The 60948-nt window shown below is 41.7% G+C and overlaps 3 protein-coding genes across 6 annotated transcripts in view; 2 read left to right on the plus strand and 1 right to left on the minus strand.

Moving 5' to 3' along the window:
- LOC310998465 (adenylosuccinate synthetase isozyme 2) overlaps positions 1-1610 on the minus strand; it is a 37970-nt gene extending 36360 nt beyond the window's left edge. The window contains exon 1 of one of the 2 annotated variants that reach the window (XM_083988522.1): positions 1240-1610. In XM_083988522.1, the coding sequence (XP_083844648.1) occupies positions 1240-1455 (216 nt within the window). In that variant the 5' untranslated portion in view covers positions 1456-1610. Of the gene's footprint in view, positions 1-832; positions 886-1239 lie in introns of those variants that run through there. The other variant, XM_083988523.1, reaches the window with a different exon arrangement.
- A 5922-nt stretch (positions 1611-7532) lies between these two features.
- Positions 7533-9754, plus strand: LOC310998002 (uncharacterized protein). Its single transcript, XM_083987886.1, has 2 exons — positions 7533-7788; positions 8487-9754. Exons 1-2 carry the CDS (start codon positions 7608-7610, stop codon positions 9338-9340), a joined length of 1035 nt encoding a protein of 344 aa, XP_083844012.1. The 5' UTR covers positions 7533-7607; the 3' UTR covers positions 9341-9754.
- A 7166-nt stretch (positions 9755-16920) lies between these two features.
- LOC310998607 (equilibrative nucleoside transporter 1-like) lies at positions 16921-60403 on the plus strand. Of its 3 annotated transcripts, none has more exons than XM_083988742.1 (13): positions 16921-17075; positions 43707-43797; positions 44029-44110; positions 45071-45243; positions 46022-46161; positions 47379-47513; positions 49176-49273; positions 49573-49654; positions 52876-52958; positions 53047-53155; positions 55730-55815; positions 58086-58285; positions 60221-60403. In XM_083988742.1, the coding sequence occupies exons 2-13, from the start codon at positions 43769-43771 to the stop codon at positions 60330-60332; spliced, it is 1329 nt and encodes a 442-aa protein (XP_083844868.1). In that variant the 5' UTR covers positions 16921-17075; positions 43707-43768; the 3' UTR covers positions 60333-60403. The 3 variants fall into 3 exon arrangements, with proteins under 3 accessions (XP_083844868.1, XP_083844866.1, XP_083844867.1); XM_083988740.1 differs by lacking the exon at positions 16921-17075 and adding an exon at positions 31563-31630; XM_083988741.1 differs by lacking the exon at positions 16921-17075 and adding an exon at positions 43323-43375.
- Positions 60404-60948: the final 545 nt, after the last annotated feature.

A 60948-nucleotide genomic window follows, 5' to 3' on the forward strand; every position in this document is an offset into this window, starting at 1 on the left:
TATAGTCATAGGAGTAGGTTCATTACCTTTAATTATCAGTGCATGTTGTTTTGAGATCCGCGGGGCAGACACAGGTGAACGGTAGGCTACTGGTCCTCTGTCCCTCAAAACTCATCAAATACAGAATCCAACAACGCCAAAACACTCTCACAGACAAGTTGTGACCTGCACATTCGCCAGGCTATGAAATACTCATCTATAGGCCTAGTTATGTAACATTACGACACATGAGGGAAATACTTGGAACTACTTTCTTGAGCTGCACTAAACATGCAGCCGTGTCTGGAATGTAGTTCTGGCTATGCATTTGCCTCGAAAACAACTCTGTCTCGTAATTATAAAATACATGATTATTTCATAGCCTGGCAAATGTGTAGGTCACATCTTCTCCACAAGAGCGTTTTGGAGTTGTTGGATTGTGTATTTGATGAGTTTGATGAGGGACAAGGGACCTCATTCACCTCCATCGTGTTTGCTCAGCAGCTCTCGTCTCTGCCCCGCGGATCTCAAAACAACATGCACTGATAGGCCTATATTAAAAGTAATGAACCAATTTGCTAAAATGTTGAATTATCCCTTTAAGGTATTTCTCATGCTTTTGTTAACACTGAAGCCTTGGTTTTAATGGTTTATGGTGCTGTCAGTGTTGTTGTTTTTTATTGTTTTATATGGACCTAATTGTGTCTAAAATAAAGCTGATCATCATAATAAAACTTATCATAAAAAAAAAACAGTTTGCTGACAACAGTTGAGTGGAGAGTCGGACAAAGTGATGATGCATGCACCTGGTCACTGAATAAAGTTAGAGGGGAAAAAAAGGTGTTTCAGTCACCTTGTCAGTCATGTCATGTGCACACGACAGGAGAGGAGACAGTTCACGGCTTCAGCTTTTAATGTTGAGGGGGGCTAAGCAGCAGCAGCAGCAGCAGCAGCAGCTAGCAGCAACTCAAGGTGACATTAGCAAAAACAGAGGGAACGTGAACATCACACCGACCGTTAACACTCGTTAGCAGCTAGAACTCCAGTCTGTCATTAGCTTTTTAAAAACGGTCTAACGTTTAACTCACGCGCGGCGCGGGCGGGGGTTGGGCAGTGGGCACGGGGACGCGGCGGTTAGACAGACAGAACGTTTCCCCGTTTCCCGGGTAACTAGCTTAAACCGGCAATCGAACGCTGAACGTGAGCACGAGCGCTAACCAACCAATCAACCAACCGAACCAACTGAACCAACCAACCGACCTGACATCTGCACACCATGTCCGCGTCCTGAGCCAGCAGGTCCACAACTTTCCCCTTGCCCTCGTCGCCCCACTGGGCACCGAGCACCACGGTCACTTTGTTGCCGACGTCCGGTCGAGGCCCCCCCCGGTTCGACGGGCTGTCGTCGTCGCTGCCGTTCGGGGCCCCGGCGGCGGCGGCGGCGGCGGCGGCTTCCTGGCTCCCGCTCTCCGACATGGCTCAGCTGCTGCCTGGTGGGCTGAGTCCGACTGACTACACTTGTTGTGCGCCCTGGTGCTGCGCTGGTGCTGCTGCTGCTGCTGCTGCTGCTGCTGCACCAACGACAGCCGAGGACTGAAGTCAGTGTGTGGTTGGTTGGTTGGTTGGTTGGTTGAATAGTGAAGGGAAACCTCAATGACAGCACGGAGCGGAGGGGCCGGTTCTCCGTCTCTCATCCTCGTGGGAGGGGGAGGCAGGGCCGGTGCATGGGGGAGAAAGGTGATACAAACTCTAGGGGCCCACAACAACCCCCCAGCCAGGGCCGGCCAAAGCCTCCATGGGGGCCGGGGCCCTAAGCAAAAAAAAAAAATGGGGGGGTGGGGCTCTATTACTACCAATAATACTAATTATTATTTTTTAAGTAGCCTATATTTTTGCTGCTTTTTACAGTCCCTCCAGGATTTCGCGGGCTTTTTTTGTGATTGTTGCGGCCTAAAATGCCTGAATTTGCGGCCACATTTTGAAAAAATTGCGGTGCATGTTGCGATGTTTTAAGCCCTTTTGTTGTGATTAAATTGCGGGAGACAGCGAAAGTTGCAAAAAAAAGTTGCAGTTTTGTTCTGAATAATTAAAAATCAAAGGAAAATTTTGAAATGTCACAAATTAATGTGATGTCATGTTATACCAGCAATTTTCCACTTGTTAAGAAAGGCACAAGAAAATTATATAGAGTTGAAAGTTGTTTTACTTAATTAAAATGTCTGTTTAAAAATCGTGGTAAAAGAACTGTTTTATTAAAACAGTCCAGTCTTTGAATAAAAAGGGGAGGGTGGCTACTCAAGTCCAGGGCCAGGGCCTTAGGATGGGGGAAGGGGCACCTGGCCGCCGGCTGCTCCGCTCCGGCCCTGCAGTGGCGCACTCACTGGATTCCCCCTCGGCGAGTGCTGCGGGGGGGGGGGGGGGGGGGGGACAGCCTCGGGTGGTCAACCAGGACAACTCACACACTCAACACGTTCAACTCAGCTTGTGTTCCTTTACTTATCACTTTGTGCACGTTGTATCAAGTTTCTTGATCAAGTTTCTTCACCGCGAATTCCTGGAGGGACTGTTTTTATTGCCTTTAATTGACAGCACAGTAGAGAGGGACAGGAAAAATAGGGATCGAGACAGAGAGGGGGGAATGACATGCAGGAAAGGGCTGCCCAATGCAGGATTCAAACCGGGGCCATCCGCAGTGAGGATTGTAGCCTCAACATGGGGCAGCTCTACCAACACTGCCCCTAATTATTGATTATTTAAACAGCTGTTTTGCTAACCCCCCTCTCGGCCATGTGCATTTGTTTACAAGGACGCTGGTGAGAAATCAATCGGTACAGGCCTATCATATACTATGTTACTATGCCTATACGATGTTACTACGTGTATTTCTAATATGTCATTAACAAGAGATTATGGGTTACGGGGCGTGTTTTGTGTCGCAGTGCGCAGAGACTAGAGCTGGGACACCGGGGCGGAGGCGCTGATCTTACAATGTTGTTTTTCAGCCAAGACCTGCTACGTGTAAAGGCAGATAGTATTGAGGAGGAGTTGCACAGATGGTCGTACTTCCTGACCTCCTAATTCGCTCTTAACGCTCATTGCACTCCACAAAAACGTTAAAAATGGCGATGTGGCAGGAAGAAAGAGAAAGCAACTGCCTGAAATTAAAGCAGATATCAGCTTCACGGCCGTTTCGGCTAATGCTGCGTTCAAGGCAGGCTTTTGAAACCGTAAGTTACAGCTTCAAGTCACAACTACGACTTGGTAGCGTTCCAGGTAACCCGTAGCTCGTGTTTTTACCATCCTGTTGTCTGTGAAAGTTCCCTATAACGGCCACTCGTAACTTCCGACCCGTGAACTCGTACCAGATCGAACTGATATGACTTCACAGGAAGGAAAAACACAAAGTACGAGTTTCTTTGAACGCACCATGAGTTAGCAGCCCCCGCCCTTGTCAGGCATCAATTGGTCCTCGTGCTACGTCACCACATTCACGCGCATCCCTTGGCTGCAGACACAGCCCTTCATGCCGTTCTCTCTCCTCATTGGATAACACTTGTATCCCACAAGGAAAATTTTCTCCTCGGGTTACAGCAGAGCAGAGTGACGGAGAGACTCGTGTTTAGGCTGAAATACTTCATGTAAGTGATTGCTGACGGAAAATAGGACTATTTAGGACTTATATTAACAAAAACATTCCACTGATATCTGCTTTAAGCTAAAAAATAATTAAATTTTTATAATCTGTCATTAGAAATCACCATCCTAGCCTGGCATGTTTTTACCCATCTATATATATTTTTAATCTGAAATGGTACCAAATTCAGCTAAAAGTGTGGCCTGGGGTTGAGGGTTGGGTACTAAGTGGGATACTGAAATATCATCTAGGTGTACTAAGAGTAATAAAATAAACCAACACAGTCAATGCATTTGCTGTTGACATCATCTGCTATTTTATTTTGGTTTTAAATAAACTGCACCAGCAATTGTACAACAACAATTTGAAGTGCAACAAAGGGTTTTTGTAATTATGCAGAATTTCTCGTGGGATAGACAGAAGTTACGCACTATAGCTTTAAAACAGTTAATTGCTCTTGCTGCCTTGGGCTGGCTCTGCTCCCAGAATCCTAATCTTTCTATGACTAAATTATTCTGCATATACCCCTGACTAATACTCATACCAATGCTGCATCAGCATCAAAACAAAGCCACAAAACATGCAATATTCATGAAATACGTTATTATAATAAAAATGGTTTAGTCCATGCTGGAGCAACAGTATAGGGTTAGAGGGTTCATATTTTTTATAGGATTTAAAACAATAGGATACATTTATAAGACTGAATGCATTTGTATATGGTTGATAGTTTGGTTCTGACAGTCCCACCTATCCCAGGATCTTATGTCTATGAAATAGTATTACCTATAAGATTTTGTCCTGGAATATAGGATACATGGATTGGACTTTATCCTATAGGATTATGAATTGGATTTTTTCCTATGGGATTAGGGGACATGTCCTGTAGGATTATATATTGGATTAATGTTCTTTCTGATTTTGTCCTATTATACTGGTTAACAAATGAATTAATTTGATTTTAATTGAGATGTTCTTTTGAGATCCTACAGGACTTTTTGACTATGGAGGAGTTTATGAGACAGATGTGTGCAATCTTTATTTTGTTTGTGGAAAGAAACCCTTGTTCTTGTCAAGCCTGCACCAAAAAAAAAAAAAAAAAAAAAAACACTACACAAAGTCTTGTCAGATAACACAGAGGATCTAAGCACTGTTTAAAGCACAGTTAAAATTTATGAAGCCTTTATTTTAGAGGTCTGTTTTCTGTCATGAACAAAATAAAGAGTGTAATTCTTGTTTAAATGATAATGTTCCTGTCCCAACAACAAGCCTAAGTGGATCATTAAACAGACATAGGCTACTGTTGCTCTGTTTTGTAGTTTTTATTTCCCTGAAGTTCCCTTTAGTTGTCGAACCGTAAACTAACTTCACGAGGGTTAAAGAGCCCACTCCAAGGCAACGTTAGACGCCAGGAAGTAACACACATCATGCGCATGCGTACAAGTATCGGAAATTCCTGTACTAAAAGAAAAAAAACGACTGAGAGACCAAGCAGCTGCAGCTCTCAGTACAGTCAAATTGAGTCCCGTGCAAAAGTATGAATGCAGCACTTATGTAAAATATGTTTTTCTGTAAATAGGTCACTGGAATCAGAGAGGAGGTGAGTCATCTCGGTCGCTTCTACGATCTTTGAGGACACTCCCACCACCTGGAGGCGCGTTACAGCCAATGAGGTGTGTCACATTCAGGGGCCACAAAAGTCACAGGTTTCTACACAATCGATTAATCAGCTTTTTCATGAATACACAGCTACAATGGCAGTAGTTTTTGTTGTTGTTTCTTTTATATTTTTTCCATGCGGGATCAATAAAGCTAACTGACTTTGCCTAGCCTATATGTGCATATTGCACAGCTAATGGGGATCCCCAATAATAAACAAATAAACAAATGTCAGCTATAATGGGCAAGAAGTATGATTAAGTTTATTAGTCTATTTTTTCTACAGTTACCATATTGGAAACCTCTAAGCATATAAAATGTATATATTTATGATCACATTGACGAATGGATTGTGAACATACTCTCAATTTTCTCACCATGAACAATCCAAAACACACAAAGAAATGTTGCAAATTTGAGAAGCTATAGCTACTTTGAGCATATTACTTTTAAAAAGTTTTATTTTATAAACTGACCAAAGATTTACATGTTAAGTTATGATTGGGAAGTAGCTGTATGATACATTTAATGCAGTAGAAAATATTTATTGAAGTATTTGAAGCTTCAGAATTAACATTTTCAAACACTCACAACATAAACCACAAAACATTTTTTATTAATATTTATTTAATAATAATAATATTATTTATCTATATTACTGAACCGAATTACTGAATAGTAGCCCCGTGGGCTGGAGGCATTTGATTTACAACACACTCACCAAAGCTCTGAATTCAATTTAGTGTTGTATTTTGAATTATTTGGCTCCCTCTTGTGGTAATCAATAATGCATGCAAGTTCCATATTGTTTACATTGGAGAGTGTTATGTCAAAAATATTCAGCACCTAAACTTGACGCAGTTTAATACCGGTTCTCTCCTTCTTTAACAAAAGTTCCACACAGAGAGCAAAAATGACGTAAAATAATTGAAACCACTGATTTACTGAGGGCAGAAATCCAATATGTTGTTCATCACAGTAAATACTCAGTCCACCTTTTTTTTTTTTTTTTTTTTTTTTTTCAGACTTTTCATCCTTAGTTGTGCCTTGATGTACTTCCTGCAGATGGAGATGCTCAGTGCCAGGCACAGCTCACATCACGACTGCCCTTTCATCTCCTTTGAGCTCAGCGTGGGACAGATGGTCAAGTGGGTGGACAGAAGACAGCGCAGGGAGCAGCGGGCACAGGTCACGACTCAGGCTAAATCTCAAAAAGCACCTTTCATCAACACACTGATGTCACTCATATGGGCTTCGCTGTTTGGTCAGACAAATTATACTCTAACGACTAACGTTTGTGTGCACAGACTAGAGTATGATATATGATAATCATGCAACACTGGTGTCAAGTGAGAGCTTGGGTGAACATGAACTTGTAAGGCCAATGGTGCTCTGAACCTTCAGAGCTCTTCTGGTTTTCACTGAATCGTCAGAGGAAACAGGAGTATGTGGGGAAATAAACGTTTGTTTTGCATCTCTCTTTTATTTACTCTCTCCATCCGGGAATCCCTTTACTGTTTGCTCAGGTTGTGTTGACGGTCTGCGCCACTTTTTCTATTGTTTGGTTGTGCACTTGTGTTATTTGTTGTCGTCTGACAACTGGGATTCATTCTTGGCCCCAGATTTCTCCTCATTTTGGCTGCTCGCCTAAAAATACACAGTGGGCCACATAATAGTAGTGGAGGAAGTAGTTCAATCTTGATGTACTCCATGTAGAAAAATACTGGTGTATATGCTGTTATTATATCATCAATGCACAGTCATGTTAGTTGGTTGAGGTACAGCTTATTTGAGCTATATATATATATTCTAAATATAGATAGATAGATAGATAGATAGATAGATAGATAGATAGATAGATAGATAGACTTTATTATTAGACTCAAGGTCCATTAAAAAAACAAACACACATACAAAAATATGAATGTAAAAATGAATGACTTGGAAGAAATATTAAAACAGTAAAGTTTTAGTTTATTTTCTGCCAAATTACTATTATTTCAGCTCCTTGACAGAACAATCTACAATAAATATTCATATTCTATAAACTCTTTTTATAACTCAGTGTGAGATAGTGGCATAAAAAGACTGAAATGCCTTAAATCTGTGGTTTTGATCAGGTACTGTTTTTTTATCAATGAGCTGTGGTCCATTGCCGCTGTTCTCCCGCAGGGGGCAGCAGCAGCACATCTCTGACGTGACGTGACGTGACGTGACGTACGTACGCACTGACGTCACGGCTACTTCCGTAGCTTGAGCTCGTTAGCTAACAACACAGAGACGTGTGGTACCTCGATAAAACTCGTTCACGTCCTTTTAACAGCGGATTTTAAACATGTCCACCCCACTGCTTCTCAGGGCTTTCGTCACGGACCGACTGACAGCTGCTGCGGTGGAAATATTTCAGGTTTTTGAGAACACGATAGAGCAATATGAAGAAGAAGCTTCCAGCTCCAAGCAGGAAATTGAACGTCTCAGAGGTCTGCTGCTGGAGTTTGAGTCAAACCACAAACACGGTCAGTTTATCATCATTATTATCACTATTATATTATATTACATTACATTACATTATGTTATGTTATTAAACAGGGCTCCAGACTAACTTTTTTTACGAGGAGCACTGGGGCTTCTAACTTAAAATTTTGGGAGCGCAAGCAGAATATTTCGTGGTGCACACTGTAAACTGAGTTGCAAATCACATCTTTTATTCATGATCTTCACACACATTGGCCTGACACCTGTAATGACTGCAGATACTTTAAGTCTTCCCTTACACATTTCACCAGTGTGTACTATATATATAAAAAAATCCTGCAAATTTACTTGCACATGCGAGTAGATTTACTTTCACTGTCTCATATTTTATGTGCAAAATGCCTCCATTCAGGAGCTGTCTGGAGCCCTGTTATGTTATATTATTGAAATAGTACTGTTTATTGTGGTAACTATTGTCATTCTTACTGTACGTGAAATGAATTACTCTCTGAGAGGATTTAAGGTATAAATGTTTAGGTCTCCCCATTCTCGGGGTCTTTCTTTTTTACCTTCTCTGCTCGAGTGAGTACTGACCTTTCCTTGCAAGAAAATAAAAACTGAAGTCTCTATTTCATTATTCACCAACAACGAACCATTAAAACATTTCCACGACAACATACATACAATGAAAGACACAAGATGCATAATCTCTTTCTTTCTTTTTCTTTCTTTTTTCTAGACCTCTCACAGCCGTCCACGCCTCCTGAGCAGCACCACTGCGAGCAGGAGGAGCCGAACCTCAGCCCCGATCATAGACACCAGGAGCTTCGACCTATTAAAGAGGAAGATCAGGAGCTGTGGCCTAGTCAGCAACAAGAAGTAGAGCCAGTTCAAGAGTTTAAGGATCCTAATTACTTGAACCTACTTCAATCATCTGTCTGGGAGAAACACAAGCAGGAGGTCTCCGAACTGTCTTTGCAACCTCAGGCTGAAAACAGTGAACACGAGGAGCAGTTTGCTTTGTCTCCTTCATCTTCACAACCTCAGACCCAAAATGAGATGCAATACGGAAGAGAAAATGAAAGACCTGCTGCAAGTTTTACATTAAACCAAACACGGACGGATCAGAAGCCCACTGAGCTATCTCAGCTGAGTTGCGTGCATTCAAAGGACACAGGTCTCATCTGTGGCGTTTGTGGAAAGACCTCAGAGTCCATTGAAAGTCTCAATGTGCACCTTAAATCCCACACGGGCCCCAGGGGTTGCCACATGTGCGGTGAACAATGCAGCAGCGCCGCGGCTCTGTCCGAACACATGGCCAGTCACAGCGGGGTGAAACTGCACCGCTGTCACGTTTGTGGGAAAGAGTGCAGGCGCAAAGGTGATCTGAAGATACACATGAGGATTCACACAGGGGAGAAACCTTTCTGCTGCTCCTTCTGTTGTAAAAGTTTCACCCACAGTGGACATTTGAGGAAGCACATGAGGAGCCACACGGGGGAGAGACCGCACCGCTGCGAAGTCTGCGGGAAAGGATTTCTACAGAGCACACATCTCAAATACCACCTGGGGACTCACACTCAGAAATACTGATTTGTTTCTTTGTTCATATTTAAAAGAGTTTGACCCTTTTCAAACATTTTTGTGTGTGTAAATCTCTTAAATTTGTTAAGTGCCAGACACCATGTCATGTTGTTCTTAAAGTCCGTATACTGAGAGAGATACTTCAAAAACGTAAAAATTTGTTGGGGTAAAGTCTTAAACCTTTCACTAAACCATTCTAAAACCATTTTCACCTCTGAAAATGGTTGAAATATACATAAAAGGAAAACCAAAGCTGAATCATTAAAAATCCTATGGACTAACTGTCATGATAACAAACAAAAGTATTTTTATTTGTCTTTCACTGTATATCAGTTATATATAAAATGTATTCCTCGTCATTGTTGACATGACCTTTGTCTTTATTGCTCATTAACAGTTTGGAGGAATAACACTGCATGTAACAGAATAATCACTCTTTCGTTATTCCCTGACATAATTTGTATGACAGTAAACCTGAGTAGTTTTATGTATTTATGTTTGCTAATATTTTTCAAAGAGGCATCAAGTAAGGAACGATGTAATTCGATGTTAATTACAGAGAAAAGTTGAAGAACAACTTGCTGTGAATTAATTATATATTAATTTATTGCAAATTTATCATACATGCATTTTTATTCCTCATATATGTTAAATTGTCTGTTTATTTAATTGCATGTTTATACATTTAGTCTTAAATTTGCTATTTCTACATGTTTATATGACCTGCTCTTCCCACAGAAAGTTACTTTGAGATTACACCACATACTTTTAATTTAAATATTCAAACATCATTTCGTCTTTGCCTTGTAAAGTTGTTTGACTTGTTGAATGTGTTACAGTACAGCATTCATTTAGAGTCATGTTTCTAGCCATCAGATGGATTTAGGTCCTCTCTGTGCCTCTGTTTTGGTCCCGAGGGAGTTATCAGGGTCTTGAGCTGCTGTTTTTCAATCCTGTCATTACAGGAAACATGCAAACTAAAACAGACTAAAAGCACTTTGAACTTCAGAGTTTTCTGTGAGTTTGTCATTGAGAAAGACCCATTAACCTTATCTATTAGATTTTAGATTTTCTCCAGAGGATTTTGAGACGGTTGTATCTCACTTATCTTGGATAACATTTAATAAGAAGGATGTTCCCTTGATTATTTGTTATTTGGCAGCTGTTGGTTTATATTCTCATTGAAATCCATAAAAACATGTTTACTGACATTTTATGACCCTGGCAAACTGACCTTAAATGCCCCAAGTAATTTTGAAAATATCATAATTTCCGTCTGTGAAGTTTATTTATGTATTTTGCTATTTTAAAAATAACAGAATGGTTTGAAACCAAAGCTGTGATTAATGGCATCCTTTCTTCTTTCCTGTAATATGATTGTCTCTGAGTTTGTGATCCAACAGTGTTACATAATGACACAAGAGAGAAAGTTTAATGAGACCTTAATGAACCTTTAAAACAAAAGGGAGCACATCTACAATTCGTCTGTTTACATCTGAAAGTAGATATACATTATTACACACTTTTTTTTTTACTGTTGTCAGTCAGATCTCCTCATAGAGCAACCTACAATTAGGTTGTTGATCAAGGTATTCATCAACACTTCATTTGTAGTTAAGCCAATAGTGATACAACCCTAGCTTGTTTTAAATATACCTCTTAAAATTTTTTTATTAGATTATTATTCGATTTTATTATTACCTAAATAGTTTTATTGGTATGATTATAACTTTCTGACTGTTAACATTTAAACTGTTGTGTTATCAGGTTGTCCACCATCTATGAATCACTTTGAAATTCACTGATCAGTGTCAAAGGAGCCACACAAATAAAGTTTCATTCATTGATTTTCTCAAATGCAGTCTGAGAGGAGCAGAACTGACCAGTAGGTGGCACTGTAGGAGCTTCTATGTTTCTATCCAGTCGGTCAGTGAGGGCATATTAGAATCAAGTCAAACTACTACTGTCTTACTACTAAATTGAGTAAAAGCCATTTTAACGTGTTTTTAAACATCAGTACAACAAAATTTCATTTAATTTACCATTGACAAAGCTGCACCTGCAGGGATCTTCACCGTTGTCTTCTTAGTTAATCAGTTTCCTGACGATCTATGGTGTTTTCAGTTGCTAGAACATTATTGGGTTTTTTAACTGCATGCCTCATGACTTTGTTTTTCGTGTTTACCTTTCTTATCTGCATGTTGACCCTTTTTACCTGTTTCCGTGATTTTGGCTTCTTGTCACCACTTACTGGATTTGTTTGTGTATTTTGAGCTGCCTGTCTCCTGGCAGTTCCTCATTATCATGTAAGCTTTTGTTTACTTTGTTTTGACATCTGTTTGTGTCTTTCACCTGTGTTTCCCTGCTTGCATCAGCTGTAACACTTTATCCTGGCCACCAGTGAACCAGCTGATGTTTGGTTTGAAGATGACGGCTGTGATTTGGTTTATACTTTTGTTCTGGGAATTTATGAAGTGTTCAGAAGAGACTCTTGTAAGGAGTACAAAGAAGGTGCTCTGTGTTTGACACTCAGGAAAGCATCCAAAGCATCATGTTTTAAGAGCTCACTGCCCTGGTGGCTAAAGGACTTTATTAACTCCCCAATCCCCAGTCAGCCACAAACCAGTCTCCGAACCGACTAGCCGCCAGTTCCAGTGTTATCTGCCCCTTACCCGTTCCAGTCAACAAACTTCCCTTTTGAATCCCAATTGGCAAGTCACAGGCCCACAAGCCTCCAACCTGTTTTGAAGCCCGCATCGAAGTCAGTGAGTTCTCAGCCTGTGACCTTTCAGCGTGCATCCACGCCAGCTAGAGCCTCCAGCCTGCATCCCAGTTGACCAGCGTCCTGCCTGGTCCTACGTGTGTATCCAGTAAAGCCACCTGCATATTCCTGCTCCCAAACGGACCAGCTTTCTGTGGAATCCTGATCCTTAAGACTTTGAACAGCCCTCTTTCATGGACATGACATGAAAAAAGAAGCCACTGAAGACCTTGAGCTGTCCCATTTCTTCATGGCTCTGGGTCCGAGCCCCTTGAGGGTACCATCAAGTCTCCATTGACCAATGTCATGGTAGATGTCCCTTGAGGCCCCAAGAAGGCCCTGAACTGGCCCTTTCTGTGGATGTCCTGCCTTTCCCTCCATTGGAGATCAAGAAGATGTCCTGTCCATTCTTGAATCGTGGGACCCTGTGAACATCAAGCCTGCTCCTGATCCCCAGTCAGCAGACGGACATCTCCTAGTATCCAGTGCCTGGCCACACCAATATCTGCTCCTAGTTTCCAGTTGGCAGTCCAGCCAACATCAGCTCCGTTTCTTTTGTCGCCAGTTCCTGACTGGCCTCACAGATCATCAGTTGACTGTTTTTTATGAATACCCGGCCAGATCACCGCCTCCTGCTCAACACCTCACATGGCCGGGTCACCTGGTCACCATCCAGAGTTGCCTCAGAGATCCGGTCATTCTTGTGCCAATTCTTCCTTGAAATACTCACATACCAGAACATGTCTTTCCTGACATTTATTGTCACTTGCAAACTGGCACACAACCATTCCTCTTTCCATCTTTGTGTTTGTGCAACATCATCTGTCCTCAAGTTTCGGCTTACTCAAATGACAAATGGGAAACAGATGGCATCACACTTCTTGCCAACAGTTATGCTTTTCTTTCCTTTATTAGAACAATAACTAAATTCATGGTAGTGAAACCAAGTCGTAATTTCCTATCACTGCTGACATTAATGATTCCCTACAGCAATGTTTTCTTCACTGTCAAAATCGGGAAAAAAATGCTGCATCATTTGATGAAGGATGTCAAAGCCGAAGTAAAGATTGCAAAGATGCAAAATTAATACAATCAGACATGAACTTCACCATCACTCTTTTCGTGTTGAAGTGGGAACAAATTTATAAGTAAATCATTCTGAGGTGTAGGAGCAACATCAGTAACAGACTGTGATAACTACTGACCCATCACAGCCCCTACCCACAAAAGCAACATTGCCCCTAATATATTAATAGCACAATACAAAAGTAGAGCATCATCACCAAGATTAGTAGTACAGGAGAAACACCTCTGATCCCCAACCAGACCAATCACGTTTGCTGCAGTCTGCATTCCCAACACCCAATGTAGAGATCCTGCCTTCATCTCTACAGTACCTCAACCTGAACCTCGGCTCTACCCCTGCCCCAACCCTTGTCCCACTGTTCAGCTCGATGTCCACTGGCCACTGCAGATAGTGGAAATAAATCCTTACTTGATTTGTTTGCCTCTTTTGGACTGCTCTCGCTATTTTTTGATCCTGGACTTCCTCATCATCTTGTAAACCTTTGTTTACATTGTTAAATAAATCAGTGGGGTGCTTTTGCTTTACTTTGGCGTCTGCATTTTGGATCCTTCCTTTTTGTTTTTGTCAACCTGCGCCAACTTTGACTAAATGTTGTTCAAAGACTTTCCTCTGCTGCTAATTACAGCTCAATTTAATGGAGTAGTGTCATAACCATGGTTAGAGCCATTCCACCATTACTTTGTGGTTTAATCAAAGGCCCATGAAGGCCTAAAAAGCTCAACTTGGATCGCTCCCAGGTGGCCTCAAAATCTCACACAGAACAGGAGCTCATTCAGGAATCTCTGAGTTTGGGAAGCTGCTTCAGGCGATTTAGATTTCAGATTGTAAAGCTAAAGAGCTAATCAGGCCTCAGTGACCCTCAAACCTTAAACCAACTACCCTAATCTGGTTATGCAACCTCCCATAAAGACACGGGATGACCAGCAAACACGTCTAGATCCTTAGGCAGAGTTTCCCACATGTCAGCTCATGTCTAGCCTCAATGAGGATTCAGTGACTGAAATCTGATGAGATCATTTGTTTACACCATCCTCAACTGGCCTGACATGCACAAATCTTTTTTTTCTTTTTTTTAAATTATGGACCAACCTATTGCCTGAGCTGTTTGACCTAGACTACAGCTATTTGAAAGATGTGCCCCACACTTCTGTGAAAGAAAATGTTTAAAACAGGGCAAGAGGTTAATCTTCTGTTGCTTCAAATTATGTGAAACTTACTCAAGGGAACTGGACGGATTTTCTTTATGTGGGTCAGACTGTGTTTCACAGATTAACACAGGGGACGAGGGGTTACGTTGGCGGGTTTCACGAGTGTGTGTGTGTGTTAGTGAAAAGTGACATTTTGCACTCGGAGGCAGCTACTACAAAGAATTTCACTCGAACTCAACAAATCATCAGGAATTCCACGAGCTGGCCGTTGCATAACTGGGTCATTGAGTTACTGACCACCCCACCCAGTGACGTTCCTACACAGGACGGAGCCAACTCCACGTATTTGAGGGGAATCCAAATGCACAATCGGGTGCGGGTGGAAGTAATCCTGAATAGTTTCTTGTGCAAAGAGAGGAGGCGATCTGGCTGGATCATCCTCATGGGTTTGGTTTGTGGTGGAGGAGGAGGAGGAGAGCAAACATCTGGCAGACATCTTCTACAAGCTGCTGAAACATCTGCATGCAAACAGACTGACACGCTTGGACACCAATTGTCATACAGAAATATGAAAGTGATTGTTTCTGTTTGTGTGTGTGTTTATTGGGTGGACTGGTGAGGATTTCAGTTTTTTTTATTTTGTCATATAACTCAAGTCATAATCCTGCAGTATATTTTAGACCCATGGTTGTACACTCAAAGATTGTTTATTTGGTGGAAGGCCAGATGATACATAGTGCCTCATTGTTTACTTTCTATTGCTCATCCCAGTATATATAAATCTGGTCCATGCTAGACCTTTCATTCAGGGAGGAGCTCGTCTATTAAAAGCCGAGAGAGAATGAGTGACACTGCTGCTGTGGGTTTTGGCCCTGTTTTGGCTTCCAGCACATTGATTCCTCACATACCCCCACGCACTTGTCCTTTAAGGATCTCATTACTTGTTCATGTGAAGCCTCACTTGTCATCTGTTGCCTTATTTATACACCATGGTTTACCAAATGATTTTAGCCAAGGGACATGAGCGAGGAAACAGGAGGCAAGTCTGTAGGCTTTTATGTTGTAGGGAACGCTCAAAGTAAACATGTTTTTTCTCTCTCTTTTTTTGCATTATTAATAAAAACAATCAACAATTAAGCACTTTCTTTGTGCTCACTTCCCTTTTTCATTACTGCACAGATGACCAGAAAGAGATCAATCATCCACCTGCTGTGTCCATAAGAAGATGATGCCGTTCTTTTGTCCTTATCGCCCTCCCTTGAAGATGCGACATGATGATTGACAGGCCTGTCTCAGTTCACACAAGTTCAGAGTTCATATTGATATTAATCTCACAAAATTTTCTTGAGCCAATGTTTATTTGAAAGCAAAACTGCACAGCGCATTACTGGTGAGGAGTTGTACAAATTAAATCCAGTGCTTTTTGTCTGCTGGTTGATGCATGGTCTCCTATCCACAAAGAGTTCACTGGAAGCCTATTTCAGTTGTGTTTCTGCTCATAGAAACTAAAGCATAATACAACTAGTTAGATGTTTTTTTCTCTCTAACTTTTATGGTTGTGTTTAGGCCTTAACAGCACTAACATGACAGTTGATGTTTTTTTCAACTGTCATGTAAACATACGAACATAGTACGTTTACATGACAGTTGAAAAACATGGGTTGGGTCTGTTGCTTACCAGTTTGAGAAAGAAAAGACATGAAAGTAACATCCACAAACTCACTTTGACTTTGACAACTGCCTCACTTTGACGATGAACAAAACATAAGTGACATGTTACGTAAATGTTAGTTTGTTAGTCTCGAGTTGAGTTATACAAGAATTAAGAAGCTCATTTACATCAACGTGAGCAGCTCATCTGGCAGAGCAATAAAAAGCTCCATCTAATGGCGCTGCTCCTCTTGTTTCTAGGCAACATAGCAAATTTTAAAGGCACATTTCACAATTTTAACATATTACATGCTGGAAAACCTCAACGTCACCTTAAGAAGTAATTTTTGTGGCACTTTGCCTTTATCACAGTGACAGTGAGAGGTTAATCCCATGCAGCTGGAGTCGGGACTTTGCCTAAATGGTATTCACTATCAGGAAAACCCCTGTTTCACCTTCTTGATCAATCTTTATCTCAAACCACAATGTTTTTTCTCTCTCACCAAAGTGTTTTTCTTTTGCAGGATACAGAGCCTGGTCAGCTGTTTTTAGGTGCTGACCTGTGGCCACAGCTCCCTGACCACTTCCCTGCCATCTGTTAACAGTGTAAAACCTAGCACTTTGTAAAATAATAAAAAAAAGTCAGCCCGCAGTAGTACAGTAGTTACTCGTGGTGTGTGTGTGATTTGAAAAAAAAAAAAAAAGACCTTAAGTAACTCTGTCCTCTCTCTCTCTCTGACCCAGTATTTGGCACAGAGCTCTGGCGCATGTTTTAAAGGGATTATAATCTGATGGATTATTGGTAAAAATCCAAAATAATCAGATGCCTTACTATTTGTCGAAATCTGGACCAGTCAGAGCACCCACCCCCCAGCCCCCATCCCTCTCTCTCTGTGTCTCGCACCCCCACCACCCCCACTCTCACTCTCTCTCTCCCTGCACCAACTGCGCGAATGCATTGAGTTTTGCAGCCGAAAAGAAGGACAGGGATTAAAAAAAGAAAAGAAAAAACAGAGGAATGCATGCGTAAACCTTTGTGCCAGCGAACCGACATACGTGCTGCTCAATGCGAGGGTATCGCAGGCCGGTTATATGTGGGTAAGTCTGTTTTTCATACGTAGAGAACTAAAAGAAAAAAAAGAAAGAAAAGAGGCGCTGCTCAAGGTTGCTGACAGTCCTGCCAAAAAATACTGAGCTCGGCCGGCAGGATGGGAGGCGGAGGAGGAGGTGGTGGTGGTGGAGTGGAGGGGATGTCCACTAAGTGCGTGTTGTTATTCTCTGGTAAACAACTCAAATAATGCAGATGTTTAGTTTTTCTTCAGCTGGTGGAGCTTCGGCACAAACAATGACAAGGTCAAATGGTCACGAAGTCGCAGTGCGCTGCGCTGGAGGCGACTGAAGCATCACCGCTGCTGCTGAGAGTGATGATGATGGTGGTGATGATGATGAGCATCTGTGAATGGCTGCGGCTGCTGCTGCCTGATGATATGTGATATCAGACGATATAAATGCACGTATGCTGCTGCCTTCACGGGGTGTCTCTGTGTCAGTAATCCAACACGCGGTATGTTGTGTTAGCTGCAGAGGAAGTTGAAAGCTGACCTGACTCTGGATTTTCAAAGTTGGGCCAGAGGCTGAGAGACTTCTTTTTTCTTTTTTTTCTTTTTTTTTTTTTTACTCCGTCTGAGCTGAGGCATCCCAGCAGGTGACAGTGTGAGAATATAGATAGATCCTCCTCACACACACACTCACACACTCCACAGCAGGGGACAGCATGAAAGAGCTCCCAGAATAGACCCCCATTGAGTGTAAAACCACCACTGTATCACACACTCTCTGATACACACACACTCTCTCTCACACACACTGACTGACTTCAAACTCTCCACAGTGTGCTTGATACAATGTTGGTAGAGTGTGTTTGATAACTTTTGAAGCTGCTTTACTTAGCAGTGGTGCTTGTGCTTTGAGAGAGCAGCGACTCTCACAGTGATAAGCTGCTCTGTTGATGTTGTCAGTCTTCACCTGCAGGGATGAAGCAGCTCTCACAGAAACGGGGGAAAGTTCAAGGATGCTGAGCTGCAGGTTCAAAAAACTGAAACTGCAGCAGCTCAAACTCGTAGTAATCGATCATGAGATTAATAGATGGACATTTTTTGATAAGCGCTTAAAGGAGCAGCTCAGGTTTTCTAATGTAAGGTAATGTGTACTAGTGGGCAGAGCTGTGTAGTGTTCACCAGAGCAAATGTATTTTAAACACTTCTAAAAAACACTATTGAGCCACCTCAGTAGACTTCCTGACTCTGTTATCTCCTTTATTGGCTATTTACTCATGGTTTAGATAAGAGTTTGTAAAAAGGGAGGATGCTGGGTTGGTATCACGTTGTTGATATTGTTACTATTGTTTCACTGTCTTTCTCGCTGTCTTTTTTTGTGGAAACTATCTGAAAACAATAGAGATTGTTCTGTGGGAAAAAAGCAGAGGGAACAATCCAATATTGGTTTTCTGTTCTGTGTTAACAGCACTTTCCTTTTGCCACTATTGGTTTGGTTTAAAAAAGAAAAGAATGAAGTGTCAATGAAAGTGCTGTTTTCACAGGATGGAGCACAGATACTGATTGTCGTTTCCTAAAATACGTTTTTTTCCCCCTCATGGCCCTGTGCACAGGAACACATTAGTGCAGCTCTGCAGGTGCTCCTGTCAACCTTTTTTCTGTTTATCACATTTCATTACTTTTCAGTTTTTGCTATGACATTAATCCCTACAACATCGATGACATAACCATGACATCATCAAGGTTATTCTCTCCCAAATGCACGAAGACATTACATAGATATATAAAGATTTTTCTGGGGGGGGGTGGTCCAAAATTGATTTCCTGTCCTGTGAAAATAGCACTCCCCTTTGGTACGAGTGGATTGAGTCAATGGAAAGTGCTTTCTTCACTGGCTGGAAAATGGGTATTGAATTGTGTCTAAAAGTGTCTAAAACATTTCTTTTCTTGTGGCTCCGTGCACAGGAACAAATTGCTGCAACTCTGCAGTTGCTCCCACTCAGCTAACTCTCCATCAACTGCAAATGGCAAATAACTTCAAACTTATCCAACATATTTTTTTTTTTCATTTTTTCCATTTGTTTTCACTTTATTTTTCATAGTTCATTATGCCATTAACCTGATGACATCACCATGACATCATCTGGGTTATTTTCTCTGAAATTCATGAAAGACTTTACATATATTCAAAGAACTGTCTTATTGATTAATTCATAGCTCATTGCTTCTCAGGTTTATACAGCTGAAGTGCACAGAGGAAAAGGGAGAAGTCTTTTAACCGACCTCTGAATGACTTTTGTGTTCGTGTCTTTGAGTATCACACCGAGTTTTAGTAATTACGCCCTTTCAGCGCTGCCTAATTCTTCACCCTGTTGCTCCGTCGTCTCTGTCTCTCCTAACCTCCTGCCAGGACCTTGTGTCCCGAGACAACTACATGACTATAATTAGAACGTACCATCTGAAAACCAGACAGGGGCAGCAGCATGCAGTGGGGTAATATGATGCAGTGGTGCGGGGGAAACCAGGTGACCAAGACTGGATCATCAAAAGCGGCATTGTGTTTATAACCAGATGCCCTCGGGCGCACAAGGTCATGAATACTGATGAATAGAGCAGATGTGCTGAGGTTCACAGAGCAGGAGAGAAGATGAAGGCAGACAGTGAGTTTGTGGGGCCAAACCAATCTGGTTATTATTATGTTTATTGATTGATTAAGCTATAATAGACAAATCCAAGAGAAATGTAATTTAAAACAATAAAACCCTCTGTTCTTTAGCGACATCCTGACTTTATTGATGGCAATGACAGCTGATCAGTCATTTTGTGATTCTGGTCCAAACTTTAATCTCTAGTTCATGGTTTGACCTGAACTTCAGTCCAAACATTCATGCTGCTCAGGAAATGAAACCTAATCACTTTATTGATCGAATGACATTTCCTCTCAACGTCTACTAATTTGGCACAAAATCTCGTTTGGCATTCATGATATTCAGATGATGTATCGTAATGACTCGGTCGGTATCAGTGCAGATGTTTTGATTTGCCTAACTACACAATGTGTGTACGTGGTCAATCCAGATGTTTAGTTTGTTTGCAGTGTGATTGCAAGGAACAAAACCAGAGGCCGAAAAAAGATGATGAAGCTCCTATATGGCTGTGTGAAAAGAAATGCTGACTTAAAAAATCCCTAAAGTAAAATACTTAGAGCATATTTCTTCAGAAAATAAGTCTGGCCACAGATCAGTTTAGTTTAAACACACAGGAATGTGGTCTCATTAACTTCCCACGAGTAAATAAACTTTGGTTTGTTTTTACATCACACACATAAAGTAGCTATATGAGTTTATTGAGTTTAGAGGAGGTGAATTGGGGTCAGTTTGGCTTTTATCAACAACAGATTTATGTTACCCAGCTGAATTTGATATATTTCACAATAAAAAAAAACCCAACCTGGCATGATAGGACTGACTAAAGACTAATGGGAAAGATGTTACATAACTTCCTCATGTTGGTTCGTGGAAACGCCTTGGAATAACCAGAAATACCTCTGGCACATTCATTTCATGCCAGTGATGTTGACATACTGTTGACAAATTGAACCATCGGCACAAAATTATTATGAATGAACTGCTAATCTGAAGAGACACAGTGTACCAAAGAGTCTTGACTGACTGGTAGTTGAACCTCAAAATTGAAGAGGACCTTAAACTAGTCGACCTTAAACGAGTCTGTATTAGATAATGGAGAAGTCTCTCAATTCTGACTGTATTTTATATTAGGTTTGACACATTTTACTGTGTATCTGTGGATCTTTGTGTGAATTATGGTTGCTTTGGGTCCTGACACACCTTAATCTGAGACCTTAAAACATTGATATTGGACGACTCTTCATATTTCCTCACCGACATTGTTTCCTCATGTGAATCATTGAGAAAGAAAAGTCAAATATAATATCAACATAAGGTTGGGGAACTAATAGTTAATAACTAGGCAAATATTAACTACTTGTTAACCTTGACCAGGCTCCTGCAGGAATGTATGACGTTGACGTGCCACATTCCCATGCATCCACCAACCTTGACCTTTCTGCTCGACCTCATAAAGGTCACATTATTTCCTGCTCTGGCACTGGACGTTGTCATTGGACGTAATTCTCATGGCTGCAGCTGTGGTCACATTTTTTGGCACAAGTGTCTGTGATTGTTTATTGTGTTGCCAAGGTTTGGTGCTGGTCTTATTTGATGTGATTAGCTGTGCTGCAACAATATCGCTGTACATTGTGGTTGTGTCTGACCTGTGCGCTGGAGAAATTTGCAGCGAGTAATAGTGAAGTGAAGCCTTTGTGACAGCTCACTGGAATGACTTTAATTAAGCCAGGACCTGCAGCCTTTTCGGCCGGCTCAGACTAAAGTACGTGCTGCTGATTAAGCAAAAACCCCAAAAACCAAACAAGGGTCCATGGTTGCTTTTTGATAGTGAGATGTATTTGTGTTGTGTGAAACAGAGCCAAGACCTCACACGGAGAGAAACTTAACGGATTACAGGCACAAGAGCTTCAGAGTGATTTGGCAACGTGGTCCGTCTTGTATATTATGGCATTAAAAATCAAACACATTTTCTGTAATTGAGGTTAAAAAGATCTAACTACAGATGAATGACAGTAGAAAACATGTGGTTAAGGTTGTGCTTTAGTTAATTAATTAGATGCTGAGCGTGTTTTTTTGGGGGGGGGGTTTATTGGCTGTACTGCAACAGCATTATAACATGAGAAAGATGAAAGTCTGTGACTGAGTGACTGAGTTACGCCTTCAGTCCACCAAATGTCATGTGACTGAGTTATAAAGTTACACCATTGGCTGGTTGAACGTTGGAGCTTTCCAATTGGCTGTTAAGCTTTCAGAATGAGCTGATAGGAACAGTTTCATTTAGTTATCTTTAGTGTTGCCAGTTTAGCAAATTTGTCACAACATTTACCAACTTTTTATACATCTTAGACCTCTTTCCAGAAAAGTTCCTACTTGTCTTGTGACTTTTTTTCTTCAGTCAGTCACAACACAGCTGTTGTCATTTAACTTGTTTGCATGGAGACTTTTCAGGTTCTGTCATGGTTATAAAATGTGGATATTAGCAGCATCAGCAGCAGAGCAGCTTGGTAATGGCAGATTCTAAAGGAAAAACAGTCATTCACACGCTCTTTTTTTAGGATTGTGGTTTTGTTAATGACCCATGCAGTGACCACAACTCAAAATAGTCAACAGTACAACATGAGACTGGACTGTCTCTCCCATGTTCCTTTTAGTTTCTTCAAAGTTCAAGCTGTATTATAATGAATGATCTTCTTGTAAGTGATGCTTCAAAGGCAAATTTTGCTTTCAGATTCAAGTTGAGTCCCTCACTGAAACAATTACAAAACTGGGCCGAGGATGCTTCATGACAGTTGAGTTCTTCACATAGTGAGTTAATTTCCTTCCTCACAAAACACCGGGGAAGTCTTCTTTTAAACATGTTAAATCAGCTTGATGTCTTCTTTCTTGTTTTTCTCCTGCGTTTCTACACACTGACTGCACACTGCAACCCCAGCCATCATTAAACTGCATAATAACACCATCTGCTGCAAAGTGACCACATCAGCCTCCATACTTGTGGAGTGCATGTGTTTCATGGTGCTGGTAGAACCTGAAATAATAATAATTACCTATATGTTTTCTCTCTAGTGCCACGATTGGTCAAAAATATCCACAGTCTTAAATCTAGAGTGGGAGATCTCACTCAAAGAATTTTATGTAAACTAAACAAAATAAACATTACCTAAAAGCTAATTTATAAAAATAGATTTAAGAGATTTCCTGTTGCCTAATATTGGACCACTTTGCTTTTCTGTTTATTGTTATCTGTGAATACCAACCTCTGTTAGGTTTCCATGTGTAAACTGAGATTTCACCTTTCATTGTGTCGTAAATTGACCCCCGAGCTGTGCACGGACACAGTACACAACTAAAAACAGCACAGCTTAAAACAACAAAGCCGTGTCTCGAGTGCAGTCACCTGACTTTGGATGGGCTTGAGAACTTGTCAGTCTTTAAAATAATTATTAATAGTAAAATTATAATATGAAAATTGGAGATTGCACAGTGGAAATGTGAAATTGAGCTCATCACCCTTCATTGCAAAAATGGTGAGGCTCAGCCGGGGCGTTCAAGGCCTGTGGGACGTTTCACACGCAGTCGTTGACAGATGGATCTCTTACATCTCTCAATCATAAGATCATCACACAGGCATGCGGTGTGCGTACAGCTGAGGGATCTGGTGGCTGCCTCTGAAATCGCTTTACCTCAGTCTGTAACAAAAAATAAAAAAGTTTTGGAACAGGATGAAGCAACATAGGTAATAAATCTGCTCTTTTCCTTCGGAGTTGTTTTGCACAACATTTGTAAAGGAGAACGAGTTCAAATCCCTGAACGGCCTCAGTGCAGCCTCACAGGTGTTTCATGCTGGCTGAGTGGAAATCTCCTCAGGCTGAGCTGACATTTCTTCTCTCGCCCTCTTTAAATTGTGCGCATGTTGGGCTGGGATGGCGTTACACCTTTACCGTTTATGTTACTTCAGAGACTTTGATGTCCTGATTTAATTTGTAGCTCTGCTCAGGTAAACGATGAAAACACATGTGTCTCTGTATAACTGTGTGTTAGTTATGTATGACATGATGATATTAGAGTCATATCAGTGCAGAATTTCAAAATAAAATGCAACCTGACAAATTTTCAAATTCTACAAAGTGTGCCTTTAAACCTGCAACATAACATGTATTTTGGGTATTGATGCACCTTTGTAGGTCACAGAACATTATCATCATTCTTTTAGCTCATGTCGGAAAGTCAAACAATGACTAAAGTTATGTAAAGCTGCAGAAAACTGAATATTCAAAAGTGGATAAAAATCATTAAAGGGTAATGAGTTTTGTTTTCACTGGCATCATCCAGTGGATTAACTTCGCACCTTTCATTGCCAATAAAGTTCTCTTTAGTTCACCCAAACTACTAAATATATATTTTCCATCTTACCTGTTTGGATGCAGGTATTAAATCAAGGTCTTGAAATGTGTCTTGAGATGTCAATACCCCCACCTCAATACAATAGAGGTGAACAGCATTTCTTTTGGTCCTTATGTCACAGAAAAATTAGGTTAAAAAATCATTGTCAAAAGGTTTTTCCACAAACAGTCTGCCTCACTAATCCACAGGACACACTTTCAACAGTTTTCATTGGCGGCACTGAGGTGTAGTCCATATAAAAGGTGCTGATAGCCATCAGGCCGCCTCCCACAGAGTTACTGACCTCTAAGGCTGCAGAGAGTTCATGGCCCAAAAACCTTAAAGTTAAACTTAATATCATATTTAAGAGTAGAAATGACTTAACCCTTGACTAATCTGGCTTTCTAACTGTGTCAATAAGAACAACAACGCCAATGGCTTCTGCAGATGGCCTTCAGCTTCCAGACAGTCTAGCAAACAAATGGTGCAGTCAAGGTTGAATAGGCCGGTGTCAGACTGGAAAAAATACAGGTGGTGCCGTACAGTATCACGCAGCAGTGGAGAGAACAATTGAGTAATGGGTTTCGAATGGGCAAACATGACGTTAAATGGACAAGACCACACCAAAGAACACATGGCGATGGCAGTTTTCCAAAAGACCTTGCCCTCGTGTTCTTCTGTTTAATTATTTTCCTCACAAGGACAGGACAACAGGATGGCTGAGGGCCTTTGATAAGATGAAGGGATGGGCCAGGATGAGGACGGACAAAGACAGTCTTCTAAGTGGAATGGCAAAAAAAAACAAAAATCGATGGAGGGAGGAGAGGATCTGCAGTATAGATGGTACTGAGGTGACAGCAAAATTTACACAGGAGCAAAATGACTTAAACAGCTGAGACTGTCAGCAGGGAATTCAGATTTCCTGAATTGATTCAGCAGGTGTTGTTATTAATGCAAAGAAAACATATCCGATGGCATGCACACACACACACACACACACACACACTGTGCACTTCTTACATTCACATAAACACGTTAACACACGTGTGCACTCACGCTCCTGCACACATGGATATCTCAGCCGAATGATAAATCTAACACGTCGTGCATGTGCTCGTTGTGTGTGGAGCAAAGGAATGAGCTGACACACATGAAACTACTGCACACACCTCACATGCACATATGAAGCTACAGACAGTGATTTACAGCCCCTAAAATAATATAAAGCTTAAAAATATATAGCATTTTACAGACAAGGTAAGACAAGCGTTCACTCTTTAAGCTTTAAAACAAGGACAAATGTTGCATCATACAGTCTCCATAAAATCTGAAACACTGTTGTGTAATTTATGACCTGTTTGTGTGTTGCAAAGAAATTGGACACAGCCTGCCAGTAACTTGTGCCAATGCTTTTCTTTTTAGTGTAACTGCAGAATAAAGGATCTGTACCTGTTTACATTAAAATAGGGAAATCTATAATGTAGGCTATGTATCACAGATTTTTTTTTTCAGTTTTAATAGCTGTACTTTGTAAGAAAAGCGTGAAGCAAAATAAAGTTTCCTCTTGAAGATGCATTAAATTCACATTCAAATGTGTGAAATGCGCCAGTCAGTGAGTTGTCATACAGCATTAGTGTTAGCTGCTGATCCTGACCAAAGGTGGGTGTCGCCCTGAGTTAGTGGCCACAGGTAGTTGTGCAATTTATGTAACAGTGTTTAAAAACATAATTTTACCAACTCTAAGAAAAGACAGATGGATAAGAGAGGGGACAGAAAGCAGTCTGTTGTGGGTAAGCCACAGTCTGTATGACAGATACAGATTATCATCTGCATGATGCTCGCTATGTTTACTGTACTTCCTTAGACTTGTCTTGAAGCTTCTTAAAGGGGAACGTTGCAAGATTTTTACCTTAATTAAACAGCTTTGAAGTAATTGTGATGGTCCTTGCAAGACGTGAAAAACATGGACTGCTACGACACTACGACACAAACACGCCCCGTAATCCGTAATCTCTTGTTAATTGTTAAAGGGATAGTTCAACATTTTGGCAAATTGGCCCATTGCCATAATCGCTATAGTCATAGCAGTAGGTTCATTACCTTTAATTGTAGGTGTAAGCTATTTTCAGTACGGCAGAGCGCAGCAGCTGGCTGCTCAGAGCTACGCTATGGAGGCTAATGGAATTTCTTGGTTTCCCTCATTAAACTCATCAAATTCAACACCCCAAAACTCCACAGCGCTTTTGTAGACAAGTTGTGACCTGCACAACCACCACGCTATGAGATAATGACGGAACGATACGAAACGGAGCCGTTTTCGAGGTAAATACAGGGTAAATACGGAGACTGCTTGCTGAAAAACTGTCCCTGAACGCAACGCGCATCAGCGGTTTTGTATGAATTTACCTCGAAAACGGCTCCGTTTCGTATCGTTCCGTCATTATCTCATAGCGTGGTGGTTGTGCAGCTCACAACTTGTCTACAAAAGCGCTGTGGAGTTTTGGGATTTTGTATTTGATGAGTTTGATGAGGGAAACCAAGAAATTCCCTTAGCCTCCATAGCGTAGCTCTGAGCAGCCTGCTGCTGCGCTCCGCTGTACTAAAAATAGCTTACACCTACAATTAAAGGTAACGAACCTACTGCTATGACTATAGCAATTATGGCAATGGGCCAATTTGCCAAAATGTTGAACTATCCCTTTAACGTTACCTACCTTGGTATACATCGCTCCACAGATTGCCCTCTGCACATGGCCCAAGGGGTGGGAGGAGGGTTAGCAGTTTGTTTTTATGACAGTGAAAATATGCACTCCGAAACTGTAGGGGGAGCTCCGTAGAGAAAAAAACCCCAACCAAAACAGCGAAAAAGTGACCAACTTCCCCTTAATTTCATAACGAATTACTCACAGTTTCAACCCATTTTGAGTTACTGTAAAAGTGGATTCAGCACAACTAACTCTCTCTGATTTGACCCTGTCATCAGGACAACGCTTTTGCTTCACGTTAAATCCAAGCTTAACAGCAGGGAGAATGTAGAAATGAGAGGAATGCATGCTCACACCATCCTCCTCCTCCTTCTATGCAGAGCAGATTTTGGACTGTCAGCGCTGGATAATCCCTAAAATTTCACAAGCTTTCATTTGAAGGAGATGTAAGAACTCACTGTCGGCCAAAAACGACTGATGTGGCGTGAACTCCCACTTGGCTTCGTAGCATGTTTCAGCTTCTCTCGTTTATGTCATATGACTGATCGCACTTGTTTGTCCTGGAGGTCGCTGACACATGGAAAACAATAGATGAGTTTGAATGCTTTTTCTCTTTTTTTAAGCCAAGAAACAGTGTGAAGCATCATGAGGATTGAGGAATGCATCTAAAATCCACTGAGCAATACATCTTTCAGCTACAAAACATTAAAATGAAGACATGTCTGGCAATGTTGCTTCATTCTTTAGATAAGTTTGCATCCAGAGTATAAGCCAGTGTCAACATATAGCACATACCGAATTACTGATAAATAAGGAGTGGAGATAAAAAGTAGTGAATGGAATGAATTTGACAAATTAAAGTATTTTTTTTGTCAATTTCCATGGTCACGGAGAAAAATATGAGCAACAACACCCCACGAGTGCAGGATTTCAGGACGAATGCCAGTCCTGAACTAGCTGGACTGCAGAGGTGAATCCCTTAATGGCTCAAAAGTAGCTCTTGTACTTAAATGGACTTAGAGGAATTCATTTATCTGTGCAGCAGCAGATTTGTGGATCAACCATCGTGACAGGGATTTGATCCGAGTGCGTGACCCCTGCTGACCACTCGCACTCTGCTGGGAATTCGAAGAGGTAAAAGATGAGGAGGCATTTCACTCCTGGAGGAGCTTTCTCTTTGTCTGCCTGTCCTCTTCGCTTCAAACCTGTATAAGCCTTAATCCCTCCAAACGGAGCCATGCAGCTCTTGATATTCCAAATCCCAGATGGGATTTAAACTTCACTCATTCTCATTCACTGTCTCCCTGGACCCTTTAGGGGTTGAAGAGGCCATCCATAGGAATTCCTTTTTCCTCCCGTCGTCCTTTCAAATCTCAGCATGTTGTTTGAAAAGCCACTTCCAGCCCCATTCATGTCGTGCCCTCCACCTCTCTATTATGAGACCCCCCCCCCCCTCCCTCTTATGCCACGTACTTCACAGGACACTCTCAAATTAGACATGTATGATGTTTATTTGCTCATAAAAACCTATGTTCTATAAATGGCGTGCAGGAGGAACTCTCCGGGGTCAATGAGGAGTGAAGGACTTGATGACATAAGATTTTTTTCCTCTGACCAACAATAGAAATGTATATATTATACAACCAAACAACACAAGAAAAGGAGGCAACCGAGCGCTCCTCTAGGTTCCTGACATTGAGGTGTGTTTCATGTGGGGTGCGAGCAGGTCGGCTTGGCTGCATGTTCAGCTCCTGCAGACTAAACAAACGGCCCCGCTGAAACTGTAGATGCACAGCCAGTCACACAGGTGCCAAATCAGTTGGCAAAGACCTCAATGACACCAGCACCTGTTCAGCTACAGTTGAGACTGTTCAGTTCAGTTCAGTTCGGTGTCGGTGGTTCACTTTTCCTGCATGCGCTCCGTCCGTCCATCCGTCCGTCGACTCCTGCTGCTCAGTCAGCTTTCATATGTTTCCACTCAAGTTTCATATTTCTGCTCAGATGTTCAGCTTCATCTGGTGAAGGAGGTGTCTCGTAAAAGCCATCCTCTTGCTTTTTTCTTGTTCTTACTTCACTGTTTTCTTGATTTTTAAAAAAATCTTGCGTCCTCCCCCCTTCTTTTTGTGGAAAAACCCAGTCAAGCCTCTGCACTGCTTTGCTTTGCTCTCTCTCTCTCTCTCTCTCTCTCTCTTTTTTTTTTTTTTTTACCAGGCCAGTAAACAAGCCTGTGGTGCACATGGAGAGTAGAGGGAGAGACGCATTCAACCTCAGGGAATAAAGACAGTGTTGGAAATGAAGTGCAATGCTGTGTCTTCACACAGAGGTCCCTCAGTCCTCTGTGGCTCCTCGTCTGGCTTTACTATATAGCGAGGAAGCAGACGCACTATTTGCCGAATTGTGTGTCAAACCGCAGCAAGCTTTTTTTAGACGGAGGGGGAGACAGGGTGTGGATGACTGTGAACCCACCACGACTCTATGAGCAAACACTGGAGACCAACACTCAGTGTGTCCAGACCCAGACGCGGCACGAAAACCCGTCATAAACAACTCCTCGGCAGGCACGGCGGTTCAGACCGGCCCACGTGTTGTGATGAAATTATACACTGGTGTCACTTCTCCCAGACACTTGAGGAAAACAGGCTGTAGCCTACTCTTCTTAAAGCACAGGGCTGTGTATAGTGTGTTTTAGTTCATCTTTGTTTTCATCCATGTTCAAACCCAGGACAAGCTGCGACACGTTGTGTTGAGACGCAGCACGAATTGATTGACATTTTCTTGGAGGAAGCCATTTGTTCCGTGTGATTTACAGGTCAAAGATTTTATACCAGCTGACTGTTGATGTTTTGCGCGTCAAAAATCCTCTTCCTCCTGCTCTCTTTCAAGTTTTCGCCACAGTTACACACACAAGAGCCCCCTCAGGCAAACTCTTATCCGTCATTTGTATTGTTTTGTCCTTGACTAAATGGCTGCGACTGTTAAACATAGTCAGCATTGACCTCCAGCATGAATTCATGTGCTGCATTTGCAAAAAACACAGAACAAAACTGTGGTTGAATGTGAATAAGGCAGGAATAACATGATTCATAGTGTAGTTTGAAAACAACTCCTTGGCTCCATGGCTACATGGTAATACTGTAGTCTGTTTCTTTAATGATTTTTTTTCCGTCACCTGGTGTGTCATACAACATGCTTCAATGGTGTTTTTGATGAAAGCAAGTCCTAACAAGACATGGTGGCAATGTGATGCCAACTCTGAGCAGTCAGGTTGAGACAAAAACAAAACAAACCAAGACAAAAACTAATGAAATAAAAACAATAACCAAAGAACAACCAAAAGAAAACCGGTTATGTCAGGTTTAGTTGTATAAAAAAAGACAAAAACGTCAAGGCCAGATAACTCAAAAAGATAAGAATGTGTAAGTATGTAGCCTAGCAGCACAAAGACAATCTGGCAGTGCGTTGGCATAAAGATGTGCTGCTGAGGTCAGATGAGGGGAATCTACTGATGGGATGGGACTGAAGGGGTGGTACAGTCTCAAATGAAAGACAGAATCAGCATTCACATGTGTGCACAAACAACTGGAAAGCAAATCAAACAGGCTGCAGAAAGAGTCAAGGGTCAGGCTGTGAGGGATATTATTAATTCAGCTGATCTGATTTTAAACCACTGTAATCTTTACATTAGACAATATGTATATAGGCTTTCATAAAAATACTAATATTGAGCATACACAGCCTTCCTACATACCAGCATGTTGCTATTTCATAAGAGGGGATTTCTCTCTATCTGGGATCCCAGACACGAATCATTAATAAAACTGGATCAGAGACGCAGTTAGAGTTGGCAGAGAACAACATATTCAGAAAGTAATTGGTAACAGATGACATTTTTAATGTCATCCAACGTCAAAATACTAAGAAATTTCCGCTCCCTTGGAAGACAACACTGGAGTAGTTGCCTTCAAAGACGATCGGAAATTATACAATTCAGTATACTGCATGCTCAGTTGGCAGTTTGAGTTTATATAGTCTAAAACAACAGTCCTGCAAAAAGACAAATGTTTATGGCCTTATAAAGATGTATTTGTGTTGAAACTGTTCAAGAAAGATGCTGACACAGTTTTATGATCATTGTCGATGCTGTAGTTTGTTACAGAAAGGAGATCCTGTTATTTTTTCCACTGCATTTACAACCACGAGGACATAATAATAACAGAAACACCTCTTTGTACAGGGCAAAACAACTGAACAGCACCACAAACTTTATCTTCTGAAACCATGCCACTGAAACTCCCTCGTTCTCTCTTAAACAAATATCAGTCAATAAAAACTGAACATTATTATCTTGACTAAGGTATTCATAACATGACAGGTGTATTAGACTGCATTAGCACAAAAATGTAATTCAATTGGACCTATAATGACTGAGAATTAATAATAGAATAGATTTGGATTATTATTTTTGATAAACTATGTTACTTTAATTGTAATGTTGTTGTTTTTTATAACCCAGAACTCACAATCATTATTTCATTTAATTGATAGTAATGTGTTGATCTCCTCTGGGAAACAATGTATGTTATACATTTTTTTTTTTTTTGAGTATTAGTGATTAACTATGGTAGTGAGGTATAAAATAATTATGCCAAAATGGCACACAAGCAATAGTTACTGCATATTAATGGATTTGATCGAATCAGCACAGAAAGTGTGAACAACTACTCCTCACAAGAGATTGGTCATCAAAAGACCGAGGCGTCCCTGAACGCATCATTGGGGGGGATACAAGTCCCGCAGAGCTAAAGAAACACAGTACTGACTGGACAGAGTACCAGCAGACGCTACCAGAGCTTCACTCAAAGGTAGGAGGACACCTCGACGTGTGTGAGTGAGTGAGTGTGTGAATGAAAGAGGCGAGCGACACACATTTCACCGTTTATCGGTTGCGTCTCGGTCGTTTTTCTCTGTTAGAAATCAGCGTCTTCACAACTGAAAACAAAAACCGACCCGACTTTTGTCGAATTTACGTCAAAAAGACCAACGTTCACGGTTACTAGAGTCGGTCAGACTCTCTCGCGAATGATGTCACGCGTTCTGGAATCGTTCTGGAATCGTTCTGGAACGGTTCGGTCGTTCTGTCCCTTTACCTGCTCGTGTGGAGAAACCACGCTGCTGCGGAGTCTAGGGACTCAAATTTGCCGCCATCCCCAGCAGGGGAACTGTTGGCTACTATGGCTTCGGGATTAGGCTATAGTAAAACCGCTGAGAGCGAGAAATGTGGTCAGAGGAAGCAGTTGGAGACATTTAAAGACTGTTTGTTGTGCTTTCTTTACTCCCACTGCAAACAGATGCAATCCATTTTTCTTCATCATCAGTTGCTTCATGTGTGTAGGCTTGGCTACCGAACCTTTTAACGTTTTCTAACCCTAGAAATCAATTTTTATGGCCACTACTAAGTAGCTATTGTAATATGTTAATTAGGCTATTTAATTAATGACCAATTAAATAATTATTTTGGCAGAAAATGCACCTAAAAGTTTCTAAAAGTCAAATGTGAATGAAAAATATTCATTTTACATTGGAAATTAATAAATCAATGCAACTATTTCTATGTAAAAGTTAAAATTTGGCCAGTGCCAGTAGGCTACCTTTGCTTGAAAAATCACCTTAAATGATGATTAGATTATCAAAAAAAAAGAAGAAAAATACAGGATTCATTCCTAATTAACGTATTTTAATTGTCAGCTAACCTAAAATGTGATTTAATTACACTGAGTCTTTGGAAAGTCTCAAATGTCCTTTCTAATTATGCCATGAGAATATGCCTGTCAAATTGAAATCTTTCCGAATAGTTGCTGTTATTAATGTAATGAAGATAATCTTTAATTTTATACAAAGTTCTTCAGTCTCAGCAGACCCTGGTGATAAATCACGGGGCACATGACCTTAGGCGCCTGCAGGGGAAAGCATGTTGCGTGACTGGCAGCTTTAATGAAATTTTCACTGGTAGCCTACTGTATCACAGGACCTGATAGTAGAAAAAAGTAAAGTCAGCTGCATGCTTTACAAGCACATCAGGGGTGCGTGTGTGGTTGTAAACGCAAACACAGACATTCCTGCTGCAGTGTGGGTCAAATCCATTCTCATTAACGTCATTGATTTAAGTCACAAATGCTCTTTTTGTCATTCTAATTATGTCTTTAAAGCTCATTTAGATGCAGTATGATACCTACTTGCGTGTTTTCTTGTAGGATTTCTTGTGGCACAGTTTTTCCTTGAATAATAGTACAGAGGCTGATTTTGAAGTATCCTTGTAAAATTTATTACAGGATTTGTAAAAAACCCCTGTAAATGACATGGGATCTCTTTCTGGCTGTGAGTGAGTGAGTGAGTGTTCCCTGGCTCGCCTCCACGTCCCACGTGTTGGTGCTATATTTGCGACTCTCCTGACCCTAAAGCGAGGAGAGGAGCTCACCAGAATGGTTGCTTTGTTTTCCCAACTAGACAGCTGATGGCCTGTGGACCGCAGCTTTCGGCTCACCGCTGGGCGCACACACTACAGTACACGGCGAGCATCTGTTTTACAGGAGTGGGAGTTGGGAGTTTTCCCCACCTGTTGAGTTTTGCCGAACTGACCAGTGCTGCTGCGCTGGAAAGCAAAGAAACAGATGTCGCTGGCTGCTGATGATCAGCGTTCATCCTGGCCTCTGAATAAAGCATTTATCATCTTTGGCCGGTGGCGGTCGCAGCAGGAATATGCAAAAAAAACAAAACACACACACACACCACGGATGCCTCACTGACTTACTCATTTAAAATCACATCAGTGCTGTGTGACTACAGCGTTGCCGTGGCGATAAGAGGAGTCGGTCCTGCCGGTTCATCAGTCAGCTATTTATCCAGAGCACTTGAACCAACTAAAAAGCTGGAGACAGGCTTTGTTCCTGCTGTCTCCCGAGTGGCGGGAAATAATTTGGGGCATAAAGGGGGGAGGGTGGGGGCTGCAGGTCAGAGCGCAGACAATGGATCTGCGACCCCACGTGCTCCCTCCCCTCTTTTTGGCATTTCTTTTCTCTTAAGTTTCCCCCCAGGATTTACCATTTTATGCTCTTCTCATTAGTATCTCTTGGAAGTCTCTTTTCCTGTCTCTGTGCCAGCGTTTCCAGCTCTTATTTGTATTGCCCTGATTACATCCTCACTTTTACAAAGCGTGACAATCTCTGTGGTACCTGGATGGAAGTTACGCAAATCCCTGACATAAATCTTACTGTCAAGTTTTTTTTTGATGAAGAGGACCTTAAAGGAATAGTTCACTCAAAATTGAAATTTCACTCATTTTCTACTCACCGTCATGTCGACTAAGGGCTGGGAGAAGTTTCAGAGTTATCCGTGGCTTCTCTGAGTTACAGGGGGTCTCGGCGTAGCAGTGCAAGTCAATATAACGGTTGCAAATGGATACCAACTGTCTTCGTAACAAAAAGACACACCAAAAAACATCCAAATACCTCCATGCTGCTCGTATGTAATATCCGTCTTGTATTGAAGCCCCGAAATGCGAAATTGTTCCGAAAAAAAATTAAATAAGTCTATATTTCAAGCTTGTTTGTAACGGAAGCTCCTCTTCCTGGTCCGTCCAAATCTCGCGAGATTTGCGCCGGCGTCAGTGCGATTCCTGACGCTTTGGAAATTTGATTTGGAAACATCCCAGATACCTCCATACTGCTCGTCGGTACTGACCCAAGTGTCCTGAAGCTGCGACATGAAAAAGTTTTTGGGAAAAAATTAAAGGGGCTACGAGGAGTTTTGGAAAGCAAAGTGTTTGAACACTACATTTCCCATGAGCCTCCACACGCACGGTGAAAGTGAAAACATTTGCCAAGAATGTTTTCATTAATCAAGAACGAAAGTCGGAGGTTCGAAGACGATCAGATACTGTCGCAGTTCCGACTATAAATGATGCCAACTAGCGATCCGGCGGCAAAATGAATGAGTTCTGCTGAGACTGTATCAGCAGGAATGATGCTACTCGGGGAAAAAATGCAATATACAGTAATTATAAATAATTCTTGGCCATATTGTTCCCATTTTATTTTGAAAAGTATGATTATTATATTCTCAGTTAGTGATCATTTAGCCTACATCAGGGCTTGGAAACTGGTGCAATGGGTTTTGGAGAGACTGGTTTGACCAAGGTCGTCTTTTTGTGCTTGGATTGAAAATAACGATCCTGTCGGTTTTGTTAGAGATTTGTTTGAGTTAGCCTAATTATAACAGTTTCTATGCCTTTTTGTCCATGAGACCACCAGGACCCCCCCACCGGCCTGCTGTGTCTGCTCAGTTGGACACTGAATACCCATAATGCCTCCGTGTGGAAGGTGACTGTCTTTGGCCACCTGTCAATGTACTTCTGTCCACAGCCTGCTCCCTGAAATAAACTTTAGTTCAAGATTGAATAGTTGTTTAATCTTTTGAGTTTGATTTATTTATTTATTTTCCTGTCAATGGGATTTTTTTAAAGTGTAAAGCCAGTGGCTGACACAAAGGGCCTGTTTGGACAAGCTGTCTGAAGGGATGGACTGATGTGTGATCAACTCCACACTAAAAACCTGTTGTGTGCATGTGATGGAAAGTGGTGATGACATGTTACTTGGCAGGGTTGCATTTGGACTGTCAGATAGACGATTAATGGCTTTAATTACAGATGAGTCACAAATCGATGGAAAAATGTTCAGAGAAACAGACTAACAGTGCTTAGAAATGAAACCTTTATGGATTACCCAGTGGTCACTCTGACTGTGGTTGTTCTTGAACTACAGGTGTTAACAGGTGCAGGGTTTGACCAGCTGTGTGTCATCGACCTGAGGCTGGGTGGGCTAAACCATCATGTATATAAGGCATTGTCCACATAGAGTTTCACCCAAAAAACAATCTTTTTCTTGTTCGTTTTGAAATAAATCTCCTTAAACACGGCATAGTTTCAAGAAATATCTGCGTACACCATAGACTGTAAAAAGAATGGACGTAGCACCCGTGACGTCACCCATTGGTTTGGGGGAGTCTGTTTTGTGCCGCTACTACGGGGGTTTGAACCGCGCCATGTTGGATTTGACTTGCCATATTTGGAGCGGTGCGGCCGTTAGCCGGCTGAGAGCCCGCCCACTGGCCTCGTAGCAGCGGTCGCCGGACCTGTCACTCAACGTTTCCGCGCCCTGATTGGCCAGAACTTTAAACCTAATAATAGTAAAACGGTAGAGTTTAAAAAAAATTCACCCCCCTCAGAGTGTGTGCGGGGGTAGAAACTATCGGTTGAGACCAAAAAAATAAAATGTACCAGGCTGTAAATATGTTTTTTTAAGCTGTAAAATCGGCTATTTTAACATGGGGCTCGATTGGAGTTGCTCCCTTCTGCAGCCAGCCCCCAGCGACAGCCGAGGGGATTGCAGCTTTTTGAACGCGGAAGTGAGCTTCACTTCTCAGACCGACAACTGCCCCCTTGGCGTACACACGGATCCGCTGAAAAGGACTCAAAACGCTGTCATACATACTCGAGGCCTGTGTGGACTGTGTGTGGCGCTGTAATGCTGCCACACATAAACACAAAAAACAGAGAAGAAGGAGGAAAGTTTTGCGCCCTATTCAAACTCCAAAAATTATAAGTCGATGAAATGTTGCCTGGGAGTCGTGTCAGTGCAAATATGATGATCGGTGATGATTTAACGGGCGCAATTCAGCCGCAGTGTCTGAGGGACTGACAGTAGTCAGCTGTTGTTGTTATGTTACGTCCATAGACTGTAACATCCAGCGGTTTGTCTGAGGTTACAGGTTAGCCTGGTGGGGGGTATGACATCATCGTTTCACAAAGATCTGTTTTGGGCATCGACGCGAAAACACTAGGGTGTATTTTTCAGATTTCCCCACTCTGGGACCCATTTCCAAAAAATACCATCTTCACCCCACTGAAAACGAAGAATCCCCCTGGACAAAACGCTGAAATGATAAAAAAAAAAAAAACGTATGCAGGATTCATTAAATCCGTATTCGTGTGGACGGGGTCTAGGTTTCCAAGGTGCCATAAATGGCTCAGCAGCAGGGGGTCATTATAGGTCCAAAACAACAGTCATCACGTGTTCCTCCATTTTCCTCACTTCATTTTTATTTAAACAGATTACATCTTTAATCTGTTCTCTTCAGGCACTGGCATCAATAATACCATCCTTGGATTAAACACAGTGTGAAATGGGAATCAAACGGCTGTAAAAACCAGTGGACTGCGACGTAACTGCAGTGTAGTGGGTGTCCTCGAACTGTCAGGCTGTTGAGCAAGCTGCATGTCATGTCTCTGAGGTTGTCATTGGTCATTCTAGGAACGATGTGAAATTGGAAACCTGATTGTCAGGCACAGATGTGAACGGCACATGAATCATCATCACCGTGCAGTTTTACGAGTTGTGCATAAGGAGCTTTTTTTTAAATGGTGTGTGGCGGCTGGACACGTTATGCTTTTGAAGACTGGACATCGATGGCATGTTGTAGTGTAGAAGATACAGGGGTTAAAGGGATACTTCACCCAAAATTGATAATTCACCAATTTTCTACTCACTGTCATGCCAAGGAAGCGTTTGGAGAACTTTCGGAGTCATCAAAATGCTTTTCCAGTGGATTTTCATATAATGGCGGCGGATAGAGCTCACTTTTGAATCGTCCAAAACTCACACTATGAAACATCCAAATATCTCCATACTGCCTCCAAAAAAATTAATTTGATCTCTGTTTTTAGCATTGTTGTAGCAGTAGCTCCCAGTGGCTCTGTTGATGTTTGTGCGCATGTGCAAGATTTGCTGAGAGATGTTCGTTCGTCGTTGTAAACCATTGGTTATATGATGTATCTTGCGCATCCACTGGGAGCTATGCTACAGAGATCAAATTAATTGTTTCATGTGGCGGCTTCAGGACACTTGGGTCAGTACGGACGTGTGGAGGTATTTGGATGTTTCATAGTGTGTGTTTTGGACGATTCAAAAGTGAGCGCTGTCCGCCGCCATTATATGAAAATCCATTGCCAGCCGGACCCCCCCCCTGGAACTCCAAAAGCGTTTTGATGACTCCGAAAGTTCTCCGAACCCTTCTTTGGCATGACAGTGAGTAGAAAGTTGGTGAATTATCAATTTTAGGTGAAGTATACCTTTAACTCTGCACCTGGTCCCCGTTGGCTGGTTTTGTCATTCAAGTACCAACCGACTGATTATTTCCCATGTGAGGAAATAATCAGTCTTTTGTCTGTTGTTGTTTACTCTGTAGCAGTGTTTCCTGTCTCTGTGATGATGTAAATACTGTAGATCAAGAGCAAAGGAGTGTGTGGCATGTGAACATTGAAAAGGGCACGTACAGTTGTTTGTGTGCGAGTGTGTGAGTGTGTGATGAATGGAGAGTACTCGGATACAGTCAGATTTTGCTTGAAGTTTAATTCCAAAATGGAAAAATGGAAGAAGATAAATGAGTCTCTAGTTTTTTTTTCTCCTCTTCTTTCCCTTATTCTTCAATCTTTCACGCCACTGGGACATTATCCATGCGTAGCTCGTAACATAATAAAGTGACACGCTGTTGCGCTGGTGCAGATTGCATTATTAATCCCCCCCAAAAATCCTGAATACACTGAGTTTATCTGAGGCAAAGCACTACCACTGACCCAGTGTGAATGGTGGGGGGCTGGGGTACAGCTGAACAAAAGGGTGGGGGGTCACCTGTATGTAAATTTACAGTTGTGGTCAAAGGGGATACAGGCATTGTGAGTGACTGGGCAGCATACAGTTACAGTTTGGGTTGAAAAAAAGTAACAAAAGGGTCATTTGCATATCACAGATGAGATGACCCCCCAGGGATCAGGAAAGACCCCCAGATTTAATCAATTAGCCGGGTAAGGACTTTGCAAGGCCAGGCTGAGGTTACTTGCGGATCGCTTTGCACATTTCTGCAGTTTTATAGCCTTGTTTTCGCAAGTCATTGTGTTTGGGATAAACAGAACTGAAATTCAGTTTTTGGGTTGTTTTTTTTTGATTCACTTCGTATCTGGAGCCAAGTTTCGATTCCCAATCATAATGTTGAAATCCCATTAATGCTGCTACTATTTTTAAGAGATGGATAAATATTTTTCCGTGCATCTATGGAGCATATAATGAACTGCTGTAGGCAATGTTTTCTGGTTCCTCATACTGTTTTGTAATAGTAAATGTTCCCTGCATCTGGTTATCAGCTGGTTTTCTGAGGTGAAGGCAGGTTAATTCTGTTTCCCACTTGTGAAGTAAATCAATTGCCTGAATGAACTTTTTACAAATGCGTGTTATTTGCCAGATTACACACACACACACACACAAAAAGATCAATAATTATTATTAATTTTGGTCAAACTGTAAAAATGTTTTGACTTATAATAATGACTTTTAGGAGGAGTGTTTGTTTTCCATATGCACTGGGAAATGGCCTCATGGAAGAGAGGGGGGGGGGGGTTAGTTTCCTTACCTTCATCATATGACCAGCTTCAAACTATTGTGTGTCAGCCTGGGAATAAAGGCGACCCTGTTACAGAGGTATGCCACCGAGACAAAATGTACTCCTGTCCCTTTCTGTTAAGATTTTGCCCTGTCCTCAAGATATAGGTCAGACTTCCCCATGGCCTGCTTTCCCCCCTGTGTCGACTGCTGGCCGGGGCAGAGCGGCAGACGGACGTGACACATGGTGTTGCAGTACCAGCCACCTTTTTTCACCTGCCAGCACGGAGCTTCACTTGGAGAGTATTATGTACCAACACTTCACACTGTGCACAGACACAGTTTAAGCTCAGTGCAACTCTGTGCATTCAGGTTATAGCCTACTTTTCTTTTCAAATAGGTAAAACATATAATCCCCTCCTCCCCTAACTCCCCCTAAACACTCAGCTTTAAACTTATAAGTGCAAAAATGCATCACTTTGCAGCTGCACTGATTAGACTTCCTGCCGATCTGATCGGCTATATCGCATTGGCCGATATTTTGGATTTTATTTGCATTTTCGCATCCGATCAATGACATCATTGTCGTGTTGAAACTTTTTGCAGATGCTCCAGTTACATAGATTGCAGATGGCTTGTGTTTTATCTGTCTCATTTACTCTGAAGAAGTTCCAAGGTTAACCACACCACAAAGACATAAAAAAACACACATTTAAACCAATGAGATGTTTTGTTTTGCTTTAAACAAGCAAACAAAGCCCTCTATAAGTCGATGATGCATCTTGGTCAGTTTGGGGCATGGCAAAAATTGTCAAAATATGCTTAAGAATACTTTTGTTGATACTCAGTAGACAAACAAGTTACCGATCGTGATCAGTTCTCGGTTAGCTATCAATTTATTTAAACTTACTAATCGGTGATCGGCCCTAGAAATCCTGATCGTGTAAAGCCTAGCACTGATAGCCCTCTGCAATTTTAATTGATTTTATTTATTTGGTATCAATGGCATTGGTACTGCAACAGTTAAAACAGAGGAGCCCCAATCCCTCCTTTTGCTTTTATGCTAAAATCTTTGCATTTGTATCTGTGTCTGTTTGGATATACTTAGAAAACGCTGTCATGTTTTTTCACATTACGCAGTTCCATAATTATCTGAGCTTGTGGAAAACGTTGTGTATTGTAATGAGCCTCAAGTTGGAAATTTGAACTTGGCTCTTTATAACACTGTATGAAATCCAGAAGAATAAAAGAAATAGGAATCAGTATGCTGCGGCTGGACCAGGTTTTTCAAGTCACATAGTTAAAATTTTAGGCACAATTGTGACCACTCTCCTGATGAGATGGCAAACAGGCCGGTCTGAACAGCCTCTCTTTGGCAAGGGTTTTGCACTATTTTCTTTTTTACCTTGACATTATAGGAGGAAACAATAAATTACTGTGGAGTGGCTGATTGTTGCAGTTGGATGTCGCTAAGAGGTCAGTCAGTTAAAGTGTCACACCAATGCCAAACTGGAGTTTTGTACCACTCCACGGACTACAAAGTGCCCATGTGAGTGTGTGTGTGTGTGTGTGTGTGTGTGTGTGTGTGTGTGTGTGTGTGTGAGTGTGTGTGTGTGTTGGGCACCACGTCAACCCCAGGAAGCTGGTGCCAGCTGGCTCGTTTGGCGACGTGTTGGGTTGAGAGAGACGGATACTATACAGGAATCTGGGACATGACTAAGCCAGAGTCTTTTAAAACTGCAAGTCTTGGCAGTGTCTGTGATACCAAAAGTTTTGCCTGATTGGTCCTGTGGGATTTGACGGTGTTATGACAACCAGTGGACGAAAGAGGGGGGGAAAAAAGAGGTGTGTAAAATCCTAATCTGGCTATGGGTTTGTCAGGGGGCCATTTGTATCTGGCAGAGCCGCTGTTAAGGCTAAAGTATATAGGAGGCGCGCTGTGCGAGGTGAATACTGACGGCTAATTAGCTGTTTAAGACTCGGTTAAACTAGTTCATACAGTACGACGTGTTGTCTGACGGCTGGAGAGAGTGTTTATAGCGCTTGTGAACTGCTTCGCTCTGAGTGTGAAAGACTTGCTGGAGGTGCAGCGATTATTAGATGATATGGTGGTAATGGGGAACATTTTAAAGGCAGGGTTGGGGATCTTATTCTGTGGCATTTTTTAATGAATTGAAAGAATTGAAATCCTCTCCACACCCCGACTGCAACCAAGTAATTGAATGCTTTTTCACAAAAAGGAAAAAAGTCAGTCGCCTGTGGAACGAATAAGCCTGTGAAAACACCATCCAATGCATGCATCTTGTACGAGCCGCGACTGGCGCGACGTCAGTAAATCAGCGGGTTGACCTGGGTCTGACATTCCCACTGCAAACCGATCGGAGCCCAGCCAATTAAAATGTGCGTCAATTGCAGAGTCGTTTGACACGGGTCGATGCGGGTCGGTGGCCCTTTCCCACTGCTGTCAGAAGCCGATTGTTAGCGGGTTTAAACATGTTTTTCATCCAGTGGGAAAGGGGTAATACAGTCTCCTATAGCTGTTGGACTCTTCTCGCATCTGGCGTGCCATGCAGAGCTTTCTCAGAGGCAGTGGTCTCTCAGAGTTGGACTCTGCTCAGTCAGTCCAGTGTCGTTTAAATGCATGATAATTAATGGGCTATAGTGTGTGTGTGTGTGTGTGTGTGTGTGTCCATCCATATAGAGCAGTCTCTGTCCTTCCTGAGCGTATAACTCATGACCAGCCAGATCAACCAGTGGCCTCATCGCGCCTATCAGTGAAAAGAAACTAGGCAGCGTGCTTTTTGGAAGTGCTGCCAACCACCATCTATTCAGCTGAGCATAAAACAAATCAAATCATACACACCGGTCTTGTGTTTAGATAATATAACAGGCTTTCTTTTGTCAGCATCTGTTGCTTTACAGTGAGATTTATTATTAGAAAAAAAAAAAAAACTGCTTTGCTGATGTTAAAATTTGTAGCTGTCCAGTTTATAGTTTCTTGCTTGTTTAGTGTGGTCTTATAAATAAATCACCATTAGAGTCTACAGTATGTAACTCACTAAAACTAACAAATGCACATTCCCTCACACATGAAGTATTCGACTGGCTTCTAAATGTGTGAAACCTGTTTCGTTTCTGTTGATGACTCACTAGCAGTCTTCTCCTTACCTTCCCTGTGTGAACTGTGAAGAGCTGATAATAAGACAACCCAGAATGATTCATAATGAAAAACATCATTAATGGTTGTTGCGTCTAAGTGCAGTCCAGGTTTTGCAGAGAAAACCTTGACTTTGCTTGATTTGAGTTTGAATTGGTTGGTTGCAGAAATTATTCTGTTGAGAGAAGGTGTTTCACGCATGTCCAGAGGAAAAGATGCAAAGAGAAAGGGGAGTGAGGCCATAAATAGTCTTGCATAAATTAAGAGCAGAGGTGGGAAGTGAATAATGTAAAAATTGGAGTGGAGATGATGGATGATCATATTGGAAAGTAGAACGATAAAGGCCAAGGGAAGCAATAGACATGATAGTAATAAACGGTGGATGAAATGATGTGAGAAATTAGAAGACAGTAGGAAACACGAGGGGGGCAATGGAGGGTGAAATTAAAAAGACACATTGATAAGAGATCATGCAGAGAGCAGAACAGATGACGATATAAAGAAACACTGCAGCCCAGTATGATTTGGAAAAACAACCCTTCACATTGTCTTCATACTGTAGCTGTTTTTTCTTTTTCAAGCTATTCACAATCTCACATGATGGTTCAATTCTCACAGGAATCTCTCTAAAGGGAAGGGTCCATCTGACCCCTGCGCTATTTTACCGTTGGCTTGCAAATGACAGAAATCCGGGCGTTTGACGTAGGAATGCAAATGTGAAAATATGTAGGAAGAGTCAGGGTGGAGGAGGATGGGGTGTTGTTTCGAGGTAAAGGGAAGAAGGAGGGATGAGACGAGGGGCCGGTCCAATCTGCAGCAGACACTGGGGCCGTCCACCTACTCAACCTCCGTATGGTATAAAATGAAGCATGCACAGCTTGTTTAGCCTGTGTGTGTTATCTGAGCAGAGGAAAGAGGAGTCTTTTTTATTTTTTATTTTTTGTGGTCGTTGATTGAACTCTGTTGTAAGTACATGGATTTTACTATAAGTGGTTTTTACTTTGGAGCAAAAATGGTCATGTTTTTCCAATTTAATTTATGCTTAGTGAGTGTTTTCTTGTGAGTTTCACAGCTGTTGTGCAACTTAGGAGAAAAGTGCCAAGATTTCTTTGAATCATGTTGAGAGCGTTAATAACTTGTGGTCGGTTTGTCTGACTCGGTCATGACTAAGACAGATAAAGTTAGGAAGTTAGGACATTTGTGTGTGTGTGTGTGTGTTGTAAAGTCTGAGGTTTTCTCCCAACTGGAGCTGGTCTGCAGCTCTGACAACACGTTTTTGTTATCTGTGCGTTTCAGACGTGGTGCGACCCTGATACAACTCTGACTGAACTCGCGCCTCCACATCCTCTGCAGCAACCATGACGGCCATCAACGCACCTCGGGACAAGTAAGAGAAACACTTTTTTTTCCATTTAAAGTTCCTGTCCAGCGGTGTAGTGGACTAGACAAAGGACCTATTGTGTCAATATGATGTCAGATTTTTTTTGTTTCATCATGTGCAAAATGAGTTTTTGGATGAGACCCAGGGAACCAGTTGTTTTAAATTGTTTGTTGATAATAAATTAAATGACTTCACTGTTGTGCTTCCTTCATGTGAACTGTCTTGTCTCTGTCCCAGTTACAATGCAGTGTGGCTTATTTTCTTCATCCTCGGTTTGGGAACGCTCCTACCGTGGAACTTCTTCATGACGGCAACCATGGTGAGTTGAGCATGAGCAACCTCTGCAAGTTAGAGAATAGTTGCAGCCCAGTTGGTGGCCTTGTGGTTGGGGGCACTAGTTAATTAAAAGGTTGGGGTCCAAATAGAGGAAGGTCACTTTAGTTGTTTGTTTTTACTTTCCCTCTAAAACCACCTGGTTTCACTCAGGGTGGTTTGACCTCCAGCCAGGTGGATTTCCATGGTTGTGGTAAAAGCCTCCCTAATCTCCCCCGCCATTCTTTTGCATACTTAAAGGGTTAACTTCTTAAAATGTGGAATTTTATGTTTAATTTAATCCTGGGGGAGTTAATTTGAACGCACCTTTAGGGAGGGATTTTTGTGAAGGCTCAACTAGCCTACAGCGTTTATTTGTTTTGATAAGGAGATGTTGGCAGGCCACTTATGAAAATAGCTATATCATCATGGTTGTTTGCTTCCAACAAAGTCCTGAGTGCCAGCCTGAAAAGTGTCGCCTCTACATTTGTGGGCTGAGATTTTGGCTTTTTTGGGGGTTTTTTAAAAGAAAAATATGTTATATTTTTAATTCATGCATTATTTAACTTTTTTTTTTTTTAATATACACTAAGTTTGCAGTTTATTAAAAGACACCTGGTTGAAACTTAATGCAATCCAAAGCAGCAGCCCTGCAGTAACTCCTGCCTTCATCAGGGTTCAGCTGTCATTAGTCCTTTATATTAGTCCATGCTCACCTTTTTTTGGGGCTTTTGAAGAAACTATAGTTGGTAAATGGTTTATTCTCCAGAGATGCTGCAGAAAAAATTCAGTTCAGGATCGTTAAACGAACTACGTCACTCATACGTCTGCACAATATTCACATGACGCAAACTTGTGACTCCGATACTCATTAAATTATCATTCACTGCAACTGCTGCAATGCGTTGCGAGAGCTGATAACCATACATGTGTTCCCCCTCCTCCTCCTCCTCCTCCTCGTCTTCAGTACTTCACCAGCAGGCTGAAGGACGCGCCCACTGACCTTAATCAGACGGCTAATGGGACTTTGGAGGGAGATACCCGCAACGTGCTGGAGTCAAAGTTCAACAACGTGATGACGCTGTGCGCCATGGTGCCTCTGCTCATCTTCACTTGCCTCAACTCCTTCCTACATCAGAGGTATCCGCCCCGCCCTGCTGCATTCTGACACGTTCACGCCAAAGGAAACCGTGTACATTTATATAACTCTGCAGTCTGGTGTGTAACATTTGCACATTCCTCCACCTACAGTACAGGAAGCGATGAGCTAAGACCTCAGGGCCCAGATATACCACGCTGCAATATCACTGGCTTCTGTTCCACTCCTTTGTTTTCCTGCTCTTTCTGCCCACTGCCCTGTTTATCTGTTGGTCGCTGCCACCCCCTCCTCCTCTATAGGCAACATGATCCTGTTATGTGGATGTATGGCGGTATGCTGCCTCCAGTGTGTTTGCTTTAATTAGAGTCGGATTTAGAGAGATCTGGGTTGGACCCCGACCACGGCCGACTCTTCTCCTGCACAAACATACCCAGGAATGCTATTTATGTTTCTATTACACCCCAACTTCTGCTTTTACCCCTCCCTTGCATCTCCTGCCCTTTCTCCCCTTCCTCTACATCTACTCACTTTTCCTTTTTTTTTTTTTTTTGACCTTTTTTGTCATGAACAGAAAACTTTGCCCTGGTGAGCTGGCACAACTTCTCTATTTATTATGACTTGAACTTCTCCAAAATCCTGTTTCCAAACCTTTGACATCTGTTCAACAATGAAACATAACCCACTTGTCCTTATTGCCCCACCTTATTTCATGTAATTAAGAAACTTAAACTTTACTTTCTATTTTCAACACTTTTTTATATATATGTGATAATTTTAAGTTTTGTTTCTGATGTTTCCCTCCTCCTGTGTTTGTCTCAGGATTCCTCAGAAGCTCAGGATCTCTGGCAGCTTGACGGTCATCCTCATAGTTTTCCTCCTGACAGCTGTGTTAGTCAAGGTGGACATGGAACCACTGCCTTTCTTCACCATCACTATGATCAAAATCATCTGCATCAACTGTGAGTTCATGAATAAACACTCAAAATAATACTTAAGATAAGATAAGCCTTTATTATCATTGCACAAGGTACAACGAAAACAAAAAGGGTATTTTATCAAACTATATCACAGCAGAGACGCAACAACCTGCACTGATCTACTGCAAAGAAATATGATCCGACTGAATTTCCATTTTCTTCATCATTCATAAGTGAATTTCTTGATTTCCTGTTGGGATGTTGGGAGTTATTTTATTTTGTTTTGCCCTGATCAATCAATATCAAATTGTGTGTCCATCCCTCAGACGTCATTTTCAATTGACATTAAAGCTGTATTTGCTCTGATTGGTCAGTTTATTGCAGGTAAATAGTGGTAGAATTAAATATCTCTCTTCATCTCACCTCAAGGCGTTAACACAAATCACAGCCTCAGAGACGACAGTAAAGTTTAACCAAAACCTCTAAAAAAAAAAAAACCCACAACAATTAAAACATGCAGCTTTTATAGAGAGGCTGTTGCGTTACCTAAAGGAATTTACTTTTACCTCATTTCCTAGTTGAACCCATGCAAATGATTGTTTCCATGTGTCTTGTCCCTCTTTGATCAAAATCATCTGCATCCACTGTGTTTGGGGAAATCCCTCTCATATGGATGCACACACATGCGGTCGTACCACGCTGAGCTTCAGAACACAACTCTGTAATCTCACTGGGTTTGTTTATTTGCAATGACTCCGTCAGCAGCAGGGATAAGCTCACCCCCCCCGCTCGCCCCCGTTGGGCCGCCCCTGACCCCCAGTTCCTCATGAGGAACAGCCCATCGTGTTTGCTTTAGAGGGGAGGATGTTGCGGCCTTGAAGCTTTGGTATTGACATTCCTCTTAGTGGACGAATGCTGCTGGAGTGTCTGAATTTAATTAAACTCCTCCAACTTTCTCAATAAGAAGTTGCAATCCACTGGTTTGATGCCAATTTGTGGTAAAATGCCTGTGTAACTTGAGATAAGGAAAATTACAATTATATAACGGTTATATAAAACATTTATTTTCCTCCATGGTGTTTTCAGAAAGGGTGTCGCTTCCCCCTGTTTCAGACGGCGGTTAACTTTTATTGGGCCTCTTTCTTTGATGCCGTGGGACATTAAAATGTGTTTGTGTTTTTTTTCTGTTTCATGGTTACGGTTTAAAAAAGTGAAATTTTTTTCAACATCCTCGTCTTGTTTTCTCTGTCCCTGCCCAGCGTTCGGAGCGATTCTTCAGGGCAGCCTGTTCGGGTTGGCGGGGATGCTGCCCGCCTCCTACACCACTCCCATCATGAGTGGACAGGGTCTCGCCGGCACATTCGCCGCTTTCTCCATGATCTGCGCCCTGGCCTGTATGTCCCACACACACAAAGCATCACATCAGTACACCTCTTCTAACACTTGTATTGCATGTACTTGGACTTTTTATTTGTAACGCACTTTACATTTTTAACAAAAAAAAGATACAGGCTACAGGAAATGGTTGTAAAACAGAATTTAGCAATCAAAGAGAAACTTAAAAACTGTTGTTATCAAACAAAAACAAGAAACAACTAGAAAAAGCATTTCCAAGAAGGAAAATCCGTGTGAATGCTGAAAGCAGCTGAACACCATTGTTGAAACAATGCTGAATGAGCTGAAGAAACTGTTGAAACAATCTGATGCTAAAGCTGAAACATAGAGCTTGTAGGCTGAGAGATGAATGCCTTTTTAAAAGTGCGAAAAGCAGTAGAAATGTTAAATAGGTAGAAGAAGATGTTGAAATCCTGCATGTTTAAGTGTAACAGTTGAAGAGTTGAAATCTGCAGCTAACCTGGCAGTAAGGAAAACTGATAAACCAGCGCCAACATGGCTGAAGCATGGCTGGAAATTACTTGAATTGTTGAAGATTAGTTATGATTGAAAAGTTGAAATCTACTCAAATATATTTAAAACTGACAGCTTAAAAACATTGCTGAACCATTACTAATATAGATAAAGCAATATCTGAAGGGTAAAAGTAGAATGTGTAAGCAGGAGGCTGAATGACGTAACATGGTGGGAAAATACTTGAATTTTTAAGGTAATTAAACAATAAATGGTGTACACTAAATAGCTTTCAGCATTCACACTAATTACACATTAAAAGATTTAAAGATGTTTTTTAAAAGATACGTTTGAGACCCTTTTAAAAACCATCAGTCGTCTGTGGAGCCCTCCGATGTTCTGCGAGGGAGTTTCCCCATTCAAGTACTTGTGTCTACCATGGTGTTATTTCTAGAAATATGAATTCTTGCCTTTGGAGCCACTCACGAACTCCAAAGTGACCGCGAGATTAACTCAGCTGTGGCTAATGTGTTTATTTCCAACGTTTAAATGGATCCTTGAAACACTTTTACACAAATATTTCACAAAATATTAAATGTCTGCAGTGATGAATTTGGTTGCAGCAGTGACAGGCCAGCCAAAACAAACGTTAAGTGGTTAACGATAAGAGTTGCTGGCCGCTCTTTGGATCTGGCTCTCAGGCAGAAATTATAAAGAAAACAGATTTATTTTGGCACTTGACATTTTCCCTGCCAGATTCGGTCGTCTCCCTCCCTCTGAGCTGTTACAGCAGGCTGCACTGATAATGACACATCTCTGCTCCTCTGCCCATGTGGCTGTGCTAACATTAACGATGGATGAGGATGCTGTGAGAGTGCTGCTTCATTCTTATAGTGTTAAAATGATGAGAGCTGGGGTTTTTTGGCATGTTGCTGTCATGGAGCTGATATAGAAACATTAATTCACACTGACGTAATCACACTGTGGCTGTAGTTTCAGTATTGATGAGCAGAGTTCCCTGGAGACCATGTAGGTGCATGTTGAGTAACTGGTAGTTCAGTCTCAGATTGAAACTGAAAAAACTCAAAATGATACAATCCAATAACTGGAATTTCATGAACTAATAGGAACTTGGCAAGATATTTCAACAGAAAAACTAAGATCAGTGCTTAGGATGACTAATGTGTCCGTCCTGTGTTTGTCTGCAGCTGGATCGGCCCTGCAGGACAGTGCTTTTGGTTACTTCATCACAGCATGTGTTGTTATTCTCCTGGCCATAATGGCCTACCTCGCTCTGCCCAGGATGGTGAGACCACATACTCTCTTAAATGTGCACTGAGATGAAATACTCTTTTTTTTTTTATCCGGAGGTGATATGTTAAACATCCACTTTGAAATTTGTTCCCGTTTTGCTCTCATTAACTTTTTGGGCAGCACTTTGTAAAACTTGAAATAAGACCCGAGTGTCTCCACAGTCTGCTGGGAGATAGGAAACACATCCGATGGAGGGAATTAGCAGCATCTCAAAGAACATGCTGTCTGTATCTTTGCTCTGCTGGCGCTCTGGGCTTGGCTCATTATCGCTATCGTTGTCTCTGTCAACAGGAGTTCTTCCAGTACCACATGGAGAGTAATGGATCCAGGCCTTCTGGCGACGAGGAGAACAAGATGGACTTACTCAAAAAAGGTACATACAGTATGTTCACAGCTCTGCTCAGATGTCCAGGCTCTAGTTTACAAAAAAAGGGGGAAAAAAGAGTAAATATTGAAGTTCAAGCTGTGGAGAGAAGATATTTGATTTAAAGGGATAGTTCAACGTTTTGGCAAATAGGCCCATTGCCATAATCCCTATAGTTTTAGGAGTAGGTTCATTACCTTTAATTGTCAGTGCAAGCTATTTTTAGAACGGTGGAGCAGAGCCGTGAGCTGCTCAAAGCTACGCTACAGAGGCTAATGGGATTTCTTGGTTTCCCTCATCAAACTCATCAAATACACAATCCAACAACTCCAAAACGCTATGGTGGACAAGTTGTGACCTGCACTTTCACCACACTATGAGATAATAACAGAACGTTACGAGACAGAGTTGTTTTAGAGGTAAATTCATGCAAAACCACTGATGCGCGTTCCTGTCAAGGGCAGTTTTTCGGCAAGCAGTCTCTGCATTTACCTCGAAAACAACTCTGTCTCGTAACGTTCCATTATTATCTCATAGCGTGGTGAATGTGCAGGTCACAACTTGTCCACCAGAGCGTTTTGGAGTTGTTGGATTGTGTATTTGATATTTGAGTTTGATGAGGGAAACCAAGACATCTCATTAGCCTCTGTAGCGTAGGTCTGAGCAGCTCACGGCTCTTCTCCGCCGTTCTAAAAATAGCTTGCACTGACAAATAAAGGTAATGAACCTACTGCTAAAACTATAGGGATTATGGCAATAATGGGCTAATTTGCCAAAATGTTGAAATATCCCTTTAAACCAGCAAAAAAAAAAAAAACACATGTTCTCATATCATTAAAGCTGTAAAGTTGATAAAATGGGAGTCAAACACAAATCATCTAGAGCTTCAGTATAAATTGTGTAACCTGCCGAACGCTTCATCAGTCTGAATCTGCAGCTCACACTTCCACTCGGTAGCTCATGTTCCTCCTACCAATATTCGAGTGAACCCATTTTGAGTAAAGTCATATTGGATGATCACGTGTCCCCCCCCCCCCCAGAGCCTGCATTTCCAAGATAATGCTAGCGTTTGATTGACTGAGAGGGCGGGACCTATCTGGGTGCTCACATCATATATATGTTTACTGCCAGTGAAAAAGGGAGAGCAGATCGGTGTGCTGTCAGTCAACCGTGACGGCACACTCCAACATTTTCCCTGTTAAAAGGGTTTTCTTGGGAGTTTTTTCCTCAGTCTTTGTGAGGGTCTAAGGGCAGAAGATGTTGTTATGATGCTGTGCAAAGCCCTTTGAGACAAACTGTTTGTAAAAACGGGCTATACAAATAAAATGGCCTTGCCTTGCCATCAGTCAAGAGGAGTTGTATAATGTAGTGAAGTAACCAGCAGCAGCTACTGTCTGCTACTAAAATGACTTAAAATTATTCAATTGCATCAATGTTGCAGTATTTTACTGTCGGAAAAAAAGAAAATAGAGTTTTATTTTCATCTTTGCTCTTTAAGAGAAACTATGCAAGATGTTCACCTTAATTAAACAGCTCTGGAGTAACTGTGATGGTTAAATGACTTGTTATGGGAGATTGGAGGCTCTCTGCCTTCCACCTAGAGTCTCTCGGCCAAAAACCAACCTTGCAAGATCATCACTTCTAACCCAGTGTCTCTGGTCTTGTCTCGCGAGAAACATGGACTGCTCGGTAATCTGTAATCTTTTATTAACGTTACCCACCTCGGTAGACATCGCTTCATGGATTGCCATCTCACTGGCTTCTTAGAAAACAAATGCACATGGTCAGAGGGGAGGGAGGAGGGTTAGTGGTGAGTTTTTATGACAGTGAAAATATGCACTCCGAAACTGTAGGGGAGGTCCGTGGAGTGAAAAAGCGACCCAAACAGTGAAAAGCTACTGGACTTTAACAAGTAGTTCTCTGAAGTTTATCTGTTCTTTTAATCTTTGGCCTGTTTCTGTGAATAGTTTTATTTCTAATGTAAATACAGATGATTCATTCAGCCGACAGCATGGAGGAGTCCTCTTGTTTCAGTGGGGTTGTTGTTGTTGTGAAACCTTTTGTTACATCTCTATGAACAAGATAATTTTGACTAATCTAAGAACCAGATGTTTTCTCACATGTGCCGTACAGTACCTGCAAAACCAGGAGAGTTTCATGCTCCAGTTGCAGGGTTTTCCTGCAGAAACCATCTTTGCAGAAAATAAACATGATATGTGGAGGGGAAAAAACATTACAGTCTCTGTGGAAACCAAACCCACCAAATGTTTTTGGTTTGGTTTGTGTGTTGGCGACAGTGTGACCGACCAGTGTTACCAGTCAGTTAACGTCCAGTGTGGGAGACTGTAATGGGAACCCTACCACACTTATATAAGAATGGAAATCTCATTCAAAAACAGCCATTTAAAGAGGAACTATGCAGGATTTGTAGCTCAACTATGCTACATTTTTACCTTAATTAAACAGCTTTGGAGTGATTGTGATGGTTTAAAGCAGAAGTAAGCGATCCGGTCGTTTTGGCTAACTTCCTGTCAGCAGATGGAGTTAGCAGTCCCCGCCCTCGTCCCTACGTCACCACATTCACGCGCATCCCTTGGCTGCACACACAGAGAGGACCGCCCCTTTATGCCGTTCTCTCTCCTCATTGGATAAAGGTTGTAGGATACAAGGAAAGTTTTCTACTCGGCTTACAGCAGAGCAGAGTGACTGACAGACCCGTGTTTCAGACCAAACACTCTACATAAGTGATTGCTGTCGGAAGATATAACTATTTAAGACTTATATTAACACAAACATTACGCTTACTTCTGCTTTAATAAATGGCATAACTTGTTATGAGGTCACTTATTGTATCTCTCGGCTGAAAACCAACCTTGCAAGATCAGGGCCGCTGCCCCGGTGTCCCAGCTCTCGTCTCTGCAGCACCACGACACAAATGTGCCCTGTAACCAGTGTCTCTTGTTTATGACATATTAAACTACACAAATATACACGTTATAACATCGTATATGATTATACAACGTTGTGTAGCGCTCTATTGATTGATTTCTCTCCGGCTTCATTGCAAACAAATGCACATGGCTGAGAGGAGGGTTAGCAAAACAGCGGAAAAGCAACTTGACTTACATAGTTCCTCTTTAAACTTGGGAATGAACAGTCTGAACTCCATGTATCACCTGACCAACATAATGACAAAGAGCTGTTTGTTTGATTGTCTGTTTGTTTCTCAGAGGGTGCAACAGAGAAGCGACCGGTGGTGAGTCTAGAGGACGAGGCCAAACCCAGCGTGTCTGTGGTAAACATCTTTAAACAGGTGAAAACACGACTTCTACTCGCAACCTGTGTGTGTTGTGTGTGTGTGTGCACATATATTGATAATCTTCCTCCGGTGCTCTCTCCAGATCTGGGTGACGGCTCTGTCCGTGTGCTTCATCTTCACCGTCACCATCGGCACGTTCCCGGCCGTGACCGTGGATGTCAGGTCCACGGTAGCAAACGGAGGCGCCTGGGGTGAGTCTCCGTTTCTTCCCCCTCTTACCCAGGGGGCAAAATCCCAGTTTTTTTAAAAACGGACACGGAGCGTTGTAAAAGGTTTGACACCAGAAATGATATCTAGGAACTTCAAGGATTAAAACCTGGGTGGACAACCCGGTCAACTAGCTGCTGGAAAGCTACAGGGGGCCAAAACCCCTTTCTGGGGTCATTTTGCTGGCGAAATGATGTAAATGCAAATATTTAGGTACTACAATGGCATAAATAGTCATACAACTATAAAATTTGGCAGAGAGTATCTTGACACATAGGGGGAGGCATGAAAAAAACATTCTGGGGTTTGTTGCAACTCAATTTTAAGATATCACCCTCAACATCCCAAAAAAGACCAAAAAAAGTACTGTTCGCCTGACAAATTCTCATGAAAATTATTATTTTTCAGCACTTTATGGAGAATATCTATGCTTAACATGTATATAGAAAAATTCTTTAATTCATAAGCTTCCATTTGAGTCCAAGATAGCCTTTCTACTAGCTACTGGAAAGCTACAGGCTGGCTCCAAACAATGCAACACCTATTGTGAAAAACTACATGTTAACTGGCCTGATCAGAAACCATTCTATTTCTGGTCTCCCCAAAGTGAACAGATAGATAGAGAAGACCATTGGCCACAGCAAGTGGGGCTTTTGAGATAGAAAGGCTATCTTGGACTCAAATGGAAGCTTATGAATTAAGGAATTTTTCTATATACATGTTAAGCATAGATATTCTCCATAAAGTGCTGAAAAATAATAATTTTCATGAGAATTTGTCAGGCGAACAGTACTTTTTTTGGTCTTTTTTGGGATGTTGAGGGTGATATCTTAAAATTGAGTTGCAACAAACCCCAGAATGTTTTTTTCATGCCTCCCCCTATGTGTCAAGATACTCTCTGCCAAATTTTATAGTTGTATGACTATTTATGCCATTGTAGTACCTAAATATTTGCATTTACATCATTTCGCCAGCAAAATGACCCCAGAAAGGGGTTTTGGCCCCCTGTAGCTTTCCAGCAGCTAGTTGACCGGGTTGTCCACCCAGGTTTTAATCCTTGAAGTTCCTAGATATCATTTCTGGTGTCAAACCTTTTACAACGCTCCGTGTCCGTTTTTTTGCTTTGCCCCCTGGGTATCTGAGCCTGTAGCTTTGATAAGAGACGACCGCCAAGCTCCTGGCTCTTTTTCAAACAGTTAACACCAAATTAATTAGTGAATAGACCTTGATTTTTTTTTTCCTAATGAGAAGATTGTAGCTGCCGGGGGAAATTATAAATGCTAACCTCGGATAACAAAACTGACCCTTGTGGTTGTGATGATTAAAAATAGACTCCTGCTTCTACTTCTACTACTGTGTATCATTAAAAAGTGAAAACTGTGTCTCCTATGGACAGAGGTGAAATGTGCTCTAGAGCTACGGCCAAGGCCAACACCGGCCTGCCAGAGGCTCCAATCCAGCCCACAGGATAAATTTGTCAAATGTGAAACTTATATACTGTAGTAGAGAGAAGAGGCATGATATTGTTGAAATTGCTCACATCTGTCTCAAGAAATTTCAAGTGGTTAATTCAATGTAAATATCTTAATAATGCACTTCTTTGCACTAAAACAAAAGGAAAGGGTTTGATTTCTAGTTATTTAACAGTTATAGTGTTATTTATTTCATCGGTCTGGCCCACTTGAGATCAAATTCCATGGTATTTGGCCAATGAACTAAACTGAGAATGACACAGCTGCTCAAGAGGCTGTAGACGAGGTTTTATGAATGAGTACGAGTGCAGTTTGTTAATAAACTGAATGAGTTTTAATTCGATAACACTTTATTTTAAGGGGTCCTTGTTCCTGTGTATCTACCTAATTAATTACAGTGTAATTACCTATGTAACCGTATGTAATAACATGTACTTACATTGTAAATACATAGTGTATTTTGGTGTACTTACAGGTCCTTGTTACACTTGTAATAAGAAATGCCAAAGTGGCCTCTCTCTTTGCACAAGCATTTCTTATTACAAGTGTAACAAGGACCTGTAAGTACACCAAAATACACTATGTATTTACAATGTAAGTACATGTTATTACATACGGTTACATAGGTAATTACACTGTAATTAATTAGGTAGATACACAGGAACAAGGACCCCTTAAAATAAAGTGTTACCTTTAATTCTTTCATACAGTCAGTCTCCTGAGGGGAGAACTGAAAGTTGTCTTTAACGATGAAACCACTGTCTTCCTGTTCCCTCACAAAGACGCCGTTGTCAGTTTGGATTCACACGACCTGCTGTCATGCACAAAAAAAAAAGAAAAAGAAACAGAGTAACAACATCAAACCCTCACAGAGTTGTATGTGAAGTTTCTCAGGATGTTTTGATAGAGTCAGTCCTCTTGACTCTGGGTCGCAACCGGCGCTCTCAGCAACAGCTGTGAATCCAAACCGACGGAAAGCTGCAGAACCTTTTGGTTTTTTTTCTTAATCTAACACATCTGCACTCTTGCTATTATTATTTTTTATTACTGTTGCTACAACCATGTTCGTTCTGCTCCTATTTACAGGTGATTACTTCATCCCCGTGTCGTGTTTCCTCCTCTTCAACCTGATGGACTGGGCTGGCAGGAGTCTGACGGGCGTCTGTATGTGGGTCAGTTCAACACAAATCACGTGTTTTACCCAACGTGCTGCATCTTTCTTAGGTTACCTGTGCAGCAGCGCATCATGACTAACACCTAAAAAAGCCTGGATTAAACCCGGCTTTACGTGATTGGCTCCTTGATCAGACTTCATGAAACCTGCCCTGGTGTGCAGACGTTGGATTATGAAGATGAGACTCGAGGTTTTTAGCTTCCAACTAACTGTCAGCATCCGAAACCGACAATGCAACTAGAGCATATTTCAAAACGTATCACTGTGTGTGTGTGATGATGACAGCGTGACAGTAACGAGCGCCTCAACCTGAGCGCCTCCTGCAGCTCGATAAACAAATCAGAGCAGCGACGGCACTTGTTGATAAACACTGTTTGCCTTTTTATAGGGTTCATTTAAAATATTTAGTGTGCTCTGCTGTTGTCTGGCGGGAGTTTGGCGTTCTGGACAACGGGCCCACTTGTTGACACAAAGGTTTTGGCTGCTTAAAGTGTTTATACATTAATAGATCTCTGAGTCATTAGTGGAGCGGTGGAAAAACGTCGGTCACTCAGAGGTAAGAGCTGTGAGAGTCCAGTTTTGTTGCCTCGATCAAAGATTTGTTTTGGAGAGAAGCCTGTGTGTGTGTGTCGTTGTACAAGGGAAGCGGTTTTGGGCGTTGCATAAAATTGGCGGTGGGGTGATTTTGAAAGTTTGGACTTGATTTTACACGCACATGTGGATGAACGATGACAGCTCAAGAGGGTTTTGAACTGAAGCGCTCCATTTTCAGTCTGTTTTACACAGATAGTCTGGGTTGTTTGTTTGATGTGGGGATGTGGGAGGCAGTTATCATCAGTAATCCCTTTATTACTTGCACTAGATTCAGAGCGGGGCTCTGCTAGTGATGTGCTGCTGCGGTAGAAGGCGACCAGACATAAAAAAAATGTGTTTTATCCACAGAAAACAGTCAATATCAGTTTAAGTGTTGAAGCTTCATTTTGAATAGTGAGGTTTTCTCATGTAGAAGACAAGAGGTTGTTCTTTTCATACCTTGACATGTTTCAACACCTTTTGTCTCATGCATTAGAAAATTAGCTATTGCAATTTGTAGACATAAAGAACTCCATCGAGCCATTTATTTTGAATATTTCCATCATCTTGTTTGGCCTCAGTGTGACTCCTCCAGATACAAATGTCAGCTTCTTGTGTTAACCTCCTTTTTAGATTTACATTCACATTATGTTATTACATAAGTACAAGAAAAAGGCAGTTCTCCTTGTGCACCGTACACAGCAATCATAGTTTTCCCTCTTTATGTTTCCGGACGCCGGAAAAACTGGAGCTCGACTCAAACTTTGTCCGTGAACCAACAGATTAACGAACAGGTCTAATTTCCTGCGATCCAGAGGAAATAGTCAAATTGAATCAAGCGAGTGGAGTTAGTTAACATGGTCTGACCTGCGCTGAGCTGAAAATCGCTGCCTCTTGGTATTAGTGCAGATCACAGTCAGCTGCTCCAGGACCATGTGAGTTTATTTATCATCATCATCAGACACTGATCAGCGTCCCGACGGTTTCCGCTCAGGTGCTTTGAGACTCTCCAGGTCCGTCGGTCTGTCCTGTCTTCTGCTCCCGTCCTCACACGTTGAACAGGAAGTTGTTGTTCTCACTGAATAAGAGATAAGTTTGTTACTGAACTTTGAACATTACCTTTACTTCCTCTTGTTGATGGCATACATTCAAATATTTGAGATGGAAATGGACGGATGTTTCCTTTATTGTAATAATAATGATAATAATAATAATACATTTTATTTTAAAGCACTTTTCAAGGAACTCAAACAACACTGTACAAGGAACAATAAGAAAAAGCAACACAGGAGATATGTAAGAGACAACAAAAAACATTAAAACTATTAAGCATTAAAATAGACAATATTAAACATTAGAAATAAACTTGAAAAAGTGCAATAGAATAGATTATTTTCCTTTTGTGTGCACCTCGTGTTTCCAGACGAAGCTGAAACAGTGTGATAGTTTCTCTTGGAAAATAACTTGAACAATGAATCAATTATTTTATGGTTTTTGTTTTTTTTATGATCATAAACTAAACAATTCATCCCCTGTTGTAGCTGTAATGACATCATGCTGTAACCACTCAGCAAACATCCCACCACTCTGACCCCTGGCTGCGTCGTCTACAGATCTCCTCTCTCTCTGTTGTTGGCGTGTTGTTGTTGTTGTTATTAACTTAAAGCTGTGTGTTTTGTGTGTTTCTGTCCTCAGCCCGGTAAAGACAGCATCTGGCTGCCCGTGCTGGTGATCCTGCGAGTCGTCTTCATCCCTCTCTTCATGCTGTGTAACGTTCAGCCCCGTCACTACCTCCCCGTGTGGTTCGAACACGACGCCTGGTACATCATCTTCATGATCTTCTTCTCCTTCTCCAACGGATACTTGGCCAGTCTCTGCATGTGCTTTGGACCCAAGTAAGGGCTTCACACACTCACACACACACACATACACTCAGACACACACACACACATACATGCACTGTTGGGAACACAAAGACCTACTTTTGTTGGATTTGACAGATGAGTCAGTGGAAAACACCGAAGTCCCAAACCGAAACCACTGGCGGCTGTGGTGCTTTGTGAATACTAGAATGATGAGGCAGGTTTTGACGAGGAGCTGGGAGGAAACTCTTGGGAAGTCGCCTGGAGAAGTTTAGTTTAACCTAGTTTGAATAAAAGGACTGGAAACAAAAGGGGAAAAAAACTAGCCAGGCTGTCATTAAAAGCTAAAAAAAAAACATACACAATAAGGATGAAACGTGTTGATGACTGAGCTCTAAGGCCCCGTCCAGACGAAGCCGTTTTTTTCGAATCCGGATAAATACTTTATCGGATTGGCCTCGCGTCCACACGGATGCGGCGTTTTCAGGGGGTGAAAACGGTATTTTTTGAAAACGGGTCCCAGAGTGGGAAAATTTGAAAACGCCGCCCCAGCGTTTCCATCTGGACGGCCAATACGGACTTTTTCTGAAACGATGATGTCATGCCCCCCGCCGCTCTACCTGTAACCTGAGACACACACACACACACACACACACACACCGCTGCAGCAGCTGCTGCACACTGACAGTCTATGCACGTAACAACAACGGCCGACTAACGTCGCGTCGCTCAGACGCTGCGGCTGAATCACGGCTGTTTAATCATCACTGATCATCATATTTACTCTGACACGACTCCCTGTCAACATTTAATCCCATGTTTGAGTTTGAATACAGCGGGGAACTTCTTCTTCTATTGAATTACAGCAGGGACTTCCCGTCTTCTTCATCTGTTTTAAGTGTTTATGTGTGGCAGGCAGCGCTGCAGCGACACACACACTCCTGCAGTATGTAGGTACTACAGCGTTTTGGGTCGTTTTCACTGGATCAGTGTGGACGCAGATATTTTTGAAAACGATGCCGTGTTTACGGAGATTTTTTTCAAAACGATTAAGAAAAAGATCGGATTCAGTGAAGCCGCGTTTTCGTGTGGATGGGGCCTAAGTGAAGCTGACTGGCTGCAGGCTGCAGGTTGTGTTGGTGTCAGACTGCACTCAGCATCAGCGTAGAGCGGTCAGGTCTCCTTGTCCTGTAACCTTTGAACCTAAAAGATACAGAGATGTGCTGTTTGTATGAAGAACTGTTTAAAACTAGAAAAACCTACAGTGGATTTACATAATTTATGACATTTCTTAAGATGGAAAGAATTACCTCTGCCATAACTACAACAAGGTGTGTTTCTGAAAAGATAATAATAATCATAACTTTATTTATATAGCACCTCGACAAAACACAATTACAAGGTGCTTCACACGTAAATTAAGTAATAAATTAAGAAAATAAAATACAATAAAATGAATTTGAAATAATACCAGTACAATTACAAAAGGCCATACGATAAAAGTGAGTTTTAAGAAGAGATTTAAAAGCGGACACTGAGTTTTCCTGCCTGAGAGATGGGAAAACATCTGAGTTTTATGACCTTTTCCCATTTTTTTCCTTTTTTACCCCTTTTTTTTGTAAAGTTTTTTAGTATCATAAAGTTGCAGCCCAGCGTCCTGTTCTGGAGAGTTCAGCTCTTATTTTGTATTTTATAGATTTAATCTCTTATATTGTGGTGGAAGGACCAATCATTCATCTCTGTGTGATTTAACTGTAATTGGATTCGGATGAAAATGGATGAAAATGGATGAATGGATGAACGGTGAATTGTTACGTTAATGAACACGTGAACCATGAAGAATCATTAAATAAAAGAGAATAATATTTTTTTTTAAAGATGCAGAGATGTTGTGCACAGTACAGTAAATGTGTTTAGTTGTGAACCCCTCCTTCTGATGAATTTTGTCCCTCTGTTGTCTCCGTACAGGAAGGTGCCACCTCACGAGGCAGAGACGGCGGGCGCCATCATGGCGTTCTTCCTGTCGCTCGGCTTGGCACTGGGCGCCGCCACCTCGTTTGCTTTCCGGGCCATGGTCTAGAGACAGAGAACGGCGAGTAGAGTCCGCAGTAGAAGAAGAAGAAGAAGTAGAGTAGATGCCCCTCCTCGTCGAAACCCCTTTTTTAAAAACTGGACAAAGCCACGCCTCCTCTGCAACCACCTCCGACTGAGAGGAGGCAGCACAGACGACGAGAAGACCAGAGACCCTCGGTCCTCCACAGCAGATATTTGTCTCATCCAGTCGTCGTGGCGACAATATAAGCTGAATTATGTTACTGAATATATATCTATATATATATATCTATATTTTTTTTTATTTCCTCTCCTCCCGTTCCTGGGAGACGTTTTTAAACCTGATGCCACCGATCAAAGAGGATCAACGTCGGCTTCTCTGACACAAATTCATTCAAGTTCAGACTCGTCAAAACAAATCGAAACCAAATGTTTAAAAGGAAAAACATCAAAAAAATCTGTGCTAACGGACTCATTATGAAGAGGAGAGAAGAAATTTAGATGTTTAAAATTTTCCCCTCGTATCAGAAAACAGGCAGATCTCAGGCAGTGAATGAACGACAGCTCGTACACGCTGCATCTCAGAGCCTCATTTATTATAAAAACGTTATCTCGCACAAAATTATATAAAAGATAAAATGTTA

Source organism: Trachurus trachurus, assembly GCF_905171665.1.
Source record: "Trachurus trachurus genome assembly, chromosome: 15".
NCBI lineage: Eukaryota > Metazoa > Chordata > Actinopteri > Carangiformes > Carangidae > Trachurus > Trachurus trachurus.

Excerpts from the sequence above, each read along its gene's own strand:
- LOC310998002 (XM_083987886.1), top strand. The coding sequence starts at position 7,608 with ATGTCCACCCCACTGCTTCTCAGGGCTTTCGTCACGGACCGACTGACA. Across the intron at positions 7,789-8,486 it reads TGAGTCAAACCACAAACACG|ACCTCTCACAGCCGTCCACG; the intron begins GTCAGTTTATCA and ends TCTTTTTTCTAG.
- LOC310998607 (XM_083988742.1), top strand. The coding sequence starts at position 43,769 with ATGACGGCCATCAACGCACCTCGGGACAA. Across the intron at positions 49,655-52,875 it reads GATGGACTTACTCAAAAAAG|AGGGTGCAACAGAGAAGCGA; the intron begins GTACATACAGTA and ends TTTGTTTCTCAG. Across the intron at positions 52,959-53,046 it reads TGGTAAACATCTTTAAACAG|ATCTGGGTGACGGCTCTGTC; the intron begins GTGAAAACACGA and ends TGCTCTCTCCAG.